Raw genomic sequence first — 72089 nt, forward strand, 5'->3', positions numbered from 1 at the left:
GATTGCTTTGTACTTGGACACCGTTTTATTATTATCTGCAAATGCCCTGCTATGATTGTTACATGAGTTTCTCTCATCCATGCAACGCCCGTCATCCGTCCCCGTGCCTACAGTATTTTAATCCTGCTGTTTACTAAAATCACTACCGCTGTCTCGTTACTCTCGCTGTTATTTCACTATCTACTCGCTATAAAACTGACCTTATCGATAAACTCTTGCGAGCAAGTCTGTTTCCAGGTGCAGCTGAATTGACAACTCCGCTGTTAAGGCTTCCAAGTGTTCTTTGTCTCCCCTTGTGTCGAATCAATAAATTGGGTTTTACTTCCCTCGAAGACTGTTGTGATCCCCTATACTTGTGGGTCATCAAGACTATTTTCTGGCGCTGTTGCCGGGGAGCATAGCTTTATTTGGAAGTTCACTTGGATTATTATTGTTCGCTGCAAATTCTCCATCATGGGTAAACCTCGCGATACTAAGATCGCCATATTACCATCCACTACAAGAAAAGGTACAATTCTGAGTACCTCCGCTACACTTGATTCACCATCTGTGATTGATAAACTTGTTTCACCGCCACATGCTTCGCATGCGGGTACATCTGCTGAATCTGAACACTCTCATAATATTGATAATGTTTCTGCTGTGCTTGATGATAGTGGTTCATTGGGATCTTTTCTAGATGCTACAATTGCTAGGTCTAGACAAATTGAAAATACTGAAACTCCTAATGCTGCTACACCTGTTAGTTCACCTGAACTTGGTTATTTTAGTGATGATCCTGAGGAAGATTATGTGGAGCTTAATGATGATTTTATTGAAAAATGCAATGCTACTACTGATGCAAGAAAAATTAAAAAGTTGCTTGCAGAACATGCTGTTAGATATAAACTGTCTCCTGATCCTAAATTTGCCACATCTCCTATAAACATTAGGGATAAAGATTATGATTTTTCTCTTGATCTATCTCATATAGCTATTGTTGAGAAAACACCCTTTTGTGGTACTGAAAAAGAAAGTGCTGTTGAACACATGACTGAGTTATCTACTCTGAGTAGCTTGTTTTCTGATGATGTCAAGATGCGTACTTACTTTGTTGCTAAAATATTTCCATTCTCATTAAAGGATGACGCTAAAACTTGGTATAATAATTTGCCACCAAATTCTATTAAAAGTCCGAAAGAATTGCTTGATGTTTTCTTCTGCAAATACTTTCCTGCTAGTGCTCAACATATTGCTTTGCAGAGAATTTATAACTTTAATCAGGAAGATGAAGAGAAATTGCCTGAGGCTTGGTCGAGATTCTGCTCTCTTATTAGAGCTCGACCTGAGCATGATCTGGAAAAGCATGATTTACTTGATATATTTTATAGTGGACTAACAATTGAGTCTAGGGCATACCTGGATAGTTGTGCTGGTTGTGTTTTCAGGAAAAGAACTCAGTCATTTGAAGAATTATTGGCTAAAATAAGCCGGAATCATGATGATTGGACTACGCCTGAACCGACTCCAACTCCAATATTGAAGAAGAGGGGTTTAATTAAATTGAATGATGAAGATATGAGGGAAGCCAAGAAGTCTCTCAAGGAGAAAGGTATTAAATCTGAAGATGTGAAGAATCTACCTCCTATTGAAGATATATGTGAGATAATTCCCCCTTCGTCTATGATTGAGGTAAACTCCCTTCAACGCTTTACTAGGGAAGATATTCCGTATTCGAAACCTCCTGCACAATGCTTAGATGAGTTTGATAATTATATTGTTAAGCAAGAAAATTTTAATATGAGAGTAGAGAATCATTTAATGGAAAATTCTCGAGCTATTAGTGAATTGCATGATATTGTGGAGAGAACCTCCAATGATGTTAAGATGCTTGTTAAACATTTTCAAATGATTCAAACTCAAATTGATCAACTCACTAAAGTGCAAAATGACTTGTTAGGGAATAATTCTAAAGAGAAACATGCTTATGAAGTAACAACTAGAGGTGGTGTCTCTACCCAGGATCCTCTATATCCTGAAGGGCATCCCAAAAGAATTGAACAAGATTCTCAACGCATTGAACCTAGTGCTCATTCTAGGAAGAAAAAGAAGAAGAAACATAAAAATGTTGTAGAATCCTCTGAACCTGTTAATGATCCTAATAGTATTTCTATTTCTGATGCTGAAACTGAAAGTGGTAATGAACATGATAATGATAATGATAATGATAAGAATGATACTCCTGATAAAGAAGAGGTAGAGGAAGAACCTGAAAAGCATGCTAAAAATAAAAAGTATACTAAAGAAGACTTTATTGCTGAGAAACATGGTAATGAAAGAGAACCTTGGGTGCAAAAGCAAATGCCTTTTCCTGCTAAGAAACTAAAATCAAAGGAAGAAGAACACTATAATAAATTTTGCAATTGGATGAAACCTTTATTCTTGCAAATCCCTTTGACTGATGCTATTAAATTGCCTCCTTATTCAAAGTATATGAAAGATATTGTTACTAACAAAAGGAAAATCCCCAATGAGGAAATTTCCACTATGCTTGCTAATTACTCTTTCAATGGCAAAATTCCAAAGAAGTTGGGCGACCTAGGTATACCTACTATTCCTTGTTCTATTAAGAATAATTATGTTAAAACTGCTCTATGTGACTTGGGAGCCGGTGTTAGTGTTATGCCTTTTTCTCTTTATAAGAGACTTTACTTAGATAAGTTGATACCTACTGATATATCTTTGCAAATGGCTGATAAATCTACTGCTATTCCTGTTGGTATATGTGAGAATGTTCCTGTTCAAGTTACTACTAACTGCTTGATATTAACTGATTTTGTTGTGTTGGAAATGCCTGAAGATGATAATATGTCTATTATTCTTGGGAGACCTTTTCTTAACACCGCAGGGGCTGTTATTGATTGCAACAAAGGAAAGGTTACTTTCAATGTTGATGATAGGGAGCATACCGTTTATTTTCTCAAGAGGATTGAGAAAGCGTGTGGAGTTAATACTATTTCTAATGTGAGAACTATCAAAGTGGGAACTATTGATTGTCCTATATATGAGCCTAAGGAAGAATATCAAACTCTCGTGATTGGATCCATATCAATACAATTCAAGGTAACATGATTGATTTGAGGTTTATTTCTTCTTATGCTATGAAAAAGTTATTTGGTGACAAGACTTGATCAACCTTGTTAACGGATACTTTTTATATGCATAGAGGAGGTAAACAACATATTTTTCTTCCTCCACTTGCTCTAGTTGCTGTAGCACTTTTAATTTGCAAAGTTCTTTAGTTATTTGAAGATTTCAAAATTTTTCCTGGCCAGTAATAATAAACTAAATACCCAGAAAAGTGCGTTTTTCAAAGTTTTCAAAAATTCACAAAAATTATACCGTTGGTCCTATTTTTCGACGAGGTACCTGGGAGCACCAGAGGATGACCTGTGGGGCACCAGAGGGCGCCAGACCACAGGCCGGCGCGGCCAAGGAGGTGGCCGCGCCACCATGTGGTGTGGGCCCCCCTCTGCCCCACTTTGCCATCTCTTCCTCCCAGACTCTTCTCTCTCCCGAAAAAATCGACACCAAGTTCCTCTCACTCGCGTTTTTGCTCCAGAGCTCCAGATTTTTCGATCTCTTTGCTCAGCCCAGATTTCTGTCTGAAATTTGGCACATTTGCTCTTCGGTATGTGACTCCTCCACCCATCCAAGTAGAATTTCGTTTGGTTGAGTATATCTTGAATATTTTGCTGCTGTAGGTAACATGTTTAGTGAGCTTGCATGCTTGTTCTAAGTGGTAGAAACTAGTTTTGATGCATGATTAGTACTCTAGCAAGTTCCTATGGTAGTTTCCCTCAATTATATGTCACCAAACCAAATTTTTATGTCATTTGTTGAAAATTTCAGAGAAGCTATGAAGAAGTTTAGCTTTGGGGAGTTGTTCAAGAAGGGGACAACCAGCACCGGGAGGCCTTCTAGGGCCGCCACCCGGATTAGGCAATCATACAATGAAGATATTCTCGCGCCTAGCTTCGCGCCTGAAGAGGACAACGGTCCTCCTAATGCTTCTACTTTTCCATGTTATGATTTTCTAAGGAATGCAGGGATACTGGAGGATTTCTTAACCCTTGTCAACAGGGCAGGGTTAACCACTTATATGGGCGATGAAAGGGAGCAATACTACTTGCTCACCAAAATCTTCGTCGAGAGTTTCCAGTTCAACAACAAACACTATGAGCCAACGGTTGCATTCAGAATCTATGGTAATACTGTGACTATGCCATTGAAGGATTTTTGTTGTGCCTTGGATATTGCCCCCTGTAGGTACAGCAAGTAGGATTGATGACAACCCCCGGGACTTGCTGGAGCTCTACCGCGGGATCACTGACGATGATTGTCGCACCATTCAGCGGGGCAAGATAAGGAACATTCAACTCCCCGCCATTAAATATTTTGCATACTACATTGCTACTAGCATTCTTGGTAGGGAGAACACTAGTAATATCTCTAGCTACCATCTTGCTTTCCTGAATATTGCACTTATTGTTCAAACCTCCTATCACCTTGGTGCTCTTATTGCTCGCCGCCTGACTACCAGGGGGCCTATTTTTGGAGGAACTATTGCGCTGCGTGTTTTGACTTTTCTTAATCTTCCTATTGATCCTAATGATGTGCCATTGGCCCCTAGAAGACTCGATATTACTGCTATGAAGAGTCATCATTTTGTTACTACTGACTCTACTTTAGATAGTATGGTGTATAGAATGTTGTTTTCTGACGGGGAGGAGAAGGAAATCCCTCTTCCCCAATCTGGTTTGTTGAGTATTGACAGGCAGTCATGGTCGTGCACTAAGGAGGAGGTGGATGAACATTTGAAGATAAAAGACTTCCACCAGCAACATGACTCCGAGGACGTCGGGACCTCCTACGACCACACCGTCACATATCTGGGTGCTTCTTCTAGCACATACCCGGAATACGACCCATCTTCATATTACGGAGACACTACCTCATGGGATCGATGGGATTGAACTCCACTTAGGCCAAGAGCCTAAGCTTGGGGGGAGGTATACCGGCATCACTCATTCTTTGCATATTATGGTTGCTGGATACTTGTACATACTTGTTTTGTTCGTTTGAGTGGTTTTCTAATGAGAGGAAGATGATATTTGGGGAAATGCTGCCTGAAAACAGATTCTGGAACGTTACCGTAAAAATTGTCAAAAATAGCCAGAGCGTCATTTTGAGCTGCAAATTTTTGTGCAGGTTCCCCAGGTTGTTATCTAACTTTCATTAGTTGAACACTTTTCGATCTGAGCAACGTAAGATTTTTGTAAAAATCGATTTCTGTACTGCTGTCGGGTTTTGGCAGATTTCTGCCATCTCGCTTTTCTGTGTTTCTTTTAATTTGCTATTTCTTGTTTTTACTTTGTTTCTTTCCCAAAACACAAAAAGACCAAAAATATTTCTGTTATTTCTCTTCACCATTTGTTTGCTTTGGTTCCTTGCATTTGTCTCACTTTATTTGCTATCGCCAGTTTGCTATAAGAAAACCCAAAAAGATTTTGCTTTGTTTGCCTGTTTCCTTTTGTTCTTGTTTCTAATTCGAAAACACCAAAAATATTTGCTGTTCTTCTTTGGTTTGTAAAGTTCTTTATGAGTTCAATGGTCTTCGGTGGCTGGAGCGTGGTTTTCATTTCATATTATCCAAGCTGCACAAGTGAAGAGGCAATAATGACGATCTACGACAATTGGATTGTGGTGAGAGGTTGGTATCAACTCTATTTGTTTTCATTTTTGTACATATACTCATCCATGTGAGCATGCTTAGTTGGTTCGTGTGAGGTATATGTTATTTGAGAAAGTCTAGTAGTTTATGATCTCTCATGTTTAGCTCCAATTCATTAATATGAGTAGCATGTCATGTATGTTTGCTTGCATTGTTTTATTCATAAGTAAGTATGGCATTGTGGTATCCTCCTCTGAATAATTCATTTATATCGACTTGGCACATGCTCACGCATGCATATGACTGAACAAAAAGTCAATTAAGCCTCGATGATCTATATTGCTTCAGAGTTCTTGTATCACTTTTATGCCTCCGTTAATATATTTTGCCGCAAGCATGATTATGACAGTTACTGCTCTCTTGATTTGTCGCTCCCTAGTCTATTGCTAGCCTTCACTTGTACTGAGCGGGAACGCTGCTCGTGCTTCCAAACACATGAAAACCAAGTTATTCCAAAGTGTCCACCATAAATACCTATGCATGGCATTTCAAACCATTCCAAGTAAATTCTCATGCGCTACCTTTAAAACCTTCAAAATGCTTCTCAATTTGTGTTTATGTTTCATAGCTCATGAGGAAGTATGTGGTGTTTAGCTTTCAACCTTGTCATTTACTTTTGACGGACTCTCATATGGACTAGCGGCACATCCGCTTATCCAATAATTTTGCAAAAAGAGCTGGCAATGGGATTCCCAGTCCCGAATTAATTAACTTAAATAGACACTCCTCCATGGTTTGTGATTGTTGGACGGCACCCGAAGGATTCGGTTAGCCATGGCTTGTGTAAGCAAAGGTTGGGGGGAGTGTCATCATCATAATAAAACCAAAATAAAAAAGGCACTCCTTTATGGTATGAGATTGTTGGCAGGCACCCGAGGATTCGGTTAGCCATGGTTTGTGAAAGAAAGGTTGGAAGGAGTGCCAAATAAATATGCAATAATTCATGGGAGCCGCTCTTGAAAGTCCGGTTGGCGAGGTAGTTAGTGTACCCATTACCATTCGTTGACAACAACAAACACCTCTCAAAATAATTTTACTCCTGTCTTTATAAAAATAAAAAGCTCTAGCGCATGTTAATCCCTGCTTCCCTCTGCGAAGGGTCAATCTTTTACTTTTATGTTGTGTCTCCATTATTTCTTTGAGCACTATCTTGAGAGCACAACTGTCATTCTTAGTACAATATGCTTGTCTCAAAATATGATTGATTGTGGTAGAACTTTGATGCATTTATCTTTTGACAATCACTACTTCTAGTCTTTCTATGAACTCCAGAAGTGCCCGGGCATTTATGATTTGCCAATCAAATACAGGCAAGCGAGATACCACTTTATCATACTCTCTTATGAACACTGCAATCTTGCTTATATACATGATTCATGATGCTTATTATTAATTGTTGGTACCTCTCCATGATTGACATAGCTGTTAGATGATCTTATTTGCATGCATCTCATTATGAATTGCTTAAGTATTAGCCATAGCATGAGAATATATACATCATATGAGCAAATGTGTTCGTGAAAGTTCTTTTATCGCTCAGTTGTTAACTGAATTGCTTGAGGACAAGCAATAAGCTAAGCTTGGGGGGAGTTGATACGTCCAAAACGTATCTACTTTCCCGAACACTTTTGCTATTGTTTTGCCTCTAATTTGTGTATTTTGGATGCAACTAACACGGACTAACGCTGTTTTCAGCAGAATCGCTCTCAGTGTCTCGTTTTTGTGCAGAAATCCAACTTTCGGGAAAAATCTCGGAATTTATGCAGAAGGCCCTATTTTCCCAGGAAACTAAAGGAGCCAGAAGGGCAATTGAAGTGGAGGCCCGAGGGCCCCACACCATAGGGCGGCGCGGCCCAGGGGGGCCCGCGCGGCCCTGTGGTGTGGCGCCCTCGGCCGGCCTCCGACACCCTCCTTCGGACTATTTATCGGCCTCGACCTAAAAACACCAGGGGAGAAGTCGAAGTCGCCAGAAACCCTCCAGAACGCCGCCACATCGCGAAACTCCGTCGCGGGAGCCGAAGTCTCCGTTTCCGGCACTCCGCCGGACGGGGAATTGGAGGAGATCATCGCCGCCATCACCGCCAACGCCTCTACATCAACCAGCCATGTTTCCCCCATCCATGTGTGAGTAATTCCCCCGCTGTAGGCCGAAGGGGATGGTAGGGATTGGATGAGATTGGTCATGTAATAGCATAAGATTGTTAGGGCATAGTGCCTAGTGTCCGTAATTGGTACTTTGATGATATTGTTGCAACTTGTTATGCTTAATGCTTGTCACTAGGGCCCGAGTGCCATGATCTCAGATCTGAACATGTTATTGCTTCATCAAGATAATCATTGTTTATGGTCTTACCTATAAGTTGTATACACATGTCGCTGTCCGGAACCAATGGCCCCGAAGTGACAAGAATCGGGACAACCGGAGGGGATGGTAGCGATGTGAGGATCACATGTGTTCACGGAGTGTTAATGCTTTGCTCCGGTACTCTATTAAAAGGAGTACCTTAATATCCAGTAGTTTCCCTTGAGGCCCGGCTGCCACCGGCTGGTAGGACAAAAGATGTTGTGCAAGTTTCTCATTGCGAGCACGCACGACTATATATGGAACACATGCCTATTGATTGCTTTGTACTTGGACACCGTTTTATTATTATCTGCAAATGCCCTGCTATGATTGTTACATGAGTTTCTCTCATCCATGCAACGCCCGTCATCCGTCCCCGTGCCTACAGTATTTTAATCCTGCTGTTTACTAAAATCACTACTGCTGTCTCTGTTACTCTGCTGCTGTTATTTCACTACTACTACTGCTATAAAACTGTTACTACTGATAAACTCTTGCGAGCAAGTCTGTTTCCAGGTGCAGCTGAATTGACAACTCCGCTGTTAAGGCTTCCAAGTGTTCTTTGTCTCCCCTTGTGTCGAATCAATAAATTGGGTTTTACTTCCCTCGAAGACTGTTGCGATCCCCTATACTTGTGGGTCATCACAGCCTGATGTTCTTCTTTTCCCAGATAATGATTTCTCCCAGCACCTCTCTGAGTGTAAGCCCCCCATCACCTCCAGGGATATCGAGCTCCAATGTCTCCCACGACGGGACAACTGAATCCACCCCGACACGAGCATAGCCAGCTGGAATTGGATTGCCATGCCATGTTGCCGGCTCACCTTCAGGTCCAAATGCCGGTAAGACATAGCCGACCGCCACCTTAACAGAAACCTTCCTGAACACCTCATGGAGATCACAAGGTGTTTGCTCCTTGATTCCATCCAAGGGGTTGCCAGGACCGGCATCTATCATCATCCGTGTAGGAGGGGCCTCCGAGTCGGCCACGCTGCTGTCTCGTCGCTGAGATATTTCAGCGGTATTATCTGGCGGGCGCTGTCCTTTTAGTTCATTTATCTCCCACTGCTGCTGCTGAAGCTCCCGCTGCTGCTGGTCAAGTCGGCGTTGGAACTCGGCCATCCGGTCATTCTGCACCTCCAGCTGGCGTTGTTTAGCTCTCGCTCGGCTTCTATAAGTCTCCGCGTCGGCCGGAAACCCAAGCGACCACGGAACACTAGGGCCGAAGCCTCTTGTTCGTCCTCCCTTCTCAGGATTACCGAGGACAAGCGTCAGCAAGTCTTTCTCTCTATCGGGAGCAAACTTTAGTTTTCCCGCCTTTATATCTGTCGTCACTTTAATCCATTTTTGCCTGGGTACCCTAACCCTGGTGTCACTTTCAACAATGTTCCCTGTCTTCATGTCATACTCACAGCCATGCGCGAGGAACCAATTTCGAGCCCTTGTGTCCCATCCTTCTCGCGTGGGTTCTGGAGTGATCCCGTTCAGCTCCATCTCAGCCTCTTGTGCATCCCACTTAGGCATGGCTCTTCCGTAGCCCCCTCGCCCCGTATGATGGTGATATTTCTTCTCGCTTGCATTCTTCTTGTTTTTCGCTGACAGGTTCACAGCCTCCTCTGATTCTTTGTACCTCACAAATTCTTCCCGCTTATGCTCCTGCTTCGCTAGGTAGTTCTCGAATAATGGAGGCTTCTTGTCTTTCTTATAATTTTTCCATAACCGGTTCTTATACGCCCGGAAAAGTTCCCCCATCTTCTTAAGAGCCCATTTCTTCACTAGCTCTCGCTGCTTAGCATTCTCAGACTCCGATCCCAAATCTGGCAAAGTGAAATGTGCCATCAGGTCTCTGAAAAGTGTGTCTTTGTACCTATCGGCAACCTGATTTTCGGACACATTCTTCGTCTTGTTCCATTCTCTGACAGTGATCGGGACACGATCTCTAACCACAACTCCGCACTGATTTTTGAACTTCACTCCGACATTCTCGGGTACCACCGGTTGGCCTTCCGGTGATATAGCTTCAATTGTGAAGTGGTCTTTCTTGGTCAACTTCTTTGCCGGGCCTCGTTTCTCTATCTTATCTTCGGAGGCCTAAGAGAATACATATAGAATTGCATTAATGCCTCTATACTAATGCCTCAATACATATGTACATATAGAATTCCATTAATACCTCGTCACCGGAGCCGTCGTCGGCTTCTCCGTCACCGGAGCCGTCGGCTTCTCCGTCACCGGAGCCGTCGGCTTCTCCATCACCGGAGCCGTCGGGTTCTCCATGACCGGAGCCGTCGGCTTCTCCATCACCGGAGCCGCGGTCTTCTCCATCACCGGAGTCGGCTCGGTCGGCTTCTGTACCATCACGGATTATGTCCGCGAATATGTCTTCCTGTTCCAAGTCCCGTTCGAATTGATCCATTGTTTCTGCAAAAGAATTAAATCGATAAGTAAATGTTCAAACACAAACCAAACCCTAACCCTAATCAAACACAAACCAAACCCTAACCCTAATCGGCGACACGTGTTTGCGAGAGGGAGAGGGTGTCGGCGACGCATGTTTGCGAGAGGGAGAGGGTGTTGGCGACGCGTGTTTGCGAGAGGGAGAGTGTGTCGGCGACGCGTGTTTGCGAGAGGGAGATGGTGTCGGCGACGCGTGTTTGCGAGAGGGAGAGGGTGTCGGCGACGCGTGTTTGCGAGAGAGGGAGAGAGGGTGTCGGCGACGCGTGAAGCCGTTTGAATCCAACGGCCTGGAGCCGTTGGACGCGGATCAGGCCTGCAGCAGTTAAAACAACCGTTTTTGTTTTTCTGTTTTTTTCTGTTTTTTGTTTTTCTTTTTTTTAATAAAAACTATTATTTCAATAACTTTTAAATGGTAACTCAAAAAGAAAAGTTTTATATATGAAAATTGATCAGAAAAATCCAATGAACATGAATATGACATCCATATAACTATTTGCATCTTGCATCATATAAAACGCATCATATCCACTCGTGTCGCGTCCCCGTGCCACGTGTCGCCACCTCTTCCACGTGCCTCGCCCCGCCGACGCCGGCGTGCGACGTGTAGCCACCGCTGACACGTGCCTCGCCCCGCCGACGCCGGCGTGCGACGTGTAGCCACCGCTGACACGTGCCTCACCCCGCCGACGCCGGCGTGCGACGTGTAGCCACCGCTGACACGTGCCATGCCCCGCGTGCGCTATATAGAGCGACGAGTGCGGGCGCAACCACACGTCGCCACCGCCTCCGCTCATTCATCTCCGGGATGCCTCCATGTCGTCGAGGGGCGTCCGGTTTCCGTGGCATTCGAGTGCGTCCGAGCGGTAGGTTCACCGCCGAGATATGCGCCGGTGGCTTCCGCCTCACCCTCCGCACGTACAACACGCCGGAAGAGGCGGCGCGCGCTTACGACGCGGCGGCGTGGCGCTTTCGGCGGCCAGGGCACGACATGAACTTCCCGGATGTTGAATCGCTAGAGGAGGCGGAGTTCCTCGCGCCACCGCCGTGCCTCGTCACCGACGAGGACCGTCGTCGGCATCGCCAGGTGCAGCGCAGGATCGCCATCGCCGAGCACGACGAGCAGTTGATGCGCCAGTGGAGGGCGCGGTCCCCCGACGCGTTCTTTGCTAACCTTAGGGCACAACGAAGGTCCAACAGGCGCCACCGTCGGGCCGTCGCCGCCTTCGAGCTCGAGAACTCGAATACAACTTGGACCGAAAACGACCCTCGGTGGGATGACCTTTGGACGGAGACAACCTCCGACGACGAGTAGAGACTAGACTAGTAATTTATCTATTTTATTGTAATTTCAATAAAGTCGTTGTCGGTTCTATTAGTTTAAATTTAGTTTATAAAGTCGTTGTCGGTTGTTTTTGTTCAATAAAGTGGTTGACACGAAATTTATTACGACTGAACTGAAATTAAAGTACAGAGCTCAACTGAAAATTAACATACATGGCCAGATTCGAATGTTGGAGCCATTCAATCATAGTCATGCCTAGCCCTATAATACTCGCCACTGTAGTCATCATAGTCGCCGACGTCATCGTCGCTAGCATCGGGGTCGCGGTTGTCCAACCTCGGCGGGTGAGCACGCGTGGGCTGGGATTGAGGGTAGCGCAGGCGGGGGCCACGATAGGCCAGGACGCTCTGGAGAGTCCGGCCGCGCCACCACATCCGACGGCCGGCCTCGTTGAAGTTCGAAGGAGGCGGGCCGTCCTCCTCGTACCTGGCAACCGCCCTCTCACGCCGATTGATGAAGAAGCTGTCCCAAGTCGGGCTGTAGTCGGGATGCCACTGGGGATTCCTCCGCTGCTCAGGCGTGAGCTCGAAATAGTAGTGGTTCGTGATGGCCATCTCGCGTGGCACACCAAGAGGGATAGGAGGGACCGGTACGCCTCCGACGCTCAGCAACCAGCCGGTCGGGACGCGGTAGCCGGGCGGGCAGGGGTAGTTCGAGGCGCAAAGCGCCTCCGCCTCCCGGGGTGTTAGACATACGATGGAAGCCATGGGAGAGAGTTATGAGGTTTGCAGATATGAGTCCAAGGCCTACATATATATAGTGGAAAAATGGCGGGAATGCGGGAAGAAAATAGGCGGGAACGAAGTGGCGCGCGAAACTTTCATCCCGGGTGGAGGCTCAAACCGGGACAAAAGACTGGGGGAGGCTTATCTAGGAGGGCCTTTTGTCACGGTTGGTGGCTGCAACCGCGACTAAAGCTGTCGGCAGGATAATAAGGATGTGTCGGTAACCTTTTGTCACGGTTGGTGGCTGCAACCGCGACTAAAGCTGTCAGCAGGATAAGGATGTGTCGGTAACCTTTTGTCACGGTTGGTGGCTGCAACCGCGACTAAAGCTGTCGGCAGGATAAGGACGCGTGGGTGGACGCACTGCTCGATGAGATAAAGCATGTAGCGCATGACGGCCTGTCGAAGGAATAAGACAAAGTAGAAGCGGTGCCGTGCCTATAAAAGGAGCATCGATACGCCTTGCCAAGCAGATCAACAAGCCAGGCACAGTTTCATTCCCATGGATGAAGGAAAGGGTTGGGAAATCTCCCGTGGCGCAGCTTCTCGAAGATGTCGTTGGTGCACACGCCCTACGGCATCTTCGGAAGCTGCTCCACGGAAAAATTTCCATGCAAGCCCGTGAAAGACTCCGTCTCCTCTAACAGTGTTGGGGAAAGGGTTCTCATTATTACATAAATGTAGAGATTGTCTTGGGAACTATATATGAAGAATACATTATTACATCGCCATCTAGTGTTGTGATCTTCTACGCCGTAGCCATGGAGAATCTTCATCATTTAGCAAGATGCTTGGGTCAATTTTCACCGTGAAGGGCGGAATTTCTTTAAACTTATTATAATCTTCTGACATGTCTGTCTTGTCATCCACTCCCACGATGTTTCTTTTCCCCGAAAGAACTATGTGGCGCTTTGGCTCCTCGATTGATGTATTCTTTTGTTGATTTCTTTTTCTTGATTTGCTAGACATGTCCTTCACGTAGAAAACTTGAGCCACCTCGCTGGCTAGGACAAAAGGCTCGTCTGTGTACGCAAGATTGTTGGGATCCACTGTTATCATACCGTACTTATCGTCAATATGTATAGCGCTGAGCTTCACCCATTTGCACCGAAACAAAGGGACCTTAAAAGTGGGACCATAGTCAAGTTCCCATATCTCCTCTATGTATCCATAATATGTGGTGGTCTGCCCATTCTCGTCTCTGTTGCATCGAAGCGGACACCGCTGTTTTGGTTGGTGCTCTTTTTATCTTGGTCGATCGTGTAAAATGTATTCCCATTTATCTCGTACCCTTGGAATGTACATATGTTTGAAGATGGTAACCTGGCCAACAAGTACAGCTGCTCCACCGCAGATGGGTCATTAATGAGATGTCTTTGCAACCAACTGCCGAAGGTATTCATGTGTTGACGTGTAATCAAGGACTCGGGCTGGCCCGGGTTTATTTCTCGTAAAACATTCTTATGTTTCTCGATGTACGGAGCCACCAAGCTGGAATTGTATAGAACTGTGTAGTGTGCTTGATTGAAAGAAATCTTGTCCCTCCACACCGTTGCTTTCCTTCCTAGTGTGCCTTTTCCAACAGCCTCCCCTCATACCGAGATTCAGGAACACCAATCGGCTTAAGGTCGGGAAGAAAGTCAACACAAAACTCAATGACCTCCTCGGTTCCGTAGCCCTTTGAGATACTTCCTTCCGGCCTAGCTCGGTTATGAACATATTTCTTTAAGACTCCCATGAACCTCTCGAAGGGGAACATATTGTGTAGAAATACAGACCGAGAATTCTAATCTCTTCAACTAGGTGAACGAGGAGGTGCGTCATAATATTGAAGAAGGATGGTGGGAACAACAACTCGAAGCCGACAAGACATTGGACCACATCTTCCCGTAATCCCGACAAAGTTTCGGATCCATTACCTTCGAGAAATTGCGTTCAGGAATGCACATATCTTCACAATGGCTAGTCGAACATTTTCTGGTAGAAGTCCCCTCAATGCAATCGGAAGCAATTGTGTCATAAGCACGTGATGCCATGGGACTTCGGGTTCTGGAATTTTTTCTCCTTCATATTTACTATCCCCTTTATATTCGACGAGAAACCAGACGGAACCTTGATACTGAATAGGGCTTCAAAAAAGATCTCCTTCTCTTGTTTGGTAAGAGCATAGCTGGCAGGCCCTACAAACTGCCCTGGATGATTGCCGTTTCGTCCTTTATGAAGTTCCTGGTCCTCCCGTGCTTCTGTTGTATCTTTTGTCTTTCCATACACGCCCATAAAACCTAGAATATTCACACAAAGATTCTTTGTCAGGTGCATCACGTCGATTGCAGTAGCGGACTTCCAGACTTTCCAATATTCTAGCTCCCGAGAAAATAGATTTCTTCTTCCACATGGGCGCGTGTCCGTCATCGTCTTTCGGAACAGGTCGACCGCCTGGACCCTTTCCAAAGATAACATTTAAATCCTTGACCATGTCAAATATATCAGCACCACTACGGGGGACAGGCTTCGGACGGCGGTCTGCCTCGCCATCGAAATGCTTGCCTTTTTTCCTTAAGGGATGCTTGCGCGGAAGGAAACGACGATTGAACGGGTACACAACTTTTTTTGCTTTTTCCCAAATATTTACTTTCAGTCTCATCTAAACAGTGTGTGCATGCATTGTATCCTTTGTTCGTCTGTCCTGAAATGTTACTGAGAGCAGGCCAATCATTGATGGTTACGAGTAGCAACGCTCGTAGGTCAAATTCTTGCTCCGTGTGCTCATCCCACACACGTACACCTGGTTTGGCCCACAACTCCAAAAGTTCATCGACTAATGGCCTTAGGTACACATCAATGTCGTTGCCCGGTTGCTTTGGGCCTTGGATAAGCACTGGCATCATAATGAACTTCCGCTTCATACACAACCAAGGAGGAAGGTTGTAGATACATAGAGTCACGGGCCAGGTGCTGTGACTGCAGCTCTGCTCCCCAAAAGGATTCATGCCATCTGTACTTAGACCAAAGTATAAGTTCCTTGCCTCACCTGCAAAATCCGGAAACTCTCTCCCGATGTTTCTCCACTGCCGACCATCAGCGGGGTGCCTCAACATCGCGTCTTTCTTACGTTCTTCCATGTGCCATCGCAACAACTTGGCATGCTCTTTGTTTCTGAACAAACGTTTCAACCGTGGTATTATTGGAGCATACCACATCACCTTCGCAGGAACCCTCTTCCTGGGTGGCTCGCCCTCAACATCACCAGGGTCATCTTTTCTGATCTTATACCGCAATGCACCACATATCGGGCATTTATTCAAATTCTCATACTTCTCACCGCGGTAGAGGATACAGTCATTAATGCATGCATGTATCTTCTGCACATCTAATCCTAGAGGGCAGACAAGCTTCTTTGCTTCATATGTACTGACGGGCAATTCATTATTTCTTGGAAACAACTTCTTTAATATTATCATCAATTTCTCAAATCCCGAGTCAGTCACACCGACCTCTGCCTTCCATTTCAGCAATTCCAATATGCTACCCAGCTTTCTATGCCCATCTTCACAACCTGGGTACAACAATTTGTGGTGGTCCTCTAACATCTTGTCGAACTGCAACCTCTCCTTATCAGTGTCACAGTCTCTTCTTGCATCAGAAATGGCCCGACGAAGATCATCATCAACAGGATCATCTGATGCCTGTTCTTCACCTCCTTCTTCTTCATTGTCGTCCATTGCGGTATCAAAGCATTCAGAGAACATAGATCGGTACTTCTCATCATTATCTTCTTCCTCATCGCCGTCTTCCATCATAACCCCTTCTTCTCCGTGCTTGGTCCAAACATTATAGCTGGACATGAACCCAAACCGAAGCAGGTGGCTCTTAATATCTCTTGAGCAAGAGTAATCCTTCTCGTTCTTACATTTTAGACATGGACAGCACATAAAACCTTGCTTCGACTTGTTGGCCTCGGCCACAAGCAGGAAAGAATTCACGCCCTCTCTGAAAGCGGGAGCACATCGGTTACCGTACATCCATGGATGACTCATCTGCATCATAAGTACAATTATATATGTATCAGATGCAATCACCTTGCTAAAATTAGTATTGTACGGACTATGCATATATATATAGTCGAGAAAATAGTTGCTAACCTTTTTGGATCAAAAAGAGGAGAAATCTTATCAAATAAAACCAAGTGGCATCCCTCTCACAAGCATTCAATCAAACACCTCTTGTGCACATGTAGAAAAAATGAGCTAGCATACACCTCCACCTTCACCACCAAGGAAAAAATGAGGTGGGGGGGTGGCTGGCTGCTTCTATATATATAGGGGGGGGACATTTTGTCGCGGGCCGTATTACGACCCGCGACAAAAGGGGTGGCCACGTCGCTCCTACCCCTTTTGTCGCGGGTCGTAATACGGCCCGCGACAAAAGGCCGCGACAAAAGCCTCCGCGCGCTCCACATGGTTTCGGGGTGACGTGGCCAGGCCATTTGTCGCGGGTGCAGGCGCGCCCGCGACAAAAGGCTCCCACGGAAGCCCTGTTTTCCACTAGTGAGGAGGGGTAGCATGCGGCAGGGGAGAAGGAGATTTGGTTGGATTGGAGTGGAGGACGGTCAAGCCAGCCGCATGGTTTCGTGGAGAACACGGTCTCCAGGACGATGTTCGTGAAATCAGGAGGACAGCCGTTCGGCGATGGAAATAAGGATTGCTCCGTGCATCCCAACCAGCGCCCAAGCTCAGCTTGCTCACCTCGAACTTTTCTGGCAAGCAACCGTACGCCCCTCTTGTTCCCGCGCCCCGTCCTGTTCGCCGTTGACTGCGGCAAGGTTCCAGGCACGCAGGAGCGGGTCGGGTCGTGCGGCTGGGCTCATCCCGGATGGCCCGGATCTGGGGGATGGGGCTCTCGCGGACGAGGGAGGAGCGAGAAAGAAAAACTGAACCGGTACGGTGGCATCTTCAATATTATGCGTTTTTGTGGGAGGGCAAAACGGTCCCAAAAAAAAGCGTTGACGAAAATTTTGGCAGAAACAGACGGACCGAACCACGGAAACGTTAGCTCCTTTATTATTAGGTATAGATATAGATTATTAAAACAACAAACAATCAATGGCCTAGATTAATGAAAGATTGCACAACATAAAAGGAACGCCTTAGATTAACAAAACGAAGCGCTGCGCGTTAGGTTGCTTTGGAATACAACCGGCTATCCCGAAACGTACGCACGTACAACACCGGAAAATAGGCAGATAAAAAAACTACTACCTGTCTACCTGTATGCATACAAAACTCACGTCCCCAGCTTTATTCAGCAACCGCGATATTTATCTTCTCCCTGATTGATCAACCCGCGGTACGCCAGTATATCAGCCATCGTCGACGGCTGAGGAATTGCAGAAAAATAGGTACGTAACGATGAAGAGCGAGAGGCTCCACCCGGCAGACCATCATGTCGCCGCCGGAGCGCCGGAGCAGGGATGGGATCTCCACCGCAAGCACCAGCGAGTGGATCAGTTCGTAACTGTTGACGTGTATAAAGTAGATTGCCTAGCCCTTTCCATCAGTTCGGATTTTTGGTTCAATTGGCTAGTGCATGAAGCTTAACAGTAACGAACAGCGGTGGCGGAGGGATAACCAGTGGAACCTTGGGTCATCTAATTCTGCTCCTCCATGGAGGTGAATCATGGTGTTTCACCTGCAGCCAACCTATCTTGAATTCTTGATCCATAGAGTCAGGCGGCGGTGATGAGGTCTAAGACCCCGTTTGTGGCCCGATCTCGCGGTTGACCCAAGATCCAAAGGGGAAAAGGTGGAAGAGCGCGAAGAACACGATGAACACGAAGAACACGAGGACTCACGCACGCACACCAACCCGATACAACCGATACTTACCCCCGTGGCTCGATGGACCACACCGATAGAATCTCCTACGGAAGAGACCGCGGTAGAATTCCGAGGAGAGAGACCGGTGTTGGAGAAGGAGATCGGGGAGAGAGAGAGAGTGCTCACACTAGAATCTCACTCACAGATCTAGATCAACAACAAGGGTTGCCTTGATTACAGAGGGATGAAACCCTAGGGAGACAAAGCTCAAGTTCATGTTTAAGCTATCATCTTGTCTCAGGGGTAAAGGAGGGGTCAAGACTACTTATATAGGCCAACAGGGCCAGCAAGGCGAAAAGGTACATAAGTGGATAACTTAGGCAGTTTGGTGAGTCATTTCCGTCGGATCCGGTTTGGGGCCGGTCGACCGGGCGGCAACCGGAAACCTCGCAAGTTTCCGGTGCGATGCGGGGACATCCGGTTGGCCGCCCGGTTGACCGGGCCTGGGACCGGATGGTCCGGTTGTGGAGCCGGTCCGACCGGGTCCTGGACCGGCCAGCGTTCTCCTCTTCCTTCTTCTTCCTTCTTCTTCCTTCGTCCTTGCGCCATGGGAGTTCCTCCTTGTCGATGTCGGCACCTGTAGACACCACGATGATAGGCATGAGGTAGCGTACCATTCAAGTTGGTGTTGATGTTGACCATAGAGAGGAAGGAGTTCACCTTGACATGTATGGCGGGAGTTTGTGTTGTTGGTCCACTTGAGGGACTCCTTGGCCATGGTGTAGCGTCGATGATAGGCGGGGCTGCACTTGTTGGTCTTGAGGCGTAGGTGTCCAAAGGCCACCCCGCATCAGGCGGGGGGCTGCTGGATTTGTTATAGATCTAACACATCTTGCCTGCATATATGTCGATGGGATTCGGACTGATGCCCGATGAAGGTCATCGTGGTGTTTGAGCTGCAACCAACTTATCTTGATCCATACTCAGCCGGCGGGGGCTGTTGGGTTTGGTACAGATTGACCACTTCTGGCCTGCATATACCTCGACAGTTCATAGATGTGGCATCCCAGCAATAGCAGAAGCACGCCTCGGAGAGGGCAGGGGCTGTCGAGCGGATATGACGAACATGGAAGATTCATGCTCCCAACAGCAGCAGGAGCATGGCCGTCGATGTGATATGAAGATGGAAGCTTGGTGCAGTCCCGACAAAACCTCATATGAGCTTGATCATGACGGTAGATCTTTGACGATCCCATGACAGCAAAGTGCAGATTGCAGAACACACAAAGTCCCAGCCTGAGTATCTAGCGATCGGGTAAGGAACAGCATCGTCGGAAGAGCATGTCGTTGTTTCTACCGTTGGCAACCTTATGACGAGCAGCCAGAACGAATAACGGCAGCTCCACTTCGGTTTGCATCAGTTGGGGCTCTCATAAGTTTCCAAGCACAGCTGTGTAGTACAGTTTAGGGTTCAATTCAATTAACTGAATGTTTACACGGAGTGCTTAATCTATCAAGTCGACAGAAACAGGTTAGCTCATCTTCTTAAGCTTAGTGGAAATAAGAAACATGATATTTTTTGCAATTCCATTTATTTGTAGAAACTCCATAAAAAATCCAAATTGTATGAAAACCAACAGTTGTAAAAACATAATAAACTAAATAAATATTATAAAAAAATTCAATTAGACTTTTTATACGTAGTATTGAAGTCCATAAGTAAGTAACTAATTAAAAATTAAATATGGCCAATTACATAAATATGGAATATAAAACTAAATAGTTTAGCAATTTTATTACCCATCGATATGCATGCATAATGTAGTGGACTACGAAACCATCAAAAGAGAGAAAATAGAGTTCACCCAACTCGAGTTCTTACATGAATATATTCTTTTTCCTTATTGATTCTACACCACTCATTATATTCTCTATTTAAATATTTAATCGAAACATACACTAATTACAAGCAGCTTCTAAATGAAGCCAACAAAACAGAAAATAAAGCATAGATCGCATGATTTTTCAGTCCTTTAATGAGACTCAAAATTAGACAATTTTGAAACTACGAGCATTAAAAAAAGCACACATTTTTACTCTGGACAAACTGCACAGTACAATCAAATATAGATTGGGTGAATAATGAATACCATCTAATTTTTCTTTTTTGTTCTTCCATGTGTAGGTCAATTACAGAGCTGCAGTACCTGGGGTTGTTTCCAGACCTTTTGAATATGTTTTATGTGCATAAAATTGTCTCAAAGATTCTACAGAAGGGAAAATACAACCTAAGTTGCCTCCGGTGAAATGGTAGATATACTACGAACCATCTGGGCAACACCTGAGTTATCATAAGTGTAGTAATTAGAAAGATCGAGACATAAGAATTTCAATTTAATTCTTATCGTATTTTTCTTTACTTTCTAAAAAATAGACACTAGGGACCGAGCAAGCATGTTAGATGAAGACCTAGATTTCTCTAACAGCGGGTCAAAATCCTTTAATAATCCACCGTGACACATCAAAGTACGTAGCACTATACTATGGTTCATACATTTTCTTATAAATATCCAACAGTTTAGTACATAATTTAGCTAAACGGTATTTTCCAAGAGAAAAATAAGCCCTCGAGAGAACAATACAATATGTAGCCGCGCAAATACGCGGGTCACCCTGCTAGTTTATTATTAAAGAAAAAGTAGAAGAAGAAAAAGAAAAAGAAAAGAAAAAGGAAAAGGAAAAGAAAAGGGGAAGGGCCAGCGGACCGACCGGCCAGACCGGACCGGCCACCAGCCCACCCGGTCTGCGCCGGACCTGGTGCTGGTGCCATCCGGGCCGGTACCAGTGGCCTTGGGCCCATGACCGGCCGCAGGCCCGGTCCGCCGACCGGCCTGCCCGGCGCCCTCCCCTGCCCGGCCGGAATCCACACTGGGCCGCCTCGCGCCGCTCGGCCCACGCGGCCGCCTCCGTCCCGCGCGGCCCACGCGGTCTCCCTAGCCCACGCGGCCGCCTCCCCGCGCAGCCAGTCCTCCGCGCCGCCCGCGCTGCTGGGCCGCCGCTCGCCCCGCGCGGCCCACGGCGCCTCGCTTGGCCTTCTCTCCCGCGCCGCCTGATACGTCGAATTTGCATCACTATTTTATATCATAATTTGCTGTTATTCATTGATATATTTCATATTGGGACACAATACTTATGTTATTTCATCTATTTTGCATGTTTCATCATTATTGGAGGATCAAGCACCGGAGCCAGGATTCTGCTGGAAAAAGCACCGTCAGAATGCAATATTTCGGAAGATCAACTGTGGGAGGAAATTATACCAAAAATCCTATTTTTCAAGATGACGAAGGAAGCCAGAAGGAGGAGCCAGGAGGAGCCAGGGTGGGCCCACACCCTAGGGCGGCGCGGCCCAGGCCCTGGCCGCGCCGCCATGTGGTGTGGAGGGCCCACGGCCCCTTTCGCCTCCTTTTCTTCGCCAAACCCTTCGTCCCGAAGACCTAAGCCACAGAGGGTACCTCGCGAAGAGTTACAGCCGCCTCTGCGGGGCGGAGAACACCAGAAAGAAAAGAGCTCTCCGGCGGGCAGGAATCCGCCGGGGAAATTCCCTCCGGGAGGGGGAAATCGACGCCATCGTCACCGTCATCAAGCTGGACATCATCGCCATCACCATCATCATCATCTCCACCATCATCACCGCCGTCATCACCGCTGGACACCGCCACCGCCGTAGCAATTTGGGTTTGATCTTGATTGTTTGATAGGGGAAACTCTCTCGGTATCGATTTCTACTTGTTGTTGATGCTATTGAGTGAAACCATTGAACCAAGTTTATGTTCAGATTATTATTCATCATCATATCACCTCTGATCATGTTCCGTATGATGTCTCGTGAGTAGTTCGTTTAGTTCTTGAGGACATGGGTGAAGTCTAAATGTTAGTAGTGAACTATGGTTGAGTAATATTCAATGGTGTGATATTTAAGTTGTGGTGTTATTCTTCTAGTGGTGTCATGTGAACGTCGACTACATGACACTTCACCATTTATGGGCCTAGGGGAATGCATCTTGTACTCGTTTGCCAATTGCGGGGTTGCCGGAGTGACAGAAACCTAAACCCCCGTTGGTATATCGATGCAGGAGGGATCGCAGGATCTCAGAGTTTAAGGCTGTGGTTAGAATTAATTCTTAATTACTTTCTTGTAGTTGCGGATGCTTGCAAGGGGTATAATCACAAGTATGTATTAGTCCTAGGAAGGGCGGTACATTAGCATAGGTTCACCCACACAACACTTATCATAACAATGAAGATTATTTAGCCGTATGTAGCGAAAGCACTAGACTAAAATCCCGTGTGTCCTCGAGAACGTTTGGTAATTATAAGTAAACAAACCGGCTTGTCCTTTGTGCTAAAAAGGATTGGGCCACTCGCTGCAATCATTACTCTCGTACTTTACATACTCGTATTTTATTCAACTGTTACATCAAACCCCCCTGAATACTTGTCTGTGAGCATTTACAGTGAATCCTTCATCGAAACTGCTTGTCAACACCTTCTGCTCCTCGTTGGGATCGACATTCTTACTTATCGAAGATACTACGATACACCCCCTATACTTGTGGGTCATCAAGACTATTTTCTGGCGCCGTTGCCGGGGAGTGAAGCGCTATTGGTAAGTGGAATTGGTAAGGAAAACCTTTACTGTTGAGCTGATTTTATTTCTGCCTGCTGCTATAAGTCATTATGGAGAGATCTTCTCTTCAATTTCTATTTGGGAAATCTACTACTACTGCAATGGTAGTGGATGAGGCGCCAGGTGAGGAAGTAATACCATATAAAATACCTATGAAAATTATTGAACGTGTTATGGATAACCGCTATGAAGGGGATGGAACTGTCCACCCCGGTGATCATTTACTGTTTTTGCATGAATTATGCGGGTTATTCAAATGTGCAGGTATTGCTATGGATGAAGTGAGGAAGAAATTATTCTCTTTATCGCTGTCTGGTAAGGCGGCGCATTGGTATAAATTACTGGATAATGGGGATTCTCTTGAATGGAATGATATTGTGCCCCGGTTTTATTCTAAGTTCTATCCTCCAAGTGAAATTCATAAGGATCGGAATCGCATATATAATTTTTGGCCTCATGATGGAGAGAGTATTGCCCAAGCTTGGGGGAGATTGAAGTCTTTAATGCTCAAATGCCCCATTCATGAGCTTCCTGGTAATGTTATTATTAATAATTTCTATGCAAGACTTTCTTTTCAAGACAAGACCTTGCTGGATACTTCTTGTTCTGGATCATTTACACGCAACAAAGAAGAGTTTAAAAGGGACCTTCTTGATCGAATCCAAGAAAATACTGAAGGATGGGAGAACGACAAGGATAGAGAATCAGGTATAATTTATGATTATAAATGCATTGAAGCTTTTATGGATACTGATAAATTTCGTAATATGAGTGCTACATATGGTCTTGATTCTCAAGTTGCTGTAAATCTTTATAAAGCTTTTGCTTCTCATTATGAATTGCCAAAGAAGAATTTTGATAAGTATCATGAACCGTATAAAGATAAAATTGATTCATCTATTAATAAATGCGTTGTAGTTGAAACTGCTGATCATGTTATTCCTGAAGCTTATATTGAAAAAACTCCTTTCCCTGCTAAAATGAAAGAGTACTCTGTTATAAATAGTGCGGTTCATAAAAGTGAAAAGAAACCTGTAGAACCTGAAGAACAAATTAAAGTTGAACCTGCTGTTGCAATAGTTAAAGATCTTGTGACTGAAAATGTGGAGGATGGTCATATTATTTTCTGTGAAGATGCTTCTAATATTGTTTCACATCCTAATAAACCCAAACAAGCTAGTGTTCCTATGCTATCTATTAAAATTGGTGATCATTGCTATTATGGATTATGTGATATTGGTGCAAGTGTTAGTGCTATTCCGTATGAGCTTTACACGGAGATTATGCACGAAATTGATTCTTGTGAACTTGAAGATATTGATGTGGTTATTCAGCTGGCTAATAGAGAAACTATTTCTCCAATTGGTATTGTTCGAGATGTGGAAGTTTTATGCGGTAAGATTAAATATCCTGCTGACTTTTTGGTACTTGGTTCTGCTGCTAGTGATTATTGTCCTATTATTTTTGGTAGACCTTTTCTAAATACTTGTGGAGCTATTATATATTGCAAGAAAGAGAAAATTTTGACTAAATTTGCTGGTGAATCTTATGAGTTTAACTTCTCTAAATTTACAAAACTCCTTATAAAGCTGATTTGCCTAGTAGTGATTTTAAAATGGAGCAATGTGCATCTATTGTTCTTGTTCCTAACAATCCTTTGCAGCAACATTTGGAGGATAGCGAGAGCGAAATTTTTAGGAAAGAAAGAGATGAGCTTGAGGAAATTTTTCTTCGCCAACCTATTCTCAAGCATGATTTACCGGTGGAAGATTTGGGTACAACACCGCCACCAAAGGAAGATCCTGTTTTTGATTTAAAGCCTTTACCTGATAATCTCAAATATGCTCATATTGATGATAAGAAAATATATCCTGTTATTATTAGTTCTAAGCTTTCAGAGATTGAGGAAGAAAGGTTATTGGAAATATTGAAGAAGCACCGAGGAGCTATTGGCTACACTCTTGATGATTTGAAAGGGATTTCTCCTTCTATTTGCCAACATGCTATTAATATGGAAGATGATGCAAAGCCTGTTGTTGAACCTCAGCGTCGTCTAATTCCAAAGATGAAGGAAGTGGTAAGGAATGAGGTATTACGACTTCTTGAAGCTGGTATTATATATCCTATTGCTGATAGTAGATGGGTTAGTCCTGTGCATTGCGTTCCCAAGAAAGGAGGTATGATCATGTGCCTAATGATAATGATGAGCTCATTCCTCAAAGAGTAGTTGTAGGGTATAGAATGTGCATTGATTTTCGAAAAGTTAACAAAGTTACTAAGAAAGATCATTACCCTTTACCATTTATTGATCAAATGCTAGAAAGATTGTCTAAAAATACTCATTTTTGCTTTCTTGATGGTTATTCTGGGTTTTCACAAATTGCTGTTAAAGCTAAAGATCAAGAGAAAACCACCTTTACTTGTCCTTATGGAACTTATGCTTATAGACGCATGCCTTTTGGTTTATGTAATGCTCCTGCTACTTTTCAAAGATGCATGTTTGCTATTTTTCATGGTTTTTGTGAAAGTATTGTAGAGGTATTCATGGATGATTTTTCCGTTTATGGGAATTCTTTTGATAGTTGCTTGCGAAATCTTGATAAAGTTTTGCAGAGATGTGAAGAAACTAACCTTGTTCTTAATTGGGAGAAATGCCACTTTATGGTTAATGAAGGAATTGTATTGGGACATAAAATTTCTGAGAGAGGTATTGAAGTTGATAGAGCTAAAGTTGAAGCAATTGAGAAGATGCCCTATCCGAGGGACGTTAAAGGTATTCGTAGTGTTCTTGGTCATGCTGGGTTTTATAGGAGATTTATTAAAGATTTCTCCAAGATTTCAAAGCCTCTTACTAATCTTCTTCAAAAAGATGTACCATTTGTTTTTGATGATGATTGTAAGGAAGCTTTTGATACTCTTAAGAAAGCCTTAACAACTGCTCCTATAGTTGAACCTCCTGATTGGAACTTACCCTTTGAAATTATGTGTGATGCTAGTGATTTTGTTGTAGGCGCTGTTCTTGGACAGCGAGTAGATAAAAAGCTGAATGTTATTCATTATGCTAGTAAAACTCTTGATGCTGCTCAAAGAAATTATGCTACAACTGAAAAAGAATTATTAGCTGTAGTCTTTGCTTGTGATAAATTTAGATCTTATATTGTTGATTCAAAAGTTACTATTCATACTGATCATGCTGCAATTAGATACCTAATGACAAAGAAAGATGCTAAGCCGAGGCTTATTAGATGGGTACTTCTTTTGCAAGAATTTGATTTACATATTGTAGATAGGAAAGGTGCTGATAATCCTGTTGCTGATAACTTGTCTAGATTGGAAAATATTGCTTATGATCCTGTTCCTGTTAATGATAGTTTTCCAAATGAACAATTGGCTGTAATAAAGGTGAGCTCGCGAGACAGTCCTTGGTATGCTGATTATGCTAACTTTATTGTTTCCAAGTACTTGCCTCCAACCTTTTCAGCTCAGCAAAGGAGGAAATTCTTTTATGACTTGAGGCATTATTTCTGGGATGACCCACACTTATATAAAGAAGGAGTGGATGGTATTATGCGAAGATGTGTCCCCGAATATGAACAACAGGAGATATTGAGTAAATGTCATGGTAGTGCTTATGGAGGACATCATGCCGGAGAAAGAACCGCGCAAAAGGTTCTACAATCAGGTTTTTATTGGCCAACTCTCTTCAAAGATGCGAGAAAGTTTATTTTATCTTGTGATGAATGCCAAAGGGTTGGTAATATCTCCAGACGCAATGAAATGCCAATGAATTATACTCTTGTTATTGAACCGTTTGATTGTTGGGGATTTGACTTCATGGGACCTTTTCCGTCTTCGGAAGGTAACACTCATATACTTGTTGCTGTTGATTATGTTACTAAATGGGTGGAAGCTATACCTACAAAAAGTGCTGATGGTGAGACCTCTTTAAGAATGCTCTTAGATATTATTTTTCCTAGATTTGGAGTACCTAGATATATTATGACTGATGGAGGTTCTCACTTTATTCATGGAGGTTTTAGAAAAACTCTTGCTAAGTATGGTATTAATCATAGAATTGCTTCCGCTTATCATCCTCAAACTAGTGGTCAAGTAGAATTATCAAATAGAGAGATTAAATCTATTTTGGGAAAGACTGTTAATAAAACTAGAAAGAATTGGGCTAGTAAATTGAAGGATGCACTTTGGGCTTATAGAACTGCTTATAAAAATCCCATGGGAATGTCACCTTATAAAATGGTTTATGGGAAAGCTTGTCATTTACCTCTAGAACTAGAGCACAAAGCTTATTGGGCTGTTAGAGAATTAAATAAAGATCCTAAACTTGCCGGTGATAAGAGGTTGTTGCAATTGAGTTCTCTAGATGAATGGAGAAGTGAAGCTTATGAAAATGCTAAACTCTTTAAAGAGAAAGTTAAAAAATGGCATGATAGGAGGATTATCAAAAGAGAATTTAATATTGGGGATAAAGTCCTATTGTATCGGTCTCGTCTCAGATTCTTTGCAGGGAAATTACTCTCGAAATGGGAAGGACCATATGTTGTCGAGGAGGTGTATCGTTCAGGAGCAATCAAAATTAGCTCTCTCCAAGGCAATGCTACACAAGTGGTGAATGGACAAAGACTCAAGCATTATATCTCAGGTGATTCCTATAATGTTGATGTTGATATTATTCAAGTGGAAACACCAGAGGCTTTCATCAAAGGGCAAATTGACAGTCCGCCAGAACTCGACTTTGAATAGGTAACAGTACTGGTAATGAAAAGTACGCAATTTACTTTCCGAACTATATTTTTGCTGTTTTTGGAAAATATGAGAAATTACGAGTTCGAAACGGAGTGGAAAGGACGCACGAGGGGGTGCCACCATAGGGCGGCGCGGCCTGACCTGGGCCCGCGCCGGCCTATGGTTTGGCCGCCCCGTCGCCCCTTTCCGACTCTGGTTCGATCTGGTGCTTTCCTTTTGACGAGAATTTTTTTGCTATATAATCTCCCGGACCCCTGGAGGTCCGTATATCGCTTTCTCGACGTGTTTTGTTTCGAGCTGTTTTCTGCCAGGATTTGCTTCGGATCTAGAGCCATCATGTCTTCGTCGGAAACTCCGAAGGATAGCTCCAGCAAGGATGTTGGCAACTTGTACATGGAGGAGCTGAGGATGCACCCCAAGGAGTTGCTGCTCGTTGAAGGAGAACTGCAGGTCAAGGATGTCCAGGGTCCTAAAGGAGAAGGAAGCCTGGAAGATAGGATGGAGAAGCTAGAACAAGAGGTTTTCAAGTACAAGAAGATGGCTGAGCGTGAGGTGGATATCTTCCACAGGATTGTGTCTGAACTCATTGCTGAACATGAGAAGGAAACTGCAAAGCTTTGGAGCGACATCCTCTCACTTCACGACACCACCAACAAGCTCCAAGCACAACTCTATGATTTTCAGAATCAGAACTGTGAGTATGAAAACAGGTTTAAATACATAAGCCGTGCTGCTAGTTTCAGGATCCCCGAGACCAAGATGTCGTTTCTTGATGGAGAGCCTCTTCCTTGGAAGTTTGATGATGGGAATTCATCACCACCATCGCCGCAGGAGTAATTCATCATCGGTATTGGCATCCCCTTGGTTTGTTCCAAGCTTGGGGGAGTGCCGCGGTATCACATTATCACTACCTTTTACTTTTATTGTCAAGTAGTGTCATATCATGAGTAGGGAAGTTATCGTATAAGATGGGTTGCGTTTGGAAGTATCTCTCCTTTAGTTGGTTATTGTAACACCCCAAATTTTCAATGAAAAGAAAGTTAGAGAATTCCAGAGAACAAAATTTCAAACCAACAAAAACTTTTCTTTTGCATATAGTACCATGCATAGGACTTGTGCATTTGAGTGATATGCCATGATGATTGTTATTACTTGTCTTTTGATGTGCTCTAAAACCCTAGAGTGATCATATGAAGATCACCAACCAAATAAATCAAATAGGAAGAAAATCAAATAAAAGGCAAAACCCTAAAAACCCTCACATATGCTCTATGGCATTTCTATAAATTTTGACCCTAGACCTATTTGGTCTTCACCATTAGTTGAATAATGTTGTTAAACACTTATTACAACTTTTGGAACCAGGGTTGCACAATTCAAATGAATTTCACACACATTTCCCACTCACATGTGATGATGACCAAATCTGCCAATTTTAGTCTGATCACCACTTTGAGCCCTTGCAATTCAATTTTCCCAAACCAATTCTTGCTAACTCTTTGCACCATTTCAAAATCAACATCAAGGTGAACAACTTTGATGAAGATCACCCTGCCAAATTCATCTTTGATCACTAGCTATGCTCATCCAAAGTTGCAACTTTATAATAAGTTCAACAATCTCCCCTTAGCCATTTTGGCCAAAATTTGAAATCTAATTTTTCCACCACCACCTCCATTCATCTTCTGGTCAATTACAACTTATCCCAACACTCACTTTTCAAAAAGGTTCACCATTTGAATTATTTCAAATTTGGACATTTTTGTGAATTCCAAAATTGGGCACTATTTGCAACTATTGCAAATAGTGATCTACCTCACCTAATTGAAACCAAAGCTATACTACATTGTTCCCTGGTCCCCTTAAACCATCAAGGCAACATAGTGGAGCTAAGGAGGAGGAGCTAGAGTGCATGGCATGGCCATGCCGGCCATGGCATCACCATGCCGAGCCTCCCCCTCTCTCCCTTGCTTGCCAACCCTGGCCCCCTCGCCACAGCACGCCACCACACTGCCTAGCCTCGCCTAGCACAGCCCCGGTCGAGGAGGAGCTCGACATTGGCCGGACGACACGCGCCCACACACGCCCTGGACGCCGCTCGCGTCGCGCGTGTGCCCGACGCGGACACACACTGGCCACGTGCCGCGCCACCACCACGAGCACGCCCTGGCCTCCCTGACTAGCCGTTGAGCACGCACGCGCCACCAGGACGTCGCCAGACATGGCCAAGACCACGACCTGTGCCCGCCGCCGCCGGAGACGACGACGCGATCCCGCGACCAGCACGGCAGACACGGAAGCAATGCGTCGCCTACAGACGCCGCCCGACCGCGCCGTTGCCATCTACAGATTCGCCTGGACGAGGAGAACACCGTAGCACCCTTGCCTAGCCCAACACCTCGCCGGAACCGCCGCACCTCGGTCGACTTCTTCACGGCCACGCAGCACCCTTGGCCATCTATAAATACGGCGTTCCCTGGACGAAGCTGAGCACACCATCTCGTTCACCATCCTCCACTGCTTCTCCTCCACCCAACCACTCGCTCGATTGTCGCCGGAGCTGCTCCAATTTGAAGATCGGAGCCCGCCAGTACCGCACCTCGCCGCCGTCGATTGGAGCCGATCCAGGAGTCGCCGCCGGTACCAGGAGAACCACCGTCTTCCACATCTACATCACGCACACTGCCAGCCACCGCGGGAGCCCTGGTTAGCTCTCCCACCCCCTAGGCTCGCCGCCCGAACTTCTGCGCGTCGCCGGAGAAGACGACGACCGTGCGCCGTTGGATTGCCTTCTAATCCAACGCGCCACGTCGCTCGTACCGTTTCGGGTTTTAAACGCCGCTGACATGCGGGACCCCCTGTCAGGCAGCCCGCGCGGCGCTGGACCGTGGCTGGGCTGGCCTTGGGCCTGTTTAGACCATTTCGGCCCACGTTGGTTTCCCGCCGGCCTGTTTAATTCAAATTCGATTTAAACATTTCCAATACTGCACAAACTTTGAAATTAAATAGTTTCAAATTGGCTAAACCAAATTTAGTGAATTTGATATTGTTAGAAAGCCACTGAAATTCTCTATCCAATGCCACTGGCCTCATGGTCAATTTCGTTGTAGAATTAATGTGACAAAAATAACAAGGCAGGGACTTTTCCCTATTCAAATAATTATTAAAAATCAACCAAAAAATATATTAAGTTATTTCCAACTCTAATAGCTCCCATTTGACTTACACTAATTGTTTATGCAATAAAATGGTGTGGTCACTTTGCATGATCATGCCATGGTTTAGTGAATGGATATTTTGACTAGTTTAACTAGTTGATATTGTCCAAAACTATTAAAGTAAATGGTGTGAAGTCTTATACTTCATTTAAACTTGTCTCACATAAATTCATGGGATGTTTGGACCCCTGGTTCCAAACTCTCTTATATGAATTTCTTGAGATTTAAATCAAATGTAGTGTTATTTAAATGGTATGAGGTGTTCCACCTCATTTAAATCATTCTCCCAAATGATGATGATGATGAACATTTGACTTAGGTCAAGATGAGTTCATCCATGATTGTTGAAGAGATTAAATCTTAAGAAGAGTTCAATGAGAGGAAATTATTTCTCAAGAACCCTATGGAAGCTATCATTTACATATGGAATACAAATTCTATTTAGATCCCACAACCCATGCACCCTAGTTTATTTATGTGTGTGCATAGAGTAGTTGGTGTGTTTATTTGTGAGGTATGGAATAGCCATTGAATTAGTGAGTAATTATACTCGTATTCAAATTTAGACGGTAGCACCGGAGAGTACGCCGAAGAAGAAGGTTGCTACCAGGAGGAGGAGGAGGAACAGTTTGAGAACTACCAAGGCAAGCTAAATTACTATGCAAGCTAATATTCTTGCTAGGTGCAAAGCCCCTTGGGGCATGGCACCATGTTTCTTATCTTTTCTTATGTGAACCCATCCCAAGTTTTTACTGGTTTTCTAAATGATTTACTTTTACAGTTAACTTTGGTCAAAGTACAAGTTGGATACTAGAGTAGTGAGTTAGTCTCTTCCAAGCAAAGCAAGGTAGCACCCCTCATGACTTAGAGCTAGTGCTAATCAACTAAACTTGACTACTCTAGATGGGAACCTTGTGATTTTGAAAGGAGTTTGAAACCTTGGAATGAAGATGCATTCCATTGAATGATTTTTGAAGGTGAATATGACCAAGAGAAGATGGTGATTTTTGATAAAACATGATGTTGGTTTGAATGCGATACCTTTCCAATTCTCAAGTACCCCCACAATACCTGATTATGGGTAGGGCTTAACTGGAAGTTTATGCGTCTTAGTATGGGTTCCCTCTAAACAAGCGTCATCGGGGTTATGCCGAAAGCTGCCTCTACCACAAAAGAAACGATACGATATGATGCGAAATGAGGTGAATGTCCGGCCCAAGCCCTGTGCGGTTCCTGTGCTGACAGCTTGGTCTTCACTGGGAGGCCAAGCTCATGGGGAGAGGTGCTCATACTAGGGTTCGTAAGTGAAAGGTTATGGTTGATGATCCGCGTACTGTGTTACGATTATTCGGGGAAATCCCGACGGATGAAATCAAATGTTGTGGCACAAGTGTGCAACCTCTGCAGAGTGTAAACCTATTCGAATAGCCGCGTCCACGGTTACGGACGGTTGGAAAGGCCATACAGTTTCCGATGTCATATCTTTGAAAATGAGGTTGAAAGGTGATGGTGAAATGACTTGTGGTGGATTGAATTAAATTCACCACTTGAATGGTGGGAATGACACTAATGTTCCCACTTGAGTTAGTTAGCACTTGAGTAAGCTTTTCTCAAAACTTTGTGAACTAAAACTAGCTTTATGCAAATAAACTAGAGCTTAGCAAACCCTACTAGAATGTCTAGCACTTACATTAGTTTGAGTTTGCGAGTACTCAACGTACTCACGGCTTTGTCCCTGGCTATTCAAATGGCCAGAGTATGAAGAGGACCAAGGAGATGACCAGCAGGACGCCTACGACAACTAAGCGCCTTCCGACGTCAAGCGTTGGCCTGTGGACTAGAGAGTCCTTGTATCTTACGCTTCCGCTATGTTGAACTATGAACTTGTGTTTGTTCGTTGATCGATAGATCAACTATTCGTGTAATATGGATCATGTGATTCCAAATTTGTAAGACTTATGGTTTGTAATGAATGATGACTGTGATACTTAACTATTATGCCTCGCAACAACAATATTCCTGGGATTGCGATGTATGACATAATAGGCATTCGGACATAAAAATCCGGGTGTTGACAAAGTTGGTATCAGAGCCATTGTTTGACCTTAGAAGACCTTAGTTAGAATGGGCGTTCTGAAAAATTTAACTTTGAAATCAAATGAAAGAACGTATTTGTGAAAATTTACTACACTCTTGTCTTTGAGACTTTGCCAAAATTTGAGGAATCATGTTCTATCTTATTTGAATCAACTTAAAACCTTGCCACACTTTGCACTCTCTAACTTACTCATCCCATTCTCTTTCAGATGGAGCCGAATGAACCCCTCAACACCAAGTTTTACCAGCTTGGGAACGGAGGAAGCTTGATCTTCGAGCATGACCTCGACTCCCTGTCGGATCACCTTGGCCGCCCACACCCCGAGTTTCACGGGATTCAGGTGGACGACCAGCCGGGAGGGGAACTGCAGTGGATTATCACTGCCGACTTGAGGGGCAAGCTGGAGCCTCCCACCTCGGAGAGGATCCTTTTCTCTTTCAGGGAAAGCAACTGGCTCGACGGGCTTGCACGTGCTCTTCAGGAAGCACTTGCTCGTCTGTGCGGACAGAATACAGAAGCCCTTCGTGAGGAACGCTTTGCGCATCTCGCAAGGCGTAACTCTGACGGAAGACCCATGGATGTGCCACTCCACCCTCAGTTGAGGCACCATGTGGATCACTTGGACTTCATGCTCTACCAGACTCAGAGGGACCTCGACGCCTCTCGCGCTTACGCGAACCAGACCCATGCTCACATCATCGAGCAGGGTGAGGCGATCAAGCTACTCAACAACGACCGCAGAAGCCTTCGCCAGCAGCGTGCCAAGAAGGACGCTACGATTCGTCGCCTTCGCGACCGGATCGCGTCACTTGAGGCCACTGTCAAGGCCCAGGAGGATCAGATTCTTCAGCTAGAGGATGACGATGAAGGCATCGACATTCAGGGAGGAGACGCCTTTCTGAGCGATGACGATGACTTTGAGGAGGACGAGAACACCGAGGAGGAGGACTACGAGTTCCTGGAGGCCGGACAGGATGACTACGTCCCGATCGATATCGATGAGGAGGAGTAGTTGCACTAGTCTCACTTATAGTAGGTGTGAGTTGTATCCCGTCCTTTGTATCGTAGCATGAGAATGGTTCTTAAAACCATTGGAGTATGTGTGTAGTTTGTACTATGTGTTGCATGAATGAATGAATGTTATGTTTGTCATGAAAAGTTTACAAGTTGTCAAATGTTTTTCAAACTTAACCAAAATGAACCATAGAATGTTCCCTCTTATCTCATGATCTTCTATATCCTCAGATGGCCCCTCCGAATCGCACCAACGACGCGATGATGCAACTTCTGCAAACCTTGCTTGCAGACCGGGAAACCGAGAGAGCCGAGCGACAAGCCAACATCATCGCCTTGCAGAACATCGCCAACCAAGGCCATGGAAATCATGACCACCCCGGATCCAAGCTCAAGAACTTCCAGAACACCAACCCTCCGGTGTTTAGCAAGACCGAGGAGCCCCTCGACGCCGACGATTGGCTCCAGACTATGGAGAACAATCTGGAAGTAGCTGGAGTGGAAGCCAACGAGAAGGTGTTGTTCGCCACTCACTATCTCGCTGGACCAGCTCGCGCTTGGTGGACAAGTACCCGTGCCATGAACGGAGGTCAATTCATGACTTGGGAGGATTTCAAACTCAAGTTCAGCAAGTACCATGTACCCCCGGGTCTTATCAAGAAGATGAGGGATGAATTTCGTGAACTGAAACAAGGTCGCATGACGGTGGTTGAATACCGCGACAAGTTTCTCACTTTGTCAAGGTATGCCCCTGATGAGACTGACACCGTTGAGAAGAGGAAGGAGAGATTCCTGAACGGGCTGCATGATGAGATGCAGACTGTCCTCGTCAACATCCCCTTCGCCGACCTCGAAGCCCTTGTTGACTCCGCCATCCAGATGGAGGGCAAGTTAATCCAAGCCAATGAGAACCGCAAGCGCCGCATGGCAAGTCAGAGTGGATCAAGCCACCCCCAAAAGTTTCACCCTAGCTCAAGCGGAGGTTTCACTCCGAGACACAACAAACCCCCGATGCAGAACTCTCGCCCCGGTTATCAGAACCGGAGTGGAGGAAACTCCAAGCCAGGAGGCTACAACAACAACAACAACAACAGCTACAACCGCGCTCCACCCCGAGCCCCGAACACCAACAACACCAACACCAACACTAACCCCAGAACCGGGAGCAATGCCATTCCCGTTGCGAACAAGCAGGACAAGAGCACTATCACTTGTTATGAGTGTGGTGTAGTGGGGCACTACTCCAACGAGTGTCCCAAGCGTCTTGCCAAGCTCGCCGGCAACACCGCTGCTCCTGCTCAGCAGCAACGCCGTGTCTCCACCGGCAAGAAGTTCGTCCCCAACAACCCCAACAACCGCAACGGCCGCCTCTACCACATGAACGCCGAAGAAGCCCAGGAAGCACCAGATGTTGTGCTGGGTATGTTTTCTGTCAACCACACCCCTGCTAGAGTGTTGTTTGATTCCGGAGCATCGCATTCCTTTGTCACCGAAGATTTTGCATCAACAAGTAAAATTCAACCCCTCAGTTTGAAGCACGTTATGATAGTTCAAATCCCCGGGTCAACCACCAAAGCCAGAAAATTTTGCAAAAATGTGCCAATCAAAATCCATGATGTAGATTTCTTTGCAAATCTAATCATACTGGGAACCAAAGGTTTGGAAGTTGTCCTAGGAATGGACTGGATGTCCAAGCACAATGGGTTGATAGACTGCGCCAAGAAAGCCATAACCATGACTAGCAGCACCGGTATCGTAGTTGAGCACGTCTCTGAAAAACTACCCAGAAAATTTACCTGCAACCAAAGTGTATCCAAGCCAACTCTGGATCAAATCAGGGTCGTTTGTCGCTACCCTGATGTGTTTCCGGATGATCTACCCGGTATGCCCCCGGACCGGGATATCGAGTTTATCATCGAGTTAATCCCTGGAACTGGACCCATCGCCCAGAGAGCCTACAAAAGATGAACGCAGCCGAACTTGTGGAGCTGAAGAAGCAAATAGATGACATGTTAGCCAAAGGTTTGATTAGACCAAGTGCATCCCCCTGGAGATCCCCCGTCTTGTTTGTCGACAAGAAGGATGGTGCAAATCGTTTATGCACGGACTATCGTAAACTTAACGATGTCACCATCAAAAACAAATACCCCTTACCCAAGATCGAAGACTTGTTTGACCAACTCACCGGATCCCGAGTTTTCTCGAAGATTGATCTTAGAACTGGATACCACCAACTGAAGATCCGAGCCACCGACATTCCAAAAACTGCCTTTACCACCAGATATGGGTTGTATGAGTACAACGTCATGTCATTTGGACTGACCAATGCCCCCGCTTATTTCATGAATCTCATGAATAAGATCTTCATGAACTTTTTGGACAAGTTTGTCGTTGTTTTCATCGACGACATTCTGGTCTACTCCAATTCCGAAGAGGAACATGAACAGCATTTGGAGATTGTCCTAGAAACCCTTAGACAAAGACCCGGTTGTACGCCAAGTTTAGCAAGTGTGAGTTTTGGCTGGAAGAAGTTGGATTCCTCGGACACATCTTGTCTGCAGGAGGAATTGCGTAGATCCCGCCAAGATCAAAACTGTTATGGAATGGAAAGCCCCAACCACACAAACCGAGGTCCGCGCTTTTCTTGGATTAGCCGGATATTACCGCAGATTTGTCGAAGGTTTCTCGAGCATCGCTCGACCAATGACCCAACTGCTGAAAAAGGACAGAAAGTTTGAGTGGACCGACAAGTGTGAAGAGAGCTTTCAACAGCTCAAGAGTAGACTGACAACAGCCCCAATCCTGATCATGCCAGATATTGCAAAGCCCTTTGACGTATATTGCGACGCCTCCAAGACTGGACTTGGATGCGTGCTTATGCAAGAAGGAAAGGTTGTATCCTACCTTTCTAGACAACTCAAGCAACATGAGCAGAATTACCCAACCCACGACCTCGAGCTTGCAGCCGTGGTCTTAGCCTTGAAAGTTTGGCGTCATTACCTCATGGGTAATCGATGCGAGATCTACTCCGACCACAAAAGCCTCAAATAGATATTCACCCAGAAAGAGTTGAACATGAGACAACGCCGATGGATCGAATTGATCAAGGATTACGACATGGAGATTCACTACCACCCCGGCAAGGCCAATGTGGTAGCGGATGCTTTGAGTCGACTGCCGTGCCAGTTGAACTCCATGCTCGCAACCGAACAGCCCAGTTTGCACCAAGAGTTTGAACAGTTCAGACTTGAACTTGTAAGTGAAGGATTCCTAGCCAGCATAGAACTGCAACCCACCTTGATTGGTCAGATCAAGGAAGCCCAGAAGGACAACGCTAGCATTGACGGAATCAAGAAACAGATAGCCGCAGGAAAAGCCCCCGGATTCACCATTGACGAAGCCGGAGTGCTTTGGTACAAAGAACGTCTCTGCGTACCATCGGACTCTGACTTGAAACAAGTCATCCTGCAAGAAGCCCATGACACCCTTTACTCAATCCACCCCGGAGGTACCAAGATGTACCAGGACCTAAAGGAACAATTTTGGTGGCACGGAATGAAGAGAGAGATCGGTAGCTATATCGCTAAATGTGACATCTGCCAGAGAGTCAAGGCAGAACACCAAAGACCCGCTGGACTGTTGCAACCCCTTCAGATTCCGGAATGGAAATGGGACTCCGTAGGAATGGACTTTATCACCGGACTGCCCAAATCCAGCAAAGGCAATGATTCTATATGGGTAGTGGTCGATAGATTGACCAAAGTCGCCCATTTCATCGCCGTCAAAACCACCTATCAAGGCCCCAAGTTAGCTGAACTTTACATCTCCAGAATAGTTGCTTTGCACGGAACCCCCAAATCGATAGTGTCAGATAGAGGATCACAGTTCACCTCAAGGTTCTGGCAGAAGGTGCATGAAGGACTAGGCACTCGCCTAAATTTCAGCACCGCCTATCACCCTCAGACCGACGGACAGACTGAGAGAGTAAACCAGATACTGGAAGACATGCTTAGAGCCTGCGTACTGGAATACGGATCCAAGTGGGAAGACTGCCTGCCTTACGCAGAATTCTCCTACAACAATAGTTACCAAGCCAGCCTACAGATGGCCCCCTTTGAAGCCTTGTACGGAAGGAAGTGCCGTACCCCCCTGAACTGGTCAGAAGTCGGAGAGAGTCAAGTTTTCGGCCCAGACGTTCTTCGTGAAGCCGAAGAGAAGGTTCACAAGATCCGCGAGTACCTCAAGACTGCTCAATCCAGACAGAAGAGCTACGCCGACAAGAGACGTCGGGAGATGACCTTTGAGATCGGAGATTTCGTCTATCTCAAAGTATCCCCCTTGAAAGGGATGCAAAGGTTTCAGCTGAAAGGAAAGCTTGCACCTCGCTATGTGGGACCTTTTCAAGTCCTCAGCCGCCGAGGTGAAGTATCTTATCAACTCGGAGTTGCTCGAAGAAATGTCGGCTGTGCACGACGTTTTTCACATCTCACTTCTCCGGAAATGTCTTGAAGTCCCTGAGAAGACCGAAGTGTTCAAGAACATCGATCACCGATCGGTGGATATCAACCAGGATCTGACTTACCGCGAAGTGCCGATTCGCATCCTAGAAGAAGCGTACAGAACCACCCGCACCCGAAGCATCAAGTTTCTAAAGATCCAATGGAGCAATCATACCGAGGATGAAGCCACATGGGAACGCGAAGACTTCATGAAGAAGGAGTACCCAGATCTCTTTAGTACCTAACTTTCTTTCCGATCTCGGGACGAGATCTTTTGTAAGGGGGAAGGGTTTGTAACACCCCAAATTTTCAATGAAAAGAAAGTTAGAGAATTCCAGAGAACAAAATTTCAAACCAACAAAAACTTTTCTTTTGCATATAGTACCATGCATAGGACTTGTGCATTTGAGTGATATGCCATGATGATTGTTATTACTTGTCTTTTGATGTGCTCTAAAACCCTAGAGTGATCATATGAAGATCACCAACCAAATAAATCAAAGAGGAAGAAAATCAAATAAAAGGCAAAACCCTAAAAACCCTCACATATGCTCTATGGCATTTCTATAAATTTTGACCCTAGACCTATTTGGTCTTCACCATTAGTTGAATAATGTTGTTAAACACTTATTACAACTTTTGGAACCAGGGTTGCACAATTCAAATGAATTTCACACACATTTCCCACTCACATGTGATGATGACCAAATCTGCCAATTTTAGTCTGATCACCACTTTGAGCCCATGCAATTCAATTTTCCCAAACCAATTCTTGCTAACTCTTTGCACCATTTCAAAGTCAACATAAAGGTGAACAACTTTGATGAAGATCACCCTGCCAAATTCATCTTTGATCACTAGCTATGCTCATCCAAAGTTGCAACTTTATAATAAGTTCAACAATCTCCCCTTAGCCATTTTGGCCAAAATTTGAAATCTAATTTTTCCACCACCACCTCCATTCATCTCTGGTCAATTACAACTTATCCCAACACTCACTTTTCAAAAAGGTTCACCATTTGAATTATTTCAAATTTGGACATTTTTGTGAATTCCAAAATTGGGCACTATTTGCAACTATTGCAAATAGTGATCTACCTCACCTAATTGAAACCAAAGCTATACTACATTGTTCCCTGGTCCCCTTAAACCATCAAGGCAACATAGTGGAGCTAAGGAGGAGGAGCTAGAGTGCATGGCATGGCCATGCCGGCCATGGCATCACCATGCCGAGCCTCCCCCTCTCTCCCTTGCTTGCCAACCCTGGCCCCCTCGCCACAGCACGCCACCACACTGCCTAGCCTCGCCTAGCACAGCCCCGGTCGAGGAGGAGCTCGACATTGGCCGGACGACACGCGCCCACACACGCCCTGGACGCCGCTCGCGTCGCGCGTGTGCCCGACGCGGACACACACTGGCCACGTGCCGCGCCACCACCACGAGCACGCCCTGGCCTCCCTGACTAGCCGTTGAGCACGCACGCGCCACCAGGACGTCGCCAGACATGGCCAAGACCACGACCCGTGCCCGCCGCCGCCGGAGATGACGACGCGATCCCGCGACCAGCACGGCAGACACGGAAGCAATGCGTCGCCTACAGACGCCGCCCGACCGCGCCGTTGCCATCTACAGATTCGCCTGGACGAGGAGAACACCGTAGCACCCTTGCCTAGCCCAACACCTCGCCGGAACCGCCGCACCTCGGTCGACTTCTTCACGGCCACGCAGCACCCTTGGCCATCTATAAATACGGCGTTCCCTGGACGAAGCTGAGCACACCATCTCGTTCACCATCCTCCACTGCTTCTCCTCCACCCAACCACTCGCTCGATTGTCGCCGGAGCTGCTCCAATTTGAAGATCGGAGCCCGCCAGTACCGCACCTCGCCGCCGTCGATTGGAGCCGATCCAGGAGTCGCCGCCGGTACCAGGAGAACCACCGTCTTCCACATCTACATCACGCACACTGCCAGCCACCGCGGGAGCCCTGGTTAGCTCTCCCACCCCCTAGGCTCGCCGCTCGAACCTCTGCTTCTCGCCGGAGAAGACGACGACCGTGCGCCGTTGGATTGCCTTCTAATCCAACGCGCCACGTCGCTCGTACCGTTTCGGGTTTTAAACGCCGCTGACATGCGGGACCCCCTGTCAGGCAGCCCGCGCGGCGCTGGACCGTGGCTGGGCTGGCCTTGGGCCTGTTTAGACCATTTCGGCCCACGTTGGTTTCCCGCCGGCCTGTTTAATTCAAATTCGATTTAAACATTTCCAATACTGCACAAACTTTGAAATTAAATAGTTTCAAATTGGCTAAACCAAATTTAGTGAATTTGATATTGTTAGAAAGCCACTGAAATTCTCTATCCAATGCCACTGGCCTCATGGTCAATTTCGTTGTAGAATTAATGTGACAAAAATAACAAGGCAGGGACTTTTCCCTATTCAAATAATTATTAAAAATCAACCAAAAAATATATTAAGTTATTTCCAACTCTAATAGCTCCCATTTGACTTACACTAATTGTTTATGCAATAAAATGGTGTGGTCACTTTGCATGATCATGCCATGGTTTAGTGAATGGATATTTTGACTAGTTTAACTAGTTGATATTGTCCAAAACTATTAAAGTAAATGGTGTGAAGTCTTATACTTCATTTAAACTTGTCTCACATAAATTCATGGGATGTTTGGACCCCTGGTTCCAAACTCTCTTATATGAATTTCTTGAGATTTAAATCAAATGTAGTGTTATTTAAATGGTATGAGGTGTTCCACCTCATTTAAATCATTCTCCCAAATGATGATGATGATGAACATTTGACTTAGGTCAAGATGAGTTCATCCATGATTGTTGAAGAGATTAAATCTTAAGAAGAGTTCAATGAGAGGAAATTATTTCTCAAGAACCCTATGGAAGCTATCATTTACATATGGAATACAAATTCTATTTAGATCCCACAACCCATGCACCCTAGTTTATTTATGTGTGTGCATAGAGTAGTTGGTGTGTTTATTTGTGAGGTATGGAATAGCCATTGAATTAGTGAGTAATTATACTCGTATTCAAATTTAGATGGTAGCACCGGAGAGTACGCCGAAGAAGAAGGTTGCTACCAGGAGGAGGAGGAGGAGGAACAGTTTGAGAACTACCAAGGCAAGCTAAATTACTATGCAAGCTAATATTCTTGCTAGGTGCAAAGCCCCTTGGGGCATGGCACCATGTTTCTTATCTTTTCTTATGTGAACCCATCCCAAGTTTTTACTGGTTTTCTAAATGATTTACTTTTATAGTTAACTTTGGTCAAAGTACAAGTTGGATACTAGAGTAGTGAGTTAGTCTCTTCCAAGCAAAGCAAGGTAGCACCCCTCATGACTTAGAGCTAGTGCTAATCAACTAAACTTGACTACTCTAGATGGGAACCTTGTGATTTTGAAAGGAGTTTGAAACCTTGGAATGAAGATGCATTCCATTGAATGATTTTTGAAGGTGAATATGACCAAGAGAAGATGGTGATTTTTGATAAAACATGATGTTGGTTTGAATGCGATACCTTTCCAATTCTCAAGTACCCCCACAATACCTGATTATGGGTAGGGCTTAACTGGAAGTTTATGCGTCTTAGTATGGGTTCCCTCTAAACAAGCGTCATCGGGGTTATGCCGAAAGCTGCCTCTACCACAAAAGAAACGATACGATATGATGCGAAATGAGGTGAATGTCCGGCCCAAGCCCTGTGCAGTTCCCAGGTTGACAGTTGGTCTTCACTGGGAGGCCAAGCTCATGGGGAGAGGTGCTCATACTAGGGTTCGTAAGTGAAAGGTTATGGTTGATGATCCGCGTACTGTGTTACGATTATTTGGGGAAATCCCGACGGATGAAATCAAATGTTGTGGCACAAGTGTGCAACCTCTGCAGAGTGTAAACCTATTCGAATAGCCGCGTCCACGGTTACGGACGGTTGGAAAGGCCATACAGTTTCCGATGTCATATCTTTGAAAATGAGGTTGAAAGGTGATGGTGAAATGACTTGTGGTGGATTGAATTAAATTCACCACTTGAATGGTGGGAATGACACTAATGTTCCCACTTGAGTTAGTTAGCACTTGAGTAAGCTTTTCTCAAAACTTTGTGAACTAAAACTAGCTTTATGCAAATAAACTAGAGCTTAGCAAACCCTACTAGAATGTCTAGCACTTACATTAGTTTGAGTTTGCGAGTACTCAACGTACTCACGGCTTTGTCCCTGGCTATTCAAATGGCCAGAGTATGAAGAGGACCAAGGAGATGACCAGCAGGACGCCTACGACAACTAAGCGCCTTCCGACGTCAAGCGTTGGCCTGTGGACTAGAGAGTCCTTGTATCTTACGCTTCCGCTATGTTGAACTATGAACTTGTGTTTGTTCGTTGATCGATAGATCAACTATTCGTGTAATATGGATCATGTGATTCCAAATTTGTAAGACTTATGGTTTGTAATGAATGATGACTGTGATACTTAACTATTATGCCTCGCAACAACAATATTCCTGGGATTGCGATGTATGACATAATAGGCATTCGGACTTAAAAATCCGGGTGTTGACAGTTATCTATGTATCCCTTGGTGTGAGTTATCGTTATGGAATATTAATGAGAAGTCTTATCATTTACATATTGCACATCTTATTCTAGTCTGCAATCTCTACTATATGATTCACCTTGTTGTTAGTATTGGTATCACTTTGGGAGCATGGAATAAATCTATTTGGTTTTGGCAAACTTAACATTGGTCAATAGCAACAACACTTTGAGGTTTAAATAGAAAAGAGAAATACATGTAGTTGTTTCATTGTCTTTCTTGTTAGCTCATAGCTTATTATTCTGAAGTTAAAATTGTTTGTGCTTACAAGGAAGATGCATGATTGTTTCTATCACATGTATATTTGTTTGTTTCCCTCGACTCTTATGCTTGCTAATTAACCTTGCTAGCCAAAGACCTGTACTGAGAGGGAATACTTCTCGTGCATCCAAACCTTAACCCAAACCTATGCCATTTGTGTCCACCATACCTACCTACTACATGGTATTTTCTGCCATTCCAAGTAAATACTTCATGTGCTACCTTTAAACAATTCAAAACTTAGTATCTCTTATTTGTGTCAATGTTTCATAGCTCATGAGGAAGTATGTGGTGTTTTATCTTCCAATCTTGTTGGGCAACTTCTATCAATGGACTAGTGGCTTCATCCGCTTATCCAATAATTTTGCAAAAGAGCTGGCAATGGGATTCCCAGTCCCAAATTAATTAAACTAAATAGACACTCCTCCATGGTATGTGATTGATGGACGGCACCCGAAGGATTTGGTTAGCCATGGCTTGTGTAAGCAAAGGTTGGGGGGAGTGTCATCATCACAATAAAACTAAAATAAAAAGGCACTCCTTCATGGTATGAGATTGTTGGCAGGCACCCGAGGATTCGGTTAGCCATGGTTTGTGAAAGAAAGGTTGGAAGGAGTGCCACACAAAATGAAAATAATATGGGAGCCGCTCTTAGGAGGTTGTCTGGCAAGGGGGCTAGAGTACCCGCTACCAGTCGTTGACAACAACAAACACCTCTCAAAATGTTACTTTTATTCTCTTTATATGATTGCAAAACTGAAAAAGCTCTAGCACATGATTTAATCCCTGCTTCCCTCTGCGAAGGGCCTGTCTTTTACTTTATGTTGAGTCAGTAAACCTATTTCCCTCCATCTCAAGCAAGCATTTGAGTAGTTGTGATCAAACCATTATATTGTGATTTGCTACATCATGTCTTTTATTCTTCTTTGTTTAGTACAAGTTTTATCTGAATGAATATAGCTTTGCAAGTTATCAATGATCATGAGAAAACCATTATGATTGAGTATGCAAGTTGTGCCTTATAAACTTTAACATGGGAGCGCTCCTCAATGAGATAAATATAATCTGTTAATTGTTCTCTGACCAAGAACGAAGTTTGCCATCACCAATCATGATTTCTCATGCACCTTTACTTGTGATTACCTTATACCTGTTTCAATATGAGTTATAAGAGGTTGTTTACTATAATGTCCTGTGTGAATGAATATGATGCTTCTTGTCCGTATTTTATTTATCGACTCTTCACTCCATAAACATGTGGTCATGTCTATCGAGTTCAGTTTCGCTTGGGGACAAGCGAAGTCTAAGCTTGGGGGGAGTTGATACGTCCAATTTGCATCACTATTTTATATCATAATTTGCTGTTATTCATTGATATATTTCATATTGGGACACAATACTTATGTTATTTCATCTATTTTGCATGTTTCATCATTATTGGAGGATCAAGCACCAGAGCCAGGATTCTGCTGGAAAAAGCACCGTCAGAATGCAATATTTCGGAAGATCAACTGTGGGAGGAAATTATACCAAAAATCCTATTTTTCAAGATGACGAAGGAAGCCAGAAGGAGGAGCCAGGAGGAGCCAGGGTGGGCCCACACCCTAGGGCGGCGCGGCCCAGGCCCTGGCCGCGCCGCCATGTGGTGTGGAGGGCCCACGGCCCCTTTCGCCTCCTTTTCTTCGCCAAACCCTTCGTCCCGAAGACCTAAGCCACAGAGGGTACCTCGCGAAGAGTTACAGCCGCCTCTGCGGGGCGGAGAACACCAGAGAGAAAAGAGCTCTCCGGCGGGCAGGAATCCGCCGGGGAAATTCCCTCCGGGAGGGGGAAATCGACGCCATCGTCACCGTCATCAAGCTGGACATCATCGCCATCACCATCATCATCATCTCCACCATCATCACCGCCGTCATCACCGCTGGACACCGTCACCGCCGTAGCAATTTGGGTTTGATCTTGATTGTTTGATAGGGGAAACTCTCTCGGTATCGATTTCTACTTGTTGTTGATGCTATTGAGTGAAACCATTGAACCAAGTTTATGTTCAGATTGTTATTCATCATCATATCACCTCTGATCATGTTCCGTATGATGTCTCGTGAGTAGTTCGTTTAGTTCTTGAGGACATGGGTGAAGTCTAAATGTTAGTAGTGAACTATGGTTGAGTAATATTCAATGGTGTGATATTTAAGTTGTGGTGTTATTCTTCTAGTGGTGTCATGTGAACGTCGACTACATGACACTTCACCTTTTATGGGCCTAGGGGAATGCATCTTGTACTCGTTTGCCAATTGCGGGGTTGCCGGAGTGACAGAAACCTAAACCCCCGTTGGTATATCGATGCAGGAGGGATCGCAGGATCTCAGAGTTTAAGGCTGTGGTTAGAATTAATTCTTAATTACTTTCTTGTAGTTGCGGATGCTTGCAAGGGGTATAATCACAAGTATGTATTAGTCCTAGGAAGGGCGGTACATTAGCATAGGTTCACCCACACAACACTTATCATAACAATGAAGATTATTTAGCCGTATGTAGCGAAAGCACTAGACTAAAATCCCGTGTGTCCTCGAGAACGTTTGGTAATTATAAGTAAACAAACCGGCTTGTCCTTTGTGCTAAAAAGGATTGGGCCACTCGCTGCAATCATTACTCTCGTACTTTACATACTCGTACTTTATTCAACTGTTACATCAAACCCCCCTGAATACTTGTCTGTGAGCATTTACAGTGAATCCTTCATCGAAACTGCTTGTCAACACCTTCTGCTCCTCGTTGGGATCGACATTCTTACTTATCGAAGATACTACGATACACCCCCTATACTTGTGGTTCATCACCGCCTCTGCGCTATTCGCCGCCGTGTGAGCTCGATGCCTGGTCCGGGCGGTGGGCCGGCCCTACCGGACGCCTGGCCGGCCTCCCCAGCCCAAAATCCGGTTAGCCGGCTGCCAGGCCGGCTGGGCTGTTTTCTTGCCCGTTTTTCTGCGATTTTAAGTGTGTTTTTCTCCCCAACGGTTATTTCTTCCTCCTAACTATAAATAGCCTTCTTCCACCTTGAGCTAGAAATGTTCTTCCCCTTTCATCACCTCCATTGTTGGTCTTGGAAGAATTTGCTCTCCCCTTTGATTCCTCCAACCATTCTTGCTCATTCTTGAGGATTTGAGAGAGGAGATCTAGATCTACACTTCCACCGATCCATTTCTTCTCTAAGTGAGGGGAACTCTTGGGATCTAGATCTTGAAGTCTTTGGTTGACTTTCCCCCTTGTTCTTCCCCTCCAATCTCATCCTAGCATTCATTGCTTTGGTGGGATTTGAGTGTGAAGGACTTGAACACCTCCGGTGTTCTTGCTTTGCATCATTGCATAGTGTTGAGCTCTCCACCACGATTTGTTCGAGTGAGAGACCGTGAGCTTGTTACTCTTTCGTGGAGCTTGTGAAGTGGTTGTGGAGCTTGCCATCTCTGGAGCGGAGGAAAAACTAACCATAAGGAAAGGGCCATTATCCTTCGTGGGTGTTGTTCGGAGAATAGGGTGAGCCTTCGTGGCGCGGGTAATCCTTCGTGGGACCTCCACTCCTCCAAACGTGACGTACCTTCTTGCAAAGGAAGGGAACACGGGAATACATCCTCGTCTCTGCGTGCCTCGGTTATTTCTATACCCGAGCTCTCTTTCCTTGTGATAGCCATCGTGCTTGAAATACATATATCTTGCTATCACTTGTGCTACATATATCTTGTGCCTATCTTGCTTAGCTCTAGTTGCTATTGTTACACTTGGTTGAGCTTAGCATATTTAGGGTTTGTGCTTGTAGACTAAACGTTAGTTTAATTCCGCATTCTTACAAGACAAATCCGCAAGAGTTTTTAATTGCCTATTCACCCCCCCTCTAGGCGACATCTCGATCTTTCACTTTTGAACCCGGATGACCTTTTCGGAGCCTTCTCCTACAAGGATTACCAGCCTCGAGCCGGTCAGGGGAGAGCCAAACCAAGCCGGACATGGCACGTAGAAGTCGTCCCAGCCATAGCGTAGCCGTCCATGACTGGACCAGCGTAGACTTGGGCTTAGCCGACTCGCAAGGCAGCCGGCCATGGCTCTAGCCGACTGCTCCTCAGCCGGCCTTTGCCGCGGGCCAGCCGGCCTTGAGCCAACTGTTCCTAGTCTTTTGCCATACCCGGGGTCTTCCCCCGACAATTTCCATGATGCTCACTTTGCCAAGAAGGTACATTGCTTAGTTCTGCAGTGGATAGCTCAGGTGCATTTTGAACTAAATTCCTTTTTTGGTAGGTAGCTATTTGTAGGAGCTTTTGTGCACATTGTTGCTTGTGCTAAATTTTGCAGATTCTTTCTACGATATAGATGCTCTGCATTGAACTTCTCTAAATAGTGATTAACATGACATCAACATATAACATCGCACATATTATTGATTATTCACAAAATCCTTTATAGAACTTATAGGATGGCTGCATGTATGTGTTCATTTTCAGGGAGACTCGTACATAGATAAACAACCAAGTCATGTGGATCTGTTCAGGGAGACACAGCGCAGCAAGGACAACTGCTACTCCTCTGAAATACAACGCGTTCTGGTGAGTAAGCATTTAATGAGTTATCGCTGAAATGAAGTTTATACATTGCTTCAACTAACACCAATCTGTCTTCTATCTTTATTGCTAAACAAGGCTGAGATCGAAGAATAGATGTTTCAACCTACACCAGATGGAGAGCGAAAGAATGAGACCCAGGTTTTATCCGAGGTCCTTGGTAAGAGAGTAAAGAAACCTATGTTTTTTCAGAATGTGGGACTCGAGCATAGACCCACGCGATCAAGTATGAGCACCCTAGCTGATTTGCTGTAGACAGAGCAGAGGGGAAAAGCGGAACTTGAAGATATTGTCGACTCCCATAGTGCTAATCTGTTGGTGCTTCACATAAAGGTACATGAATCGAGAGAGAGGCAGGCTGCCCTTGACGCAAGGCTTGAAACGTTTACCAGGACCGTGCGTGCGTAAACATGGTCAACTGGTGGTGCTATGGTGGACAGTTGAGCTGTATTTTGGGCTGGTTGTCTTGCTTTGGTGCAAGCTAAACTGTTATTATTTTGGAGGAGTTGAACTGTTATATTGATGGTAAGATCGAACGTAAATTGATGCACTGTTATCTAGTTATTATGTATGTAATTATTTTTGAGTGTTTATGTATTATTTATATGTAGGGACGCCACAAAATAGCCGCTATTTGACACGCCGGGTTTGACATGCTGAAAGTAACGGCCCAGCTAAGATAACGAGGCCGGACATTGTTTACGGGCCGGCATTTATGGGCTGGTAGTAACGGGCCGGCTGCGATAACCAGGCCGGGCCGTGCTAACAAGTCATTATAAACACACCAGCATTGATGGGCTAGAAGTAACATGCCTCTTTTGCAATTGATTTTTGAGACATTGCAGTAGTAATAACGGGCTAGGATAGTAAGTTCGCGCATTTAGGTTGTTACAAGGCCGGCCGTGAGTGGGCCAAAAGGACCACCGTAAACGGGCTTGTCGTTATGGACCACCAAAAATGGGCCATTCCCATGCTGGACTGCCACAATTGGGGCGTCCACTAATGGGCCATTCCCATACCGGATCACCAGAATTGGGGCATCCACTAATGGGCCATTCCCATACCGGATCACCAGAATTGGACCGTCACAATTGTGCCGTCCATTATTGGCCCGCTATAGTGTCTACAAAATGGGCCCATAGTTCAGTTTCGTGCCACATGTGTGCATGCATGTGGGCCCCAATGTCGACGTGTCAAAATTTCATGGTGCCACGTGTCGGGACGGTAGTGGGCCATCTGCAAGCACATGTTGGTATTTTGACTGACACGTGTCGACATGCCAATGGCCATGCTCGAGGCACGTGTCAGCCTTCGAATTCAATTCTACATGGACACGTGGTGGGAGGAGGTTGGTCCGGAGTTATCAGTTAGACGACAATGATGACATCATGAGACAGGACTGACATGCCAATCATTGAACTGACATAATGCCTCCAAGAATCTGACCGGGGGACAGCAATCCGCGACTGCCAAAGGTGTGACAACAGAGCGGGCTGGGTGGGTTCTGAGCCAGCACAAAGTCGTCATGGATATGTGACACACTTCCCTAACCGTCAGCCTGTCCATCTGTGACGCGAGGTTTGCCACGGTCCTGCAAACTGTCAGCAACACGTCTCTATGAAGGATTTTACCCATTCGCTGACGAACTAAAATCGTTATGGACTAGCGAATTATAAATAGTGGATGTGAAGAAAGTCGATGAACTGCAGAGCCATCACGCCTGCACCTTCCATGATGTCTGCCTCCAAGTTCCAAGCCCGGGATCTGCCGCCTCCAGATACGGGCTGGCGTGCTCGAGCTGGTAGAGGCAGCTACGCCACCCAAGAACTACGTTCTACAGGTATGGGATTCACCAACTCCATGTTTGACTTGCGATGCTCGAGCCACCGACTACATGCTTCATAAGCAAGGAAAAAACGAGGATGCAACGGGGGAGCATTTAGCCAGGGACCCACAACGCGAGAGAGAAAGAGGCCGCGAGGTGGGGGCGGGCAGGTGGGGGAGGCGGGTCTGCAGTGGCGGAGGACACTCAATGGCAGCAACAATGTGATATTGCGTTATTTTGTTGATAATTGTATTTTTCACCAAGTCGAGCTGCTCTTCTCTACACTCCACCTCGACTTGGTGGGGGCATTATTCATGGCAATACAATTTTCATTTTTCTTTCTCTATCTCGTTATGTCTTGCTTTGCAAGATTATATGAAGCAAGTAATTTCCCACGAGAATATGGACAGAAACATGTCATGCTTTGTCCATATAAAGTGTAGGTCGCTAGGGGCAACCTTTTTGTGACCAGCAGCAATCGTTCAGACGGAAATTTTGCATTGTTTTTCTCTCTAATCACAAGTTCACAGCTCCTTGGGAAATTATTGGGTGGTGACGTGGTGTTACCTTCACGCACCTTGCTCTCGATGGTTACCTTCACGACAAGGGAGGTCGCTGCTGCTCGCGCGTCGTGGAGCTATTGGGCGGCTACTCGCTGATTGAATCATAGGCAACCAGGAACTCACCGATGGTGTATGAGGCCAGATGGTGCTATGATGAGCTACGTATATGTCTGTGTACGTGCGCATGCACGCGTACTCTGAATTCGAGCCCGAGGCTCTTTCCACGCGAGCCTGTGGACATGCATGCATGTTACAGACAGTTCATGTTACGATAAACTCACGTGAGCATTCTGAAAGGCTCCACATGTATATTTTCAACCCACCAAACACAAAATAGATATATGTCTACGCCCCATTATACGTGTATGGGTGTAGAAAACATATCCTATATAGCCAGTCTTCCTCCGTCTATATTTCCGACGTGAATTCAATGAGATTGATCACTTCAATACTATATTTATCAGAAAATATAATTTTATTTATTTATTGCCATGAGTATACTCATAAATTACATGCTCGGGCTGATAATCTCCGTCGCTGTCATTATTTCATCATATGAGCTGGTGGTTGTGGGTTTGGAATTTGGTGAGGTGGTGGTGGTGGATAAATTTGGAAACAACAACACTGAAGAATATGATAATGGCGTTTACAATACGGATAGAAAGGGTCTATATAGCCTCTTTGATTGCAGTCATAACTACATGACCCTTTTCCACAGCTCTCTAAATGTTGGCACGACTGTCTTGGAGGAACTACAATCAATACATCACGAAAAAACAATTTAGTAATATAGTTCAAAGAAAAAAAACATATAGTACTTTGAACATTTATAAACTGCAGGTGAAATAGAAAAAAATTGCTGCCTACCTGCTTATTAGGACGGCAACACTGAACACACGACGACCATGAGCATGAAAGAAATAAAATACATGTTGAACTTTGGGTTGGTTTTGCCGAGCGCCATGGGGAAAATAGATGACTTTTGCTCGATGTATCGTGGTGCATGTTTATATAGACACATGATGCAATTTTAGATACAATTGGTTATTCTCGTGCGTTTGCATATCTATCTCTCCCAATTAATATTAGGATATCATGCGATTCTTGCATCAACACCAAAGATTTTATTTTGCAGGGAAATTATGTATCTCATCATTAAGGACTCCTGTTCAATATTGGTAACTATACATAGAGCCATAATAAAATCTTTAGATATCATTGGTGCATTTATATATGTATCTCTCTAAATTAATATTATGATATCCTGCTATTTTTTCATAAACAACACAACTTTTATTTTGCAAAGAAATTATGTATCTCATCAATATGGTCTGTTTTTAATATTGGTGATTATACATAGAGCCATAATAAAATATATATATTGGCACTGCATTTATACACGTATCTCTCCCAATTAATATGAGCATATCTTGCTACATACACACCATAACTTTTATTTTGCAAAGAAACTATGCATTTCATCATTATGGTTTGGTTTGTAATATTGGTGATGATGCACAGAACCATAATAAAATATTTAGATATCGGAGTTGCATTTATATATGCATATCTCTTCCAACTAATATGCATATCTTGTTAGTTTTACACAAACATCATAGCATATGTTTTGCAAACAAATTATATATGTGTACTGAATTGTTATGGTATGGTGTTTAACATTGATGATTCTAGATAGAACTACATTAAAGTTTTGTAGATATTGGCACTACATTTACATCTCTATTCTAAATTAATGCTCACATATTTTGTTGGCTCTTGCCTATTTTTTCGTGGGCTGGTTTCATTGCATACTCAACGGTACCCCAGAGGAGGTGTCCTCACGGAGGGGATAAGAAGATGGGGCCATAGGGTCGAGAGCTACCGGGATGATGACATGCGAGTTACCCAGCTTCGGATCACGCAGCACGATTGATGGGCCTACACTGCTTGTCTAGAATTATCTGGGCGACTAGCGCGAGATTACAATGAGTAGTTGTTGTACCCCTGAGGGATCCTGCGATCTGGCTTATATAATATTCTCAGATCTAGGGTTTCTACGGCAACATCCTACCTCGATACAAGTTGCCTATCTATGTTAAAATGTATTGACATACTTGTCAAGGATTCACCTTTTCTAGCTAGTCGTCTATGGGTCCCGCACTAGCTGTCTGAAACACCCGTTATGCATACACATTCATGATCCCATGATCAGTGTGTCGTGAAGGCATAACCGAACTGGTATCAAATACATCATCCTTTACAGTACCAAATAAAAAGATTACAATAGGCCATATGACCAATACTTACATAAGAGCTATAATGGCAGGAGATCATCAACCACACATCAGAAATAATTAAGAAGAAAGCATTCGCATGGCCCAAGGCATGCCATAACCCTAGAGGAAACTGACTGGGAAGACGTTTCTAGCTCGCATAGACGTCGTCAACTTCTTCTTCATCTGCCAAACTCCACCAAGTCTGGCCAAGTAAATAGCCAGGAACAAGCCATGAGTACATTATGAATTGTACTCACAAACCACCTTAGAGAAAAGTCAAGGATGTGCATATTTGGCATTAGCAAGGAACAAGCACTATTCTAGGGTTACAAGGAGTGAGAGATAGTTTCTCTCGAGAATATGACATCTCTATATATTTGCTGAAAAAAACCTTTTTTGAAAACAAGTTTATTTTTTAGACTAATAGGTACAGGTGACCCATTTTCCTTTCCGACCATCTCAGTATGGCCAAAACAACTTTTCCAACTTTCCATCGTACCTACCAGGTATATTTCCACCAGTCCCACTGGTATTCCCCCGTACCTCCCAGTTACACTTCCACCAGTCCCACTTGTGTTCTTTTTCAAACCCTTTGGAAAATACTTTTATAAAACAAAACTTTCTTTAATGCCAAGCAGCTTCCATTCCCACACCCTTAACCGCGGACATGGCTATTCGAATAGTTTTACACTCAGCAGAGGTTGTACACTTTCCCCACAACTATCTGAGAATCTGTCTCGTGCGTCTCGTCCCTGCATATCATCTATGCCACAACAAACTCCCGAACATAACCTTTCGCCTACATCCCCTGGTTTGGGTCCTTCCCTGTGGGCTATGCTTCCCGGCACTCTGGCAGTACACATCTACCCTTGAGCATGTCCCCAGAACCTCGTCAGAAGACCCACAGTATCGTCCGGCCGTAGGCAATTATGGTGTATTGCCTCCTCCCGCGAGAACAACCCGGCTTTAATGGACACATACAAGATGCACCCTCATAGAAGTTATGATGTGTCCCACACCAGGTTCAATAAACTACGGGTTAAGCGTCGTGCCCACGTTGGGGTAGTGTGGTTGCACTGGCTAGGTCCGGTTAGGTACTCATTCGCCAAAGCTTTTCAAAAACCATTTTTATTTCAACTTGCCTCCAGCAAAACTTCCTTTGCAAACACTTTTTTATTTTCAAAAACTCACACTTGGGCAGGGTTGCCCCGTTCCAAGGTTTTCAAAGAAACTTCCTTTCTTGAAACCTTTTTCATAAAACATCTTTTTCAAAGGGCTCCCAACCTATAGTCCAGCTTTATTTGAAAGGTGACAACAAAGAGAGGATAAGGTGTTAAGCACCATATCACTACCAGGATTGTCTAGTAGGTAGCAGTGAGGGGCAGCACCCGTAAGGGTTGAATAATAAAACTTCGAGTGGCAGAACCACTCACATAAATAGATAAAATACATGCAATTTATAAAATTTCTAGTAATTCAAGAGTAAGACAAATAGGAATAAGCATGCATCATGAGGTGGCTTGCCTTGGTTGGCTATTTTTCCCTGGTGATGAGGACATCCCTACCACACTACTACCTCCGTCATTACCAAATGAAGATGAAGCTGCTGTGAAGCTCAAGTCCAATGAAGTTCGGATTGGACCTATTACAAGGGCTCGTGCGAAGCTACTTAAACAACAGGTGAACTTGTTCCTAAATGATACTTTGATTGATGAGAACTTTATACTACCTAAGTCCTGTTACTTATGTATAATCAGGTATGAAGAGGAGACAAGCATCACACGAGGAGGAGCGGAGCAGCTGGACATGAAGATGGACGTGAAGCTGGACATGGAGCTGGACATGAAGATACCCCATGGACGCGCGAGGGAGGAGTGGGAGGCATGCGCGAGAGGAGACGTTACAGTCCAGGCCGGTCCACCATCCGGTCAGACCGGCCGGCGCGCCCGTTCCCTGGCCCGGTCCGACCGGACGACACGCCGGATCCAACCCGGCGCCAACCGGATGCCCCGCTGATGCCAACCGGGCGGGTTACTGCGCGACACTGCAAGCCCCCGGTCACCACCTGGTTCCTGGCCCGGTTTGAACCGGACCGGCCGGTCCCAGGCCCGGTCGACCGGCCCCCAGACCGGCCGAGTCCGAGTCTGTCTCGACCAGATCTATTCTGGGTCGGTTATTTTCGTACTTTTTCGACCTGAGGTCGTCCCGGACGCCTATATAAGTGCCCAGGACACCCCCAAAGTTGCTTTAGACCACGTTTAAGATAAACCCTAGTTCTTAGTTGTTTTCTCTGCAAAACTATTGAATCCCCTACACCATATTGCTTGATTTGGTGTAGATCTGAAAGTCTTGTGTAATCTGCTGTTCCATTGGGAATTAGAAGGTTGCAACTTACTGCTTCGTGGTCGGTGGCTACGTGCGCAAGTGTGTGGAGTTGCGAATATCTTGCAGGGTTGAGAGCTGTTGCATTGGCGACTGGGACCAATCGATAGATCTTGTTGTGTCATGCAAGTTATCATCCACTTCATCAAGTTATCTCCGATGTGTTCGCCCCGTGTGATCATCATCACCACTGTTGCTTACTGAGAAGATCGGGCCACCCCCTATCACCTGGACTGCATCTTCATGAACCATCTGCTCTTCCTTCCTCTTCGAAATCCTCACTAAGATTTTCTCCTTCTTCTCCTAGAGTGTTCGCATTCTAATGTCACAAAACAAAAGAGAAGGCAATCAACCCCTAGCCATAGCATCAAATCAGACAAACAACATTCAGCAGCAAACTACTAAATCAGAGACTAAACTAGGGCACTAATGATTCACAGGACCTCCAAATAAAGTCTAACACTTTTTATTTAAGAGAAAAAACATTTTATTTGTTCAAATAAAGAAGGAAAGCTTAATAAATTAGCCACTACCACTATTATCATTACCAGAGCCTAAAGTTGGTATGCCCATAAAGGTAATGTCACATATAAATCACCAGAGGTGGTTTTGTGCCAAGATCAAATACAGATTATTTTTTAAACCTTTTTCTCAGAACCAGAAATCAATTACCTAGTTTAAACCCATCCCAGATCACTGGGAATTTTTCTTCCCATGATGGAGAAACAAGGACTCTATCCAAAAGCTCATAGGTGGGATCATCATGATTATTACACCAACTAAATTTCCTGCCAGAAAGCTTTATTTCCATCGGACCACCCTGCTCAATTACAGCATTGAACAGAGGGCTCCATCTATTATATCCTCCTGGTTTGTTTTTCTCACTATTTTTCCTTGTCATATTAAAATCTCCAGCGATCCAAATGGGGTAAGCTGAGCTCCTAATGCCATTTACCAATTCCACTAGGAATTTGGCTTTGCCATCTTGTTGTGCATCACCATATACCACCACTAAATTCCAAGTAAAATTTTCTAACTTACTTGCTATAAGAAATCTAACAATATAAACCCCTTTTTGCTTGTCTAACGCATCATAAGTCTCTTTATTGACTCCCACCAAGATTCCACCAGATCTCCCCCTTGAAGGAATACCATCCCAGTGGAACTCAAACCCTCCACTAATTTCTTTAAGAAATTTGGTGGGGTATTCTTGCCTCACTGTTTCCTGTATGCCAACAAAGTCAAGTTTCTGATCTCTTATGTTTTGTCTAATATAAATATTCTTGCTCTCTTCCCCAGTACCTCTACTATTCCATGTAAAGGCACAAATCATTTAAAACTTTCTTTTTCCCCCTCCTACACATCATCTTAGTCTTGATGGGGGTTTTACAGTGAAACTCCACAGGAGCCACCTCTCCCCCAATCCCTTCCCTTTTTTATTAGCACAAGCTGTGACTAATTTGTCAGTCATAACTTCACAATCTTCTTTTCCCAGTTTTAGAATATCCAGCAAAACTTGGTCAACAGCATCTGGCTGATTGTCCATGTCTACTGGATATTCTTCTTTTCCAGGGTCATCTCTGCTTAAGAAAATATTAACTCTAGCCTGCTCTTGTTCTCTTATTAAAACTAAATTTGTCTCTATCACATCTAAAGTGGTGCCAAGATCAATCCCAACCTTGCTAGCAATATCTAATATACCATAATCAGAAGTGTTAGCAAGAGTGGGGAGAGTATTGTCACTACCTTGTGATGACTGAAGATTTTTCTGCATGGAAATTTTCTTTGCCCTGTCCATGATAGGAACATCACTTTTTGGGGCAAGTCTATTGCTGAATATGTTCCCATTGGCCTCTTCTATTTCCTCCAGTATCCCTACTTCCTTATGTTTCTTTTTCCCAAAATTTGGCGATTTCCCTTCCTCAACATTCTTGACTTTTGTTGTCATGCTCAAGGAGGAATCAGGTCTCCTATCTCCCTCATCATCATAAATATCAACTTTCTCATTAGTTCCTAAATTCTCAGTTTGGTCCTCCATTTCCTGGTCATCCTCATTAACATTGTCCCCAGTTTCTTCCTGCAAATCATTACTTCCTTCTCCTCCATTTCTGACACCTGCCTCCACCAAAGCTTCCTTGGCTTGCTGATGTGTTGACGTTTTCATTGAGACTGATCCGTTCTTTTTGTTCAGAGCAATTGCATCCAAGTCATTTTGCCTTCTCATTTCCTCTTCCCTTTCTTCCAAAGCCTTTTTTGTTTGTTCACTTGCCTTATGTGCCCCTCTCTGGCTGCCCCTTCGATTTCATCAATTCTTTGTCTTTTTTCTCTTCCATCCCCTAACTCTTGAGACAGAGTGTCTTCCATTTCATCAAATTCCTGTATGTATTCTTCCTCAGGTCTTAACCACCCCACTTAAACCACCTGCTCGACTTGAAAGTAGATGTAGTAGATCATCAGCTTCTTAGTGGTAAGTTTTGCCATGGCAGGGATGTTCTTGTAGTTGACCACTCCAACCAAGAACCTTATACTACCATCCCTCCTAAAAGCTTCCATGTCCACCTCAACAACGTGTCCAAGTGTTGAGCCCACTTCACAAATTTCTTGATAATTTTTCAGTGCCTTGGGGACTCTCTTAGCCCTAACCCAAACTATATCCAGTTTGCCAGCTGCAAGGTTCTCATATGACCATTGCTTTACATTCACCTTGATGTGAGCACCCCTCAGAGTGACCCAGTCATAGATTGAGACTTCATTTATCCTAGCAGCTGATGGAAAGTTAACTAAGAATCTGCCAGCTGAAACTTCCTTTGCTTGCCAAGTCCATTTCCAAGGATAAGTTCTTCCAAGACACATCACTAACAATTCTTCATCAACATGAAAGTCCACATCTTTGACTTTAACAATTGCAATGGCTTTTCCTGTCTCCTCAGCCCCATCACCTTCTTTAGTATGTTCAGCAACAAAGCAACATAGGCCAAGTCCTACAAATCCAACCAGATTTGTAGTTGGCTTTTTTTTTGTTTGAGCCAGGCACACCTCATGGATTGGTGTCCTTTGCCACAGTTGACACATTCAATCTCTTCCTTGCAATCCTTTGAAGTATGTCCTTTCTTCCGACATTTGGTGCATAGCAGGTTATCATCTGCAGTAATCTTCTTTCCTGCCAACTCCGTTTCAGAGCTTGATCCAATCTGCACTTGCTTTGTTGTCCCAGATGAAGCAACAGCTGTCGTGGCAGAAACTGTAGTCCTTTCATCACCACCTTTGTTTTGTCCAGTTGATACCCCTCCTGAACTAGCAGGCGTTGCTCTCCGCACATAAGACCTGTTCTGCCATTGGTAATACTCTCTGTCTCCAGCTCTTCCTCCTTGATTCTAGCTATTACCAAACTGACCAGTTCCTTGTCCATAAGAGCCTCCCCCTGATTGTTAAACTATCCTTGTCCTCTCCCAAATCTCTGAGAATTGGGAAACTGGTTTCCTCCAAACTGTCCAGAACGAGAGAAGGGTGGACGTTGAAAGGAGTTACCTCTGTATCCACCATACTGTTGTTGTCTGCTTGGTCCTCCTTCGTCTCTGCCATAGTTTCCTCCTCCTCCCGAGCTCTCATACCTCTCTCCCATCTCCCTCAAGTGTGCAACCGCCGTTTCAGTGGGAGGAACCCTAGACCTGCTCCCACCAACTCCCCAGCAAGCTGTTTAATTGTCCTTGTGGAAAAGTCTCATCAGACAGAGATGTCGCTGTCCTTGCTTTATACTAGCTCATGACTTGCTCTGGGCATGTTTCTGATGGGCTAAACTTGGGCTCCCCCGAACCACCCACCAGCCCACGAGATGGCATTGTCTTTATGGAAACTTTTATTCCAAAAAAAAACAGTCAATGTCATCTCCTGGCTTCCTAAAAGGTCTGTTACAAGCTATGGTGACAGAGTCACTTGCTGGTGGCCTTAACAGCACAGGAGCAGGATCTGTCATCCCTAAAGCTTTCCTTGCCTCTAGGAAGGGATTTAGATTTTGCCTCAAAGCTTTCCCTCGACAGACTTTAAACCAACTAGGATCTAATTCATCTGGGAGAGTTTCCCCAACATGTTTTGTTGAATTATGTTGCAGAGAAGGAATACTCCTATGTTCTGATTCAGCAAAGCTTGTTTCTCTTCCTAGACTAGATTTTTTGTGAGCATGATCCTCTGACTTTTTCTGACTATTAATTGTTCTCTTGTTACTCATTCATGTTTTATCCATTGCAATGGCAAGATAGTTGATACGTCTCAAACGTATCTATAATTTCTTATGTTCCATGCTACTTTTATGATGATACTCACATGTTTTATACACATTATATGTCATTATTATGCATTTTCCGGCACTAACCTATTAACGAGATGCCGAAGAGCCAGTTGCTGTTTTCTGCTGTTTTTTGGTTTCAGAAATCCTAGTAAGGAAATATTCTCGGAATTGGACGAAATCAACGCCCAGGGTCCTATTTTTCCACGAAGCTTCCAGAAGACCGAGGGAGAGACGAAGTGGGGCCACGGGGTGGCCACACACCAGGGCGGCGCGGCCTAGGCCCTGGCCGCGCCGGCCTGTCGTGTGGGGCCCTCGTGAGGCCCCCTGACCTACCCTTCCGCCTACTTAAGCCTTCGTCGATAATAGCCCCAGTACCGAGAGCCACGATACGGAAAACATTCCAGAGACGCCGCCGCCGCCAATCCCATCTCGGGGGATTCAGGAGATCGCCTCCGGCACCCTGCCGGAGAGGGGAATCATCTCCCGGAGGACTCTACACCGCCATGGTCACCTCCGGATTGATGTGTGAGTAGTTCACCCCTGGACTATGGGTCCATAGCAGTAGCTAGATGGTCGTCTTCTCCTCATTGTGCTATCATTGTCTGATCTTGTGAGCTGCCTATCATGATCAAGATCATCTATCTGTAAAGCTACATGTGCGTTTGTTGGGATCCGATGAATAATGAATACTATGCTATGTTGATTATCAATCTATCTGTGTGTTGTTTATGATATTGAATGCTCTCCGTTGCTAGTAGAGGCTCTGGCCAAGTCATTGCTTGTAACTCCAAGAGGGAGTATTTATGCTCGATAGTGGGTTCATGCCTCCATTAAATCTGGGGGAGTGACAGCAACCTCTAAGGTTGTGGATGTGCTGTTGCCACTAGGGATAAAACATCAATTCTATATCTATGGATGTATTTGTTGATTACATTACGCACCATACTTAATGCAATTGTCTGTTGTTTGCAACTTAATACTGGAGGGGGTTCGGATGATAACCTGATGGTGGACTTTTTAGGCATAGATGCATGCTGGATAGTGGTCTATGTACTTTGTCGTAATGCCCAATTAAATCTCACACTACTCATCATAACATGTATGTGCATTGTTATGCTCTCTTTATTTGTCAATTGCCCAACTGTAATTTGTTCACCCAATATGCTATTTCTTATGGGAGAGACACCTCTATTGAACTGTGGACCCCAGTCCATTCTTTTACATCGAATACAATCTACTGCAATACTCGTTCTACTGTTTTCTGCAAACATCATCTTCCACACTATACATCTAATCCTTTGTTACAGCAAGCCAGTGAGATTGAAAACCTCACTGTCACGTTGGGGCAAAGTAATTTGGTTGTGTTGTGCAGGTTCCACGTTGGCGCCGGAATCCCTGGTGTTGCGCCGCACTACACTCCGCCGCCATCAACCTTCAACGTGCTTCTTGGCTCCTACTGGTTCGATAACCTTGGTTTCTTACTGAGGGAAAACTTGCTTCTATACGCATCACACCTTCCTCTTGGGGTTCCCAACGGACGTGTGTATACACGCTATCAATAGTCACCAAAGCATATGGGAAGAGTTTCATGAGAATCAAAATCCGAAAGAACAGAAACAACATCCTCCTCTCCTTCCGAGAGATCACAAAGAACATGAAAAAGATTGTTTTGTTTCCTATGACACATACCTTTCAGAGCACTTCCTGGCACCCTTCCTTGAAAGGCCCCTCGAACTGCACATTTTTCTTCCCTCCTAACAGGTGCCTGGTGATCCGCTTGAACCTTTCCATTATTGAAATAGCAGTCATGTCCTCCTTCTTCATCGGCGGCAGCTTCCTCTCTGGATCGAACGAGTTGTTGATGTACATCGAATCTTCCGCGGGAGGCTGAGACCACCCTGGTGGAATTGGTGGTCTGACAGGGTTTGGACCCAGCAGCTCTGAAACTTTGCGATTCGGGGACACCGGCAGTGCCATAATCCCCACCGGCGTCGCTCTCAACAACTCCAATCCTTCCGCAGCTTCTCGCATCATCTTCTCGCTCTCTGTCCTTCTGTGGAAGACTCTGCGAGCCCCTTCTGCCTCTTCCATTTTCAGTGATGTCCTTCATCCTTGTGTCGCTCCCAGAAATAGCATTGTCGCAGGAACCGGACAACGGGAGACATGCCAGACCAGAGGGTACCTCCAAATTCTAAGTAGCTTTTCCAGGCCATGAGTCGACTTCTCGAACCCATCCATGGAGAATCTCAGGGATCCCCCCTGCAGCTGAGCCAAAATTGTTCAGCGGCGACCAGATACGCCAACCCTGCTGACTCACGGGATGTTCTCAAGCTCCTCCAACCCCTGCCTCGCCATCTCCCTCATGGGGTCGTCTGGGTCCTTGAGATCCAGCATCCCTTGCGCCGCCTTGATCTGTTCCTCTATCCCCTGCCCAGATAGCTGCGGGTGCCATCCCTTGGCCATCTGCTCGACAGCCCAAGGTGAGGCGAGGCAGATCTGAAGCATGAGGAGCTTCCGCCGTAACTTGGTCTGCCTTCACTCCTCCGCGATTTTCGCCTCTTCTTCACACCTGGCCCTCTCCTCGCCGAGCCTTCTCTCCTCCGCAAAATACATCATCCCCAAGGACCACTTCGACTTCGCCATCTCTGCTAGACTCTGGGGCTCCCGCCGGCGAGATCAGGGAGTGGGTGGGGACGGTGGCGGTGGAGGATTTTGAAATCTCCGTGGTGAGGGGGAGAGGGAGGGAGATGGAGTTGTCGGGGGGAAGACCCCGGGTAGGGCAATGGACGCGGAGCAGCCGGCTTGAGGCTGGCGGGCTCGCGGCAAAGGCTGGTTGAGGAGCAGCCGGCTGGAGCCGTAGGCGGCTGCCTCGGGAGCCGGCTGGCTCTAAGTCCTAGTCGGCCTGGCAACGGCCGTATGCGCTGTGGCTGGGCAGGCTTGTACAAGCCATATCCGACTGGGGTTTACACTCTAGACCGAGTCGAGGCTGGCGAGTCTTGCATGAGAAGGAACTGGGTAGGTGGTCCGGGTTCAGAGGTCCACACTGACCTCATCTCCCGTAAAGTAAGGGGCACTGTGGAGCAATAGTGCGACGGCGTACGTCGGTCCGTACCGGCTACAGGGCATGATGGCGACAGGGACACTTCTTCTCCATACCGCTGACTCAGGCAGTCGGATGGGACAGGCCATGAGGCCTAAACGGCTCCTAACGTCAATGCCTCGGGAAGGAGCGGAAGCCGGAGCCGGCTAAGCCGGCCAGTAGATCATAGGGACTTCTATGTAAAGTGCCAGCGCCTATATAAGCTGCACGACCCCCTCGTGTGGGGGGGATGGATCATTCTCACTTCACTCTAGTCTTAGCGCTGCACTGAGAGAGAGAGAGAGAGACCTTCGTCTACCTTAGCCTCCCAGGGCAAGCCGGATACAGCTCTAGGAGCACCATTGTACTGTGTGATCACCATACACATTCCTAGCAGGAGTAGAGGTGTTACCTCCACAGGAGGGCCTCGAACCTGGGTACGTCGACCGTGTCACTCGTCCCCATACCCGCATCCGGATACCGCTGTGAGACCATCTAGGAACCACCTCTCTTTAGCCATCCTATGGCATATGCCGTGACGATACCACGACATTTGGCGCCCACCGTGGGGCCTTCAGCGTCCTCGGCCAGTATCTTCATCCGGACGGGCCTCACCACCACCACCGGCGAGCGAGTCGCTTCAGGCTTGATCTGCAGATTCGGCTCCGTCGACTACGTCAGCGACAAAGCTGGCTGCTTCGTCGACCGGCCCTTCCCTGCCGGCGGCAGCGTCATCTCCTTCGGCGGACACGACGTCTACGTCGCCACCGTCGCACCGCCGCACTACCCGCGGCAGGTGCTGCGCTGTGCAAGCCCTCCCCCAGGAGCCGGCGCCAGCAGAGTTCCCGCCAACCCCTCCATCGTGCAGGTCATGATGGCTGGCGAGGAGCTCCCCACCAAGTCCACTCGCGTTCGCGGCCCAAACCTCGAGCGCGACGTCGACCCCCACGCATCCGTCTCGAGCCCAAAGGAGCCCGCGCCACCATCCCGGCTGGACGAAGTCCGAGCGAGGCTGAGCTCCCCGCTCACCGCAGGCGGCGACGCCACCGTCGTCGAGGCGGATCTGGAGGCGCATCGCCAGCTCCTCCTCAAGCAGGCTGACGAGCTGGCCACGGCCAAACGCCAGCTAGAAATCACCAGCGCGAGCTCGACCGCGCCCACGGCTTCACGCCAGGCGGCAACAACCCCAGTCGAGACGGCATGGTCCGCCGGCAAGGAGGTGGCCTAGGTGCCGAATTCAACCGCGACGGCGCGGAAGCGCCAGCTCCATCCATGGAGCTACCCGTCTACAACACCCCCGACAAAAACATCCTCGCAGCTGAAGCCGCTGCGGAGGAACTGGGCCTCCTCGAAGGAGAAGAGCTGCGCCGCCAGACGCAGCGGTTGGCTGGTCTGTGCCGGGCTGCAGCCGAACAGAGAAAGGACCCCAGGTATAGTGCCCCCAGAGCTCCTCACGTTCGCGTTGCTGCAGGCAACAGCAAGGACGCCCCTAGGGACACGGCCGAGTCCTCTTCGCCAGGACCAAGCCGGCGCAAAGACTCCCGCGCCACCCACGCAGGTTCAAGCCGGACAAGCCGGCTGGACAGCGGCCAAAGCGGCCGCAGCCGGCCTCCACCAAGCCGGAACCAGGAGCACGACTCCGAGCAGGCGACGCCAAGGCGCCAGCACCGGCCGGCTCCAGAGCCAGCCGGCACTCGCCAGCCGGCACGTTCCCGGTTGGGCCCACGCATCGAGCCCACTGACGCCAGAGACCGCCTTGACCGGCTGGTCGAATCCCGCATCGCGGAAGAAGAAGGGCCAGCCGGCCCAAAATACTTCGGGCCACGCATCGCCAACGAGCCCATGATCGATGGCTTCCATCTCCCGTGCAGCACCCCCAAGTACGACGGCACCGCCAAGCCGGAGGACTGGCTGCTGGACTACTCCACCGCAGTCAGCATCGCCAGGGGCAACAAGCGCTGGGCGGTGCGATACTCCCCCCTGATGCTAGTCGGCTCCGCCCGCACCTGGCTCAACAACTTGCCAGCCGGCAGCATCAACGACTGGCTTGATTTTGAAGAAGCCTTCATCAGCAACTTCACCGGCACCTATCGCCGGCCGGGTCGCCCCCAGCAGCTAGAGATGTGCAAGCAGGGCCCGGACGAGACGGATCGCGCGTACCTCATGCGTTGGTGCGAGATGTGCAACTCCTGCGAGGGTGTGCACGAGATCCAGGCCATCAGCTTCTTCATGGGCGGCTGCTGGCCCAACACCATGATGTGGCACAAGTTGCGCCGCAGCGAGCTGATACGTCTCCAACGTATCGATAATTTCTTATGTTCCATGCTTGTTTTATGACATTACTTACATGTTTTGTTCACACTTTATGTCATTATTATGCATTTTCCGGAACTAACCTATTGACGAGATGCCGAAGTGCCAGTTCCTGTTTTCTGCTGTTTTTGGTTTCAGAAATCCTAGTAAGGAAATATTCTCGGAATTGGACGAAATCAATGCCCAGCATCTTATAATTTCACGAAGCTTCCAGAACACCCGAGGGGGACCATAGGGGGGCCCTGTGTTTGCCTCACACAGTAAGGCGGCGCGGCCACAGGGGGCGCGCCAGCCTGTTGTCTGGTGGCCCCAGACCCCTTCCGACTCCGATTCTTCGCCTATTTAAGCCATGGTGACCTAAATCTTCGATACGAATAAGCCACGGTACGAGAAACCTTCCAGAGCCGCCGCCATCGCGAAGCCAAGATCTGGGGGACAGGAGTCTCTGTTCCGGCACGCCGCCGGGACGGGGAAGTGCCCCCGGAAGGCATCTCCATCAACACCACCGCCATCTTCATCACCGCTGCTGTCTCCCATGAGGAGGGAGTAGTTCTCCATCGAGGCTAAGGGCTGTACCGGTAGCTATGTGGTAAATCTCTCTCCTATGTACTTCAATACAATGATCTCATGAGCTGCCTTACATGATTGAGATTCATATGAGTTTTGTATCACTATTCATCTATGTGCTACTCTAGTGATGTTATTAAAGTACTCTATTCCTCCTCCATGATGTAATGGTGACAATGTGTGCATCATGTAGTATTTGGCGTAGTTTATGATTGTGATCTCTTGTAGATTATGAAGTTAACTATTACTAAGATGGTATTGATGTGATCTATTCCTCCTTTCATAGTATGATGGTGACAGTGTGCATGCTATGTTAGTACTTGGTATAATTGTGTTGATCTATCATGCACTCTAAGGTTATTTAAATATGAATATCGAATGTTGTGGAGCTTGTTAAGTCCGGCATTGAGGTGCTCTTGTAGCCCTACACAATTAGTGGTGTTCATCATCCAACAAGAGAGTGTAGAGTGGTTTTATTATGTGATCAATGTTGAGAGTGTCCACTAGTGAAAATATAATCCCTAGGCCTTGTTTCCAAATACTGCAATCATCGCTTATTTACTGTTCTGCTGCATCTTTACTTACTACACGCCAGCAAGCACTTTTCTGGCGCCGTTACTACTGCTCATATACATTCATACCACCTGTATTTCACTATCTCTTCGCCGAACTAGTGCACCTATACATCTGACAAGTGTATTAGGTGTGTTGGGGACACAAGAGACTTCTTGTATTGTGGTTGCAGGGTTGCTTGAGAGGGATATCTTTGACCTCTTCCTCCCTGAGTTCGATAAACCTTGGGTGATCCACTTAAGGGAAACTTGCTGCTGTTCTACAAACCTCTGCTCTTGGAGGCCCAACACTGTCTACAGGAATAGAAGCGCGCGTAGACATCAAGCACTTTTCTGGCGCCGTTGCCGGGGAGGAAAGGTAAAAGGTACTCACACTCCGGTCCCAGGTAACCAAACACTTTGCTGGTACCGGTGTAAGTGCTCGAAGCTATTTCCTTTAGATCCTGCAATTGCATCTTTTTGTTTCTTGTTTACACTAGTGAGGCATAATGGAAGGTAACAGTGAGCTTTTTAAGCTATTTCCTGATTTAAGACATGGATGGTTGATGCGGAAATTAAAAAACCTATGGAACCTTATTTGCATGCTAGTAGCAATGATATTAGTATGAACACTTTGAAAACCATTGTTGCTAATGATATGGAAAATTCTAAGCTTGGGGAAGCTGGCTTTGATGAGCATGATATTTTTAGTCCCCCAAGCATTGAGGAGAAAATTTTCTTTGATGATACTTTGCCTCCTATTTATGATGATTATAACGATAGTAGCCTTTTGGTGCCACCTACTATGGAGGATAAATTTGATTATGATTACAATATGCCTCCTATATTTGATGATAGCTACTATGTTGAATTTGCTCCCACTACAATTAATAAAATTGATTATGCTTATGTGGAGAGTAATGATACTTTTATGCATGAGACTCATGATAAGAATGTTTCATTTGGTAGTTATATTGTTGAGTTTGTTCATGATGCTACTGAAAATATTTATGAGAGAGGAAAATATGGTTGTAGAAGTTTTCATGTTACTAAAACACCTCTCTATATGCTGAAATTTTTGAAGTTACACTTGTTTTATCTTTCTATGCTTATTGCATTATGCTTCATGAATTTGTTTATTTACAATATTCCTTTTCATAGGAAGCATGTTAGGATTAAATTTGTTTTGAATTTGTCTCTTGATGCTCTCTTTTGCTTCAAATACTATTTCTTGCGAGTGCATCATTAAAACTGCTGAGCGCATCTTAATGGCTATAAAGAAAGAACTTGTTGGGAGATAACCCATGTGTTTATTTTACTACAGTACTTTTGTTTTATATTTGAGTCTTGGAAGTTGTTAATACTGTAGCAACCTCTCCTTATCTTAGTTTTATTGCATTGTTGTGCCAAGTAAAGTCTTTGATAGTAGAGTTGATACTAGATTTGGATTGCTACGCAGTAACAGATTTCTTACTGTCACTAATTTGAGTCGACCCGTCTGTAGGTAACTCAGAAAAATATGCCAATTTACGTGCGTGATCCTCAGATATGTATGCAACTTTAATTCAATTTAAGCATTTTCATCTGAGCAAGTCTGGTGCCTCTAAAAAATTCGTCTTTACGGACTGTTCTGTTTTGACCGATTCTGCCTTTTATTTTGCATTGCCTCTTTTGCTGTATTGGATGGATTTCTTTGTTCCATTAACTTTCAGAAGCTTTGTGCAATGTCCAGAAGTGTTAAGAATGATTGTGTCATCTCTGAACATGTGAATTTTTGATTATGCACTAACCCTCTAATGAGTTTGTTTCGAGTTTGGTGTGGAGGAAGTTTTCAAGGGTCAAGAGAGGAGGATGATACAATGTGATCAAGAAGAGTGAAAGCTCTAAGCTTGGGGACGCCCCCGTGGTTCATCCCTGCATATTTCAAGAAGACTCAAGCGTCTAAGCTTGGGGATGCCCAAGGCATCCCCTTCTTCATCAACAACTTATCAGGTCACTTCTCTTGAAACTATATTTTTATTCGGTCACATCTTATGTACTTTACTTGGAGCGTCTGTGTTTCATTTTTGTTTTTTTATTTTCATTCTCTGAATAAATGCTTGTGTGGGAGAGAGACACGCTCCGCTGGTTCATATGAACACATGTGTTCTTAGCTTTACTTTTAATGTTCATGGCGAAGGTTGAAACTGCTTCGTTCATTGTTATATGGTTGGAAACGGGAAATGCTACATGTAGTAATTGGTATAATGTCTTGAACAATGTGATACTTGGCAATTTTTGTGCTCATATAGATTATGTTTAAGCTCTTGCATCGTATACTTTGCACCTATTAGTGAAGAAATACATAGAGCTTGTTAAAATTTGGTTTGCATGATTGGTCTCTCTAAGGTCTAGATATTTTTTGGTAAGGTGTTTGAACAACAAGGAAGACAGTGTAGAGTCTTATAATGCTTGCAATATGTTCTTATGTAAGTTTTGCTGTACCAGTTCATACTTGTGTTTGCTTCAAATAACCTTGCTAGCCTAAGCCTTGTATTGAGAGGGATTACTTCTCATGCATCCAAATCCTTGAGCCAATAACTACGCCATTTGTGTCCACCATACCTACCTACTACATGGTATTTTTCTGCCATTCCAAAGTAAATTGCTTGAGTGCTACCTTTAAAATTTCCATTCTTTATCTTTGCAATATATAGCTCATGGGACAAATAGCCTAAAAACTATTGTGGTATTGAATATGTACTTATGCATCTTATCTCTTATAAGTTGTTTGTTGAGCGATAACCATGTTCCTGGGGACGCCATCAACTATTTCACTTTGTTGAATATCATGTGAGTTGCTATGCATTCGTCTTGTCTGAAGTAAGGGTGATTTATCATGGTTAAATGGTTTGAGTATGCATATTGTTAGAGAAGAACATTGGGCCGCTAACTAAAGCCATGATCCATGGTGGAAGTTTCAGTTTTGGACAACAGTCCTCAATCTCTTACGAGAATATTATTTGTTGTTGAATGCTTATGCATAAAAGAGGAGTCCATTATCTGTTGTCTATGTTGTCCCGGTATGGATGTCTAAGTAGAGAATAATCAAAAGCGAGAAATCCAATGCGAGCTTTCTCCTTAGACCTTTGTACAGGCGGCATAGAGGTACCCCTTTGTGACACTTGGTTAAAACATATGTTATGCGATGATAATCCATGTAAATCCGAGCTAATTAGGACAAGGTGCGGGCACTATTGGTAATCTATGCATGAGGCTTGCAACTTGTAGGATATAATTTACATAATACATATGCTTTATTACTACCGTTGACAAAATTGTTTCTTGTTTTCAAAATAAAAGCTCTAGCACAAATATAGCAATCAATGCTTCCCTCTGCGAAGGGCCATTCTTCTACTTTTATGTTGAGTCAGTTTACCTACTTCTTTCTGTCTTAGAAGCAAACACTTGTGTCAACTGTGTGCATTGATTCTTACATGTTTACTTATTGCACTTGTTATATTGCTTTATGTTGACAACTATCCATGAGATATACATGTTACAAGTTGAAAGCAACCGCTGAAACTTATATCTTCCTTTGTGTTGCTTCAATGCCTTTACTTTGAATTTATTGCTTTATGAGTTAACTCTTATGCAAGACTTATTGATGCTAAAGTACTATTCATGAAAAGTCTTTGCTATATGATTCAGTTGTTTAACCATTGTCTTTACCATTGCTTTGAATCGCTGCATTCATCTCATATGCTTTACAATAGTATGATCAAGATTATGTTGGTAGCATGTCACTTCAGAAATTATCTTTGTTATCGTTTACCTTCTCGGGACGAGTAGGAACTAAGCTTGGGGATGCTGATACGTCTCCAACGTATCGATAATTTCTTATGTTCCATGCTTGTTTTATGACATTACTTACATGTTTTGTTCACACTTTATGTCATTATTATGCATTTTCCGGAACTAACCTATTGACGAGATGCCGAAGTGCCAGTTCCTGTTTTCTGTTGTTTTTGGTTTCAGAAATCCTAGTAAGGAAATATTCTCGGAATTGGACGAAATCAACGCCCAGCATCTTATAATTCCACGAAGCTTCCAGAACACCCGAGGGGGACCAGAGGGGGGCCCTGTGGGCCCCACACAGTAAGGCGGCGCGGCCACAGGGGGGGCGCGCCGGCCTGTTGTCTGGTGGCCCCAGACCCCTTCCGACTCCGATTTTCCGCCTATTTAAGCCCTGGTGACCTAAATCTTTGATACGAATAAGCCACGGTACGAGAAACCTTCCAGAGCCACCGCCATCGCGAAGCCAAGATCTGGGGGACAGGAGTCTCTGTTCCGGCACGCCGCCGGGACGGGGAAGTGCCCCCGGAAGGCATCTCCATCAACACCACCGCCATCTTCATCACCGATGTTGTCTCCCATGAGGAGGGAGTAGTTCTCCATCGAGGCTAAGGGCTGTACCGGTAGCTATGTGGTTAATCTCTCTCCTATGTACTTCAATACAATGATCTCATGAGCTGCCTTACATGATTGAGATTCGTATGAGTTTTGTATCACTATTCATCTATGTGCTACTCTAGTGATGTTATTAAAGTACTCTATTCCTCCTCCATGATGTAATGGTGACAGTGTGTGCATCATGTAGTACTTGGCGTAGTTTATGATTGTGATCTCTTGTAGATTATGAAGTTAACTATTACTAAGATGGTATTGATGTGATCTATTCCTCCTTTCATAGTATGATGGTGACAGTTTGCATGCTATGTTAGTACTTGGTCTAATTGTGTTGATCTATCATGCACTCTAAGGTTATTTAAATATGAATATTGAATGTTGTGGAGCTTGTTAACTCCGGCATTGAGGTGCTCTTGTAGCCCTACACAATTAGTGGTGTTCATCATCCAACAAGAGAGTGTAGAGTGGTTTTATTATGTGATCAATGTTGAGAGTGTCCACTAGTGAAAGTATAATCCCTAGGCCTTGTTTCCAAATACTGCAATCATCGCTTATTTACTGTTCTGCTGCATCTTTACTTACTACACGCCAGCAAGCACTTTTCTGGCGCCGTTACTACTACTCATATACATTCATACCACCTGTATTTCACTATCTCTTCGCCGAACTAGTGCACCTATACATCTGACAAGTGTATTAGGTGTGTTGGGGACACAAGAGACTTCTTGTATTGTGGTTGCAGGGTTGCTTGAGAGGGATATCTTTGACCTCTTCCTCCCTGAGTTCGATAAACCTTGGGTGATCCACTTAAGGGAAACTTGCTGCTGTTCTACAAACCTCTGCTCTTGGAGGCCCAACACTATCTACAGGAATAGAAGCGCGCGTAGACATCACGTGCGCAAGACCATGGCCTCCCTCATGGCCATCGCCGACAAGTACGCGCTGGCTGAAGAAGCCGGCAAGGCGCCGGCTGAGGCATCACCGGCTCCGTCCAAGCGGGACCACCACAAGTAGGCTGAGAACAAGCCGGCAGAGGGCGCCTCTCACGGCAGCCGGCGGGACAACTACCGCGGCAAGCGGCACAGCGACCAGCCGGACCGACGATACGGTTCCGCCCATGTGGCAGCCGTGTCGGACAACGCGGCTGGCGGAAGCCGGCGCCAGAAGCAGGACCGGCCTTGGAAGCCGAAGTTCACGTTTGAGCAGATGCTTGACTCACCATGCAAGTACCACAGCGGCAAGAACCCCTCCAACGACACCACCCACGACTGCCACTTCATGAAGCGGCTAACAAGCGGTGAACCTCTCCCGCCTCCACCCCCGCCCCCTCCAGCCGGCGGGCCGGGTGGCCAAGCCGGCGCAGAGAACGCCAACCTCGAGCACCACGAGGCTAACCAAGTGCACCATGGCCGCTACCTGGCCGAAGATGCTACCTACATCATCTTCACCTTCGAGCCCGAGGACAAGACGAGCCAGTAGAGCCGTTCCCTCGAGGTGAACGCGGTCATACCGCCGGTCCCCCAGTACCTAAACTGGTCAGAGCAGGCCATCACTTTTGATCGCCGTGACACACCGGC

This window comes from Lolium perenne, chromosome 5 (genome assembly GCF_019359855.2).
Source record: "Lolium perenne isolate Kyuss_39 chromosome 5, Kyuss_2.0, whole genome shotgun sequence".
Taxonomy (NCBI): domain Eukaryota; kingdom Viridiplantae; phylum Streptophyta; class Magnoliopsida; order Poales; family Poaceae; genus Lolium; species Lolium perenne.